Source organism: Fundulus heteroclitus, chromosome 13 (assembly GCF_011125445.2).
Source record: "Fundulus heteroclitus isolate FHET01 chromosome 13, MU-UCD_Fhet_4.1, whole genome shotgun sequence".
NCBI classification, from domain to species: domain Eukaryota; kingdom Metazoa; phylum Chordata; class Actinopteri; order Cyprinodontiformes; family Fundulidae; genus Fundulus; species Fundulus heteroclitus.
The window spans coordinates 2,152,682-2,224,770 of record NC_046373.1 but is presented as its reverse complement, the minus strand read 5'-3'; the positions used below and the strand labels follow the sequence as shown (position 1 = coordinate 2,224,770).

Here is a 72,089-nt window from a genome sequence, read left to right as displayed (position 1 = left end):
AGCACGAGGTTATCTGTCAGACCCTGATTCCACAGAGGAGGAGGTTAAAGATGCGCTTCCTGTCTGAGGCCAACCTGACTGATGCTCACATCCTGCAGCAGCTTTTGGAACAGGTACAGTGCATTTAAATCCACAGAAGGTAACCAAAGCTTACCCTGTGTACAAGTAGAGCTAGTTTGTCTCAGATTTTGTGGGTAATTTTGTGTGTGAAATTACTTTAAAAAAAATAGTAAAACTTTTGACAAGGTTGTTAGTTTAGTACAAGTATTCAAGCAATGAGGATCTGTGCTTTATAAGTTGAATACTTATTTCATACATGGCAGGGTAAAAAAAGTTCATAAAATGTAATTACTTTGTTAAAGAAATGCCTAAACTGAAAATACTCAAATACAATATTATTGTGAGTAAATGTTGTATTTAATCACAGAAAAATACCTTTTGTTACAAAAAACAAAGGGAGTTATTTACTACTGTATTTCTTCACAAAAAAGCAGATAGTTGTTCTCTGCATTATAAACTATACGTTTACTATACAAACATGTAACACATTTGTTTATGTTTTATTGTCTGATTATAGGGTCAGGAAATGAATCTGGGGGCTCAGCTGCAGAAATCATCAACATCTTACATCAAGTGCTACCAATATATCAATAGTAAAATGCTTCTGGTTACATTTCAACCTATTTCTATGTTTTCTGTGATAGTGATTTTTTCATATACAAGATAATTCAATTGCAATCCCATATAAGCTCCCAACTATTTTGTTCATTGACTGGGGATACACCAAGAAATCAATCATGACTAGGATCAGTGGATTTTCAGCTTTAGTGGCTCTGATTGGTGACCAGCTAGTTAGAGACTAAATCTATTTTTTTTACCAGTCACTTAAAGCAGCACACCTAACCGACTCCACTAACAACAGTCTTTGGTTTGAAAATTGTTACTGAGAAAAGAAAACCCAAATATACCCATTTTCAGTACCAGTGAAGTGTTTAAAAGGAAATTAGTGGAAAGGCAAAAGGCCTTGTAATCACTGTTGTTAAGCTGTTTATAATTCATTTCAAGGAGAAATTAGAATAGGCTTTGATGAAGGGAACTTTAGTGATGGGAGCTATGATGATAGAACCTTTGATGAAGGGAACTACAGTATGGTGATGGGAACAATAGTGATGGGAATATTTTATGTAGAGAATTATGGAGCAGGAAATTATGGTGTGGGGAACTATGGTGAAGGGAACCTTTAATAAAGGGAACTGTGGTGATGGGCGCTATGATGATGGGAACTTTTGATGAAGGAAACTGTGGTGCAGAGAACTATAGTGAGGGGAACCTTTGATTAAGGAGCTATGATGAGGGGAACGATGATGATGGGAACAACTGATGAGGGGAAATTATGTTGAGAACTATTGTGAAGGGAACTATGGTGGACACAACTATGGTGAGGGGAACCTTTGATGAAGGGAACTATGGTGAAGAAAATTATTTTAAGGGGACCTAGAAGTTAAGAAGAGTATCCTATATCAGAATATGTTAAATTTTAGAACTTATTTAAGTACAATGAAAGCAAAATGAAATGCATTCCACAAAACATATAAGGTAAATACAAACCAATTAGGACGAGAAAGTTAGGCTCTCATTGGGAATTTTTAGCTGTGTTTGCTCTGGTAATGTATTTTGTCACTCGATGTAAAGTTAGATGCATGTGAGTTTAGAGCGTATCTCTTATAATCGCTGTTTTCAGTAAGAAGACACTGACATTATTTTGTTCTAAGAAAGTAAATTATTGGAGAATGAACATGCTCACCAGAGAAACCTACCTGTTTTGAACTAAGAACTATGCAGAGTTGTGCTGAATAACATTAACATAACAATAACATTCACTGTCACTATTAAAGACGAGATGTTTTTCATAAATGAAAGAGGATATTATAAACTTAATCCTGTCTTGAAAAGAAACCACTCTGATTGAAGAGTGAATTTTAACACCTGCTTAATGCTTCCAACAATAAATCATCTGTACAGGTGAAGCACTGATCCTTGCAGTTAGGTTTTTCTATGTAATTTTAAATCTTCTACACTGATGTTTTATTTGAAAAAGGCTCAGTTAAAAATAAAGGTTGTTGCACGTTTATGGAAATAGTGAGCAGAGCAAAGGTGAGGCATCTGACATCTAGAAAATGACCCACTCAATAACAGCTTTGATTGTGTTTAAAATCAAACTATATGCATCTTACTGATTACATGTTTTAATCCGGCTAGAGCTTGCCATGTATAAGCAAATAAATGTCTTTCCTCTTTATTGCCTCATTTACTTAACATTGATTTAAAAAAACATTATTTATACACACCAACATTGCTAGATATGCAAACAAATTAAATTCGACTCAGTGGAGCATGACAGTTTCTGTTCAAAATCGATAAAAGCATAAAGATTGGATTTTATGGCTCAGTTACTCAGAGAGCTTGGCTCAAACTGTTAATATCAATGAATGTAAAATGATGCAATAAAGGAGCTCTCCAAAGAAATGTCCTTCATAAATAAAAGCAAAAGAACACAATGCTATCCAAATCACAATTACACAAACAACACTTTCAATCCTGGGCAGATAGAGAAAGCTGTCACGATTCCTAGGTATTTGGTTATTTTTGGGTTCCTGGGGATCGTGAAGTTTTGGTTATGTTTCGCCTTCTCAGTATTGTTTATTTGCATATTTGGCTCCTGGTAGTCAGTTTTCTGTTCTGTATTATTTTAGTAGTTTATTCTTGTTTCTGTTACATTCCTATTTTCTTGCCTGTCGGCCTGTTGTCAGTTCTGTTAGTGAGTTTATTTAGTCTCACCCGTTCATTCATTAAGGTTTCCTGTAAGGTTCTGCTCTTCTTTTGTCCTTGTCATTTCATTGCGCTCTCTCTCTCTTCCTTTACTCCTTTAACCTACGTTCATTCATCCCCTAAATCCTGTGATGGGTCCTCTGCCATTTATTCTGCCAGTTCTGTCACACTTATTGTCAGGTTCTTCATTATGCTTCCCTGTTCGAGTCTTCCCATGGTCTTTGTCTTCACCTGCCCTGCCTGTAAGTTTGTTGCTGTTTTTGAACTTCACCTCATCATGCGGCTTCCAAGCTCTTGTCTGCACTTTGGTCCTGCTACATCTCCACACAACCTGATAACAGCACATTCACCGGACAAACACTGAAAAAGAAAAAGAAGCGCAAGGTACCTTGCAACATTACTTGAAGGTTAGGCTCTTAATTGATGTTGCCTCTTTGTTCTCCAGTGAAGCGATCTGCATTAAAGATGTGTGGTTTGAAATGAGCCAGGTCAGGTACTACAAATACAGAGGCTATTAGTCCTGGTCCCTGGATGTGGCCATCTGGAGTTCGATTCCTGACCTTGAGACCTCCTCTTTCGGCCCATTTTCTGTCTAATTACTGTGAATAATGGCTGCTAGCACCATCAAAATAATTTTAAAACAAAAAGCCCAGATACTTTAATGAAGAAATCCAGAAATGAAAAATGAATATGAATTAAGTGACTAAATAGTTTACACCAGATTAGATTAGCATTTCTACAATACAGAGGAGGAAATCTATATAAATAACCTTTTTTACCTTGTAGTGGGGCTTCTGCCAACGCAACATTTCCTAATGCTTATAATTAAGGAGCCTGGAGAATGTAGGGAGGCAAAGTTGAATCTGTGTAAATATGTGACTGGAACTTTTCCTAGATTCAGTGCCTTGCAAAAGTAGTTTTCTTAAATTTATTGTAATTTGTTGACATTTCCTGGTACAGGCACACACTATCTGGTGCAGAATGAAGTGGAAAGAAAATGATAAAACACATTACAGTTCGTGCTAATTGTGTGCAACGTGATAAAATGGGACATTCAAGAGGCAAGAACAGATTTCCCACCCCAGTGTATTTTATTTATATTGTCAAGGAACCTTTATTTGGTAATCCATGACTTCATGTTTCTCTGGTGTATAAAATTAACAAGACACAAAAACCCATTTTCTTTTTTTATTCAAAATGACAGGGGAACATATATTTACATATACTGTATATGTTGTTCTTCAGTCAGGACATGGCTACAAAAAATATGTGCTTTGATTTGCAGAAATCCTGCCTTGAGACAAATTTAAACTTTAATAAAACAAGACTGGACAAGGCCAAGGGTCTATCTTACCACCATGCACAATTATACAGTTAGGCCCAGAAATATTTGGACAGATAAGTTGTTATTTTAGGTGTTTATGATATTCAAGATACAATTATATAATCAATATGGGCTTAAAGTGCAGACTCTCAGCTGTAATTTGAGAGTATTCATCACCTCGACTCCCCCCCCCACACACACACACACACCCCTAACCCCACCCCACCTTACTCTCCAAGCATATGGTTTGTACGCTTGTCAAAAGGCTGACACTTGGGAACGACCTTTTACATATATATAAAATGGCTCTAATTACAAAGTGGGTTCTAAGTTGATATAGGAAATCCTTCTGTCTGCCTTTGTCAGCAGAATAGCAACAAGAATGCCCTTCAATTCTGCTTCACCCCACCTCAACAATCAGGGTTTAGATCACCAGCCGCCAATGTCCGCCATCTGGAGCACAAAATGAAACATCAAGTAACCATACACACAGATTGCTAAACCTATGCACAGTCCGGCAAAAGCAGTTTTGTTTTGCTTTCTTTTTCATTTAAATCCTCAAAAAACCCATTGAGACATCAGGCAGACGCTTGAGATGAGCCCTACCTGTGTGTCAGTCCTGTGCTGGCAGGAATCACTGAGTATTCGGTATGACAGTCGGGCACACAGCGTCTCTCCCTACCTGAACATTACGCACTCACACACAGATAAGCAGAGAGAAATAGAGGAGCTGCAGCGTGACAGTAATTCAACCATCCCATCAGCTGGTGCGAGGCCATCCCTGGCAACACCCTAAATGAGTTCTCATGTCCCCCACGGCATGATGAAGCACCATTGATAAAGCTGAGCTGTGGCCCTCGGCTTTCTGCCTCGTGTCGCCACTAAATCACAGTCCGCCTCCTGCACTCGTGTCCACTCTGGTTGCAATGGGAGGATGAAGTGAAACAAAGAGGATGCAATAAAATGTCTTGGCTAACAGTGTGGGCTTGTGTGTGTCTGCAGGTACGGACGCGATGCTCTGTAGGGGATGTGTGAGTTGCACTTTATGACCACTCAAGTGAATGTGAGCTGAAGAACGAAAGCAAAGAAAAATAATTCAGTAACAGTAAGAGTGTTTGTGTAAGGTTCGGATAATCCTGCAGTTGTGGACACTTGGCTATGTTTCCAGATATATTATGATGCAGTGACTTTGTCACAAACACAGGGTGTGTTCAGTTAACTGCATGGAAATTGATTTGAGAAAATATTGGCAACATAACAGCGATAGAGTGAGCTGATCTAATAGCAGAAAAGGGCTAATAGTCGTGTACTTGACCAAATTTAGTGGAGGTCAATGTTAAGATGGGATTAAAATGGTAAATACCTAAATATAGAATATACAATGTATTACAAAGAAGAGCAGTGTGGTTTTCGTCCTGGCCGTGGAACACTGGACCAGCTCTACACCCTCAGCAGGATTCTGGAGGGGGCATGGGAGTTTGCCCAACCAGTCTACATGTGCTTTGTGGATCTGGAGAAGGCATTCGACCGTGTCCCCCGAGGGATCCTGTGGGGGGTACTCCGGGAGTATGGAGTATCGGACCCTTTAATAAGGGCTGTCAGGTCTCTGTACGACCGATGTCAGAGTCTGGTCCGCATTGCCGGCAGTAAATCGGACTTGTTTCCAGTGAGAGTTGGACTCCGCCAAGGTTGCCTTTGTCACCGATTCTGTTCATAACTTTTATGGACAAAATTTCTAGGCGCAGCCAAGGTGTTGAGGGGATCCGTTTTGGTGGCCTTAGGATTGCGTCTCTGCTATTCGCGGATGACGTGGTCCTATTGGCTTCATCAGGGCGTGATCTACAGCTCTCACTGGAGCGGTTCACAGCCGAGTGTGAAGCGGCCGGGATGAAAATCAGTGCCTCCAAATCCGAGACCATGGTCTTGAACTGGAAAAGGGTAGAGTGCCTTCTCCGGGTTGGGGAGGATGTGCTGCCCCTAGTGGAGGAGTTCAAGTATCTTGGGGTCTTGTTCAGGAATGAGGGGAAGATGGAGCGGGAGATCGACAGGCAGATTGGTGCAGCGTCTGCTGTGAAGCGGGCGCTGTACCGATCCGTTGTGGTAAAGAGAGAGCTGAGCCAAAAGGCGAAGATCTCGATTTACCGGTCGATCTACGTTCCTACCCTCATCTATGGTCACGAGCTTTGGGTCGTGACCGAAAGAACGAGATCCCGGATACAAGCGGTTGAAATGAGTTTTCTCTGTAGTGTGTTTGGGCTCTCCCTTAGAGATAGGGTGAGGAGCTCAGTCATCCGGGGAGGACTCAGAGTAGAGCCGCTGCTCCTTCACATTGAGAGGAGCCAGTTGAGGTGGCTCGGGCATCTGGTTACGATGCCTCCTGGACGCCTCCCTGGTGAGGTGTTCCGGGCACGTCTCACCAGGAGGAGGCCCAGAGGAAGACCCAGGACACGCTGGAGTGACTATGTGTCTCAGCTGGCCTGGGAACGCCTTGGGATTCCTCCCGAGGAGCTGGCCCAAGTGGCCGGGGAGAGGGACGTCTGGGCCTCCCTACTGAAGCTGCTACCCCCGCGACCCGACCCCGGATAAGCGGAAGAACACGGACAGACGGATGGACAATGTATTAACAAATACAATCCTAGTTACTGTACTTTGCAGATCAGTGGAGTGGCTTGCAGCATTCCCTCCTTCTGGACAGGCATGAAGAAACAGTTACATGGATTGTATTGTTCACCTTACAGCAATCCATCATACCGAGCACGCATGTAGCGACATATGCACAGTATCTTGGGGTTTAATAAGGGTAAAATATCATACCCTTTTCTGTAATAACACCTTCACTTTTCTGGGAAGGTGATACGCAAGATCATTACGATTCTTTTTGAAGCACACATCTTCACTCCAGCTTATTCCAGCTGTGTGGTTTTGGAATGAGGTGAGGATTGTGTGCCGGTCAGTCAAGTTCTTCCACATCAAACTTCTCTTATGGACCTTGTTTTGTTCATTGGTACTCAGTCATGTTGGAAGAGGAAAGGCCCTAACTGTTCCCCCAAATTTTGGACCATGATATTGTCCAAAATGCCTTGGTATACTGAAGCTTTGAAACGAAGGGGCCAAGCTCATCTCCTCTGTTCTTATTGCTAGGCTGTGTTGACAAACGCCTGAAAATGTGTAACTCCAATTTTGTTACCTCTGGTTTGAAAGAGATCAAATGATAATGGTATTGATTTTTTTTACAAGACTTGTTTGTGTTTAAAAAAACAAATTAAAGAGAGGTGACAATAGAACATCTATTTACAGGATTATTTTTGTTTATTTAAACGGTCTCAATGCACTATAAGCCTGCACCTAAACAAAGAACAAAAGAGGGAGATACTCAGGCATTAACTGGACAGGTCATTCATAATGATATTATAAAGTGGCTTGGACTAGACTCACGCACCAGCACAGGTTAAGCACTGGAACCACTTTGGTGCAAAACCTTATCTGACAGCCGTACTCTGTAGGTAAAATACTGACTACTCATAACTAATCAGCCCCAACCCATAAAAAATTGTAGTATTGGTTTTCAAAGTTTAATAAACATGAACAGAATGGTATTAATAGTTTCGTCAAATTATATCGTAGTAGAAAATTCACATGATGGAAGCATTTTGTCAGAGCAGACAATAGTCTTTTAAAATCATATAAAATACTTACAATATGTAATTTGTATTTATTTTTTTGAGATGTTTCACAGCTCTAGTGGCTCGCTTTTTATTACAGTAGGCTGACAGGAAGGGGGTGGAAGAGGGGGAGAGACATGCGGCAAAGGACCACGGGTCTGAGTCGAACCCAGGTCGACTGCGTTGAGGACTAAGGCCTCCGTATATGGGTTGCCCTACCCGCTGTGCCTCCAGCGCGCCCCACAATATGTAATTATTTTGAAAAGAATCCATCCATCCATTTTCTAACACGTCTATCCCTTGTGAGGTCGTGAGGGTTGCTGGTGCCTATCTCCAGCTGTCAATAGGCGAGCGGCGGGGTACACCCTGGACAGGTCGCCAGTCTATCGCAGTTGAAAAGAATCTTGAAATAAAAACATGAAACATGTCAAAAGACACAAAAGGCTCCAATTCACATTTTAAATACCTTTCAGAATATGATGGGTTTTTTCTTATCTCTTATTTTATTCATAGAGGGACTCTGAACCAATAAAATAAGCAAATAATAGTTTCTAGAGAAACAAACCTTTTATTCCATCTAAAGATTTGAGTATAGCAGAGTGTTTTACCTTTTACAACTTTTAGATCATGGTTTGTTGCAAGGCAATGTAAATTACTTTGCTGCAGAGATCAGTCTTCTGCTTGTGGTTATTTTCATGTTTTATTTTTCATGTGTCAGTCTATGGCCTATTTCTTCCTCTCCAAACCAAACAGAGCATGCTGACTTTAAATCTTTTTTCAATATTGCATCAACATCTCTGGATGATCAAATAAAAGTATGTGTTTTGAGACTTACTTTTAAACTACCAATCTCTTTCTCTTTTTACAACTTGCTCTTGAAGTAATAGATCTGTTTCCTCTATCTTTCGATCTGCATTCAGTAGTAAAAAAAAGCTTTTAATGGAACGATTAAAGGATTCCACTTGACACTAGCTCAGTCACCATTAGATGTAAACACTTTTCCAGCCCTGTGTCTGTTTTTCATTAGAGATCTGTAATGTATTTTTAATCACAGCCTTTAATTATAATTCCCATTTCAACTGTTGTTATGAGTCATCGCCATTTTCTGTTGGCTCAGCAGGCTTGCTCAAGTCGAGTCAAGTTCAAACAGGAAAGCAACTTTGCCAAATGTGAGTTTGGGACCCAGCAAAGAAAATGCTGCCAGCTCACATCAGCTGCAGAGGCAGAGTGATGCTAAGCGATTAACGGTAAGCATGTAAGTTCGTACAGGCCTGTATATTGTTACCTATTTCACTGTATTTGATGATAGCACAACCAGACTCGACAAAATGTAAATGAACAGTTTAATATTTCACAACATGGTTCTGCTGAAAGGTGAAAAGCAGTTAATATCTTACCTGCAGCAGGTAACTGTCTCAGGGGATTCATTTATTAGAAACTCAAGCTAGTTGGTTCTGGTGGCTGCGTGTTGTGAGTAGTCTGAGGGCAGCCAAGACCCAAGCAGAGTTCTAGTGCTCTAAAACAAAACTATTCTCAAAAACACGATTCCGGTTTATGAAAATTTTAACATAAAGTACACGTCAAGGGTTTCCTGTCAAAGTACCTGTCTGGTTTTGTTGTAAAAATGTTTGAAAAGAAAAAAGATAGATTGATTGATTCATACGCCACAGTACTTTTTTGATGTGTTGTTCCGACTGCAAAAACCGTACCATGTTTCATCTGTGTTTCAAGCAAAAGATTCATCAGACACACCGCTTCCAACTTCAACTGTTCATAGTCTCTGTATAAATAAATTACCCATGCAGATGCAGCAACGGTTCTGGCGCTCAAAAATATAATAAATCACTGATATTGGCATGAGAAGATGGCAGGATCGTTCTTTTGTCTTTTCCCTCTCAGCCTAGCTTTCAGCTCAGCCTCTTGGTCTAGCTAATGTGAATTCACACCGAGAAAGTTATCTAATGCATGTAGGACATTAAATGCTTGTATTTTTAGCAGAGCCCCACTTCAGAAATCCTGACCTATTCGTCACACACATTATAAAACTAAAACACATGAAGTGACTTGCCACCTGGCTTCTTCCCTGCAACATTTTATGTTTAAACTACACTGATTTGAATCTATTGGTATTTTTTCCATCTTTGTCAAGTATCCACAATGATAAAAATACATCTAATTTTCTGCAGTAAAATCAGCATATATCTCTAGGTGCTGCTGGGTTCCTTATGTGGCATTAACCATGCTGAAAATCAGAGTAATCTCACTGCATTTCATACAGTCATATCTGATGAGTGCTATTCAGGGACGCTATCAAGCTCAACCTTCACACTTCAAAAGCCACTCCATCATCCTCATAAAAAGTAAAAGTGTGAACTTCTTTTGATGAGGTGTACGTGGTGTGCAGTCTCTCCATGTGACCTTTGGCTCACTTATTGCTCGATGGTGCAAACACCACCAGAATGAGGAGTATTAATGCTACACATAAGAATGGGGCAAATTTCTTTCCCTTTTTTTCAAGCTCTTCTGAGGACAGGTATGAAAATATGTAATAAATAAATCCTACAAGGTTTGGCACGAACTGTACGTAGAAAGATTCCAGTTACAGCACCTCATTTACGGAGAAATCATTTAGAACTCTCTGATCTCTGAAGGGTGTCCATGTTAGCCGTTAAACCCTTAAAATAAACTTTTTTTTATTGAAGTAGCAAAATCGAAAATATTTAGGGAAACAAATCCAGAGATCCAGACGTTTCTGACACAACTTCACCAACGTCCAAGGTGCACAGAGAGGGTCAGGGATCTGATGAGGTGACAACTTCAGCAACACTGATGAAGGGCACAGGCAGAAACGTGTTGGTTCATCAATAAAGTTGGTTCCAAGCACTTCAAGTGTGGCGAAAGTTTTCACCTCATCAGAAAAAAACATGAAAATCCAACCGATAATTTGAGTACAGCGTCAACACTGTTATTGTTGCCAAACACCTGGATGTGTTTCTCGTCTGACCATCAAACGTTTCTACACAATGTGATGTAATACATTGTATTGTCACGTGGAAGACTGAAGGACCCCAGGAAGAATAGCTTTTAGCTGATGCTGAAGCCAATGCGGATCCTAATAAAAAAAAAACAAGGCTTTTCTTTGCAACTGCAGGCAAGTGCAAATTTTTGGTCGACCTTAAATGTGTCGGTTATGTTCCCTGGGTTTTCCTTTAATTGTTTAGGTCAGACAATTGAAATGTTGACACAGATGGGTATTCTAACAGGACAATGATAGCAAACAAGCTAAACTAGATTTGGAATGGATAAACTAGGCCGATATTAGTCTTGTGGAATGGCCCAACTTTAGTCCTGGCTAGGATTAAAAGTAAATTTCATGCCAGGAAAGCAATCAGTTTAAAGGAACTCTTCTGATCCTGCCATGAAAAGTAAGAATTATGCCAGAACCTTGATGACTTTAAAAAAAATGCATGTGAACTTTTCCTAAAGGCATCTACAATTCTGGCTCTATGTGGATTTGCTAAAATTCACAATAAAATCAAAGTTTTGCACCCAAATCATCATTCCATCATTGAAAGCTCTCATTAAAACCCCTGAAAGAATGCGACACTGATGCTGCTGATACATGTATGTACATTTCCAAGCAGAATATGTAGCGTTCTGACCCAAAGCGAAGCTCTACGCCATCCACTTTCACTGCAATGGAGGGTGCGCGTTCGTCACTGAATGTTGTTACTCAATGCTTACGTAGCTCACAAAACAATTGTTGTGAATTAGTAATGGCGTCCCAGCACTGTTACCTTTTTCAGGCCTTGCTGCCAGATATAGAGACGTGTGCGTGTATGCAGGAGTGCTAAGACGTGGTTATTACATAACCGCTGCAGACCTCTGCCAGCATCGTCCAGAAGAGTAGTGTTACCGTACAAACAGCAGATGGTGAACATGGACACTGTCTTACACTATGTACTGGTTTTTAACTAGATACACTAACTCAAAGATCTAATTATTCTATATTAATTTACCAACAAAAATTTGTCACCTTATCAGATTTGTAGCTCAGTATCATTTGCTGGATAAATCATTATTTGGGTTTTTTATTTGCTACTGTCTTTGTTTCGCCTCCTTACACCATTAATTCAAGACCCCGGGAAGCTCTAGAATATGTTATAGGTTTCAGTGCTGGTCGGGTGAGAGTTTTAATGTATGCTGTTTGAGCATGTCAAATTTAAAACTGCAGTGATCCTGCAAAACCAACACAGACCAACATAAAGCAACAGCAAGGTAGAAAAGAAATCATTGGGTGTAACAACCGTGATGTTAGAGAAATGTGAATATGATAATTTTCTTTTTATTAAGTTACAGGCATTTAGTCTGTTTTAAAGAGCTAGCTTGCAGGTATGTTCTACTGTTTTAGCTTCACACAAGAAGAACAGATGTTCCTCCCAGACGAGAAATGTCTTGCTGTGTATGTTGATCCTACACCTCTGTGCCAACCCCATGTTGTAAAACCCCCCTTGTCCCTTCTTTTGTTTTTTAACCCCCATGTTGTGAAACTCCTGAATCCTCCTGTTCCTTCTATGATGTCTGACAATAAAGGCAAAAAGACAGAGGTAGCTGGTGCAGACGGACCCAAGACTGTGATGGAACAGGCCTCACATTTCTAGCTCCTCTGCCCTCTTTCTGATGGAAGAGTCTAAACATGTGTTTGTGTTGTTTTTTTTCCAGGATAAAAGGGTTATTCAACTTAACCCTATCACGTGACAAAAACCAAAACCTACAAATCATGATTTTATGGTGATAACAAAGTCCATGGACAATAAAGAGCACACCTAGGGTCCGTTATTCGTACGTTTCTTAAAACATCCAAGATCAAATGACACATCCAAGATGATTTCATCCGGCTAATCATGATCCAGCTAATTGGGTTCTTCGAACACACCTGTTGTTTACGATTAGTATGGCTGGATTGAGTTATCTGAGATGACTGCGCGTTCATGCATTTGTTTAAAAGGAGAAATGTATTGATAGTAGAAACATTGATCAGCAGCGGTGCTATTGGCTGTTCAGCATGGCCAAAGAACGGCCACAGTTTTTCTCCCAAGCAGAACACGAGCTTTTAATGGAAGGTTATGCTGAATTTGAGTCATTAATTAAAACACCTCAAAATCTGTTAAAGCCAGGAGAGAGGGCTGGCAAAAAGCAGCAGACAAATTAATGTGTAAATATTGTCCATGGTAGATGTTTCTATCACTTTCTACAGTATGAATTTTTGCATTTTAATAATCTTATATTTACTTTGTTCTTTTATATCAGAGCCTCCACAGGACCCACTAGAACATGGGGACAAGTAAAAGTGAAATACAAGAATATTCTAAAAAATGGTAGCCTTTAATTATTATACTTTATTTTAAAAAGGCACTTGTTATGTCAAGAGATCCAAATTTCAGTGTCATTCCTTAGACACGGGAAGTAAAGGACACCTGCAAACTGGGAAATTTAACAAAAAAAAAATCTTTATCCATAAAAAAATGAAAATTTTCCTTTTCCAAGTCATCCACAGTTTACACGGTAAAACTGTATTGCTCCGTGTCTAGATAATCCATCCATAGTTTTTTCTAATACAATATACGGCTCGACAGGAAGCAAGCCTTTCAAAGTAAACTAAACTTCACAATAAAATGGCCTGAACAAATCTTCTTACTGAATATGATAAAAATAAAAAGCAAACCATCATACAAATAACTTAAATATTTTAGATTTATGGCTCCAACATCACTTTTTCCTCTTTAAAAGCCACTGTTAAATGATGTGCTTGTCTGTTTATAACAGCCACCTAGAAAAATCTCTCTACAATTACACTGTCGCGCTGCGCTAAAGGATCCTGTCTATTGCGCAATACGCAATTAATTCGAAAAACTCTGCAAATTATTCTTGCACCTTCTGCAACAGGTTGCTGTCGTAAAAATGGACATGGCTACGGCAGACTTCCCTATCTCCTCCGCTTATACAGCCGTGATCTAATCTTGTTTACATGAAATAAGCCTGCTCTCGAGCAGGTTTAAGCTGGCGCACATGTTGCTATGACAACAAGTGCAGGAAGTCTTTCGAAGAACCAAACGATCCAAGATCATGCCAAATCGTCAACAATGAAATCCTGCTAACTGAGTTAGCGACGTACGAAGAACGGACCCCTGGATGAGAAAACAGGGGAAGAGTAGGGAAGAGTTAAGAAAAGGATGGCAACAGAAGTGAGGAAAGTCAGACGGAAAACTTTAATAATTATATTTGTTGCAATTGTCATTGCAACAAATATTCCAATTGTGATTTATTTATTATTGGCCTAATCCTGCTTCGCTACTAAAGGCCCATTTTTACCCCGGTTTAAGATCTGACAATTAAATAAGGAATCATTGATCAGAGGTAGAACGATTTAAATACATATTTAATTCATAGAAATTAAATATGGAGACAGAGTACATACCATTTACAAGATGTTGTTCTCACCGCGGTGGATAAGTCTGTCTGTCTGAAGTAAGTTTTACCAAGACATTCCTTTTATCAACTTTAAACTCCTCCTGCAAGGCTCAGTGGGAGGATGACTGACCCCCTCTCCTGCTGACCACCCCCTCAGGACAATAAAACTCCATGTTTATCTTACGCTGGAGCAGGAAAAGACAGACCCAGCTCTGCTTTCCTCAGTAACCCCAACTAAGATATATTTTTAATTCTCAACAACCCCTCTGTTTTGATCCCTCAAAGATCAAACCAATAACTAGGCTAAACTAAGTCTATGTCTTGAAACCCTTAAACAAAATGTAAATAGTAAGATGTAATATTGTAACCCACTGTCCCCTCTGTTGGCGACTTATGAAATCAAATGAAGTTCAAATGTTCCCCTTAAATGTAAAATAACCCAAGTATAAGCTAAAAAGCTACTAAACCTATCTGAATCTCTACCCTACTAGAATTAAGAAAAGTAAGCACCTTTATCCGAGAGGTGCAAAGCTAAGATAAATGTGCAACTACCAGAAACTATTATATGATCTAAATATGACTTTAAGAGTCCTAACCTAGATTAACAAAATGTCTTCTTAGAAATAAAGATAACCCATGAAAGCACTACACTCAGATCAAACCACAGAATAAAAAACAGATTTTCATGCAATGCAAAACCAAGATTCTAACGATACTAATATTGAACACCGTATGAATATGGAACTTATAAGACATATGCAGTGGTTACAAAACTCTCATTTTCTTTTTTCTTTTTTACAAAATGCATTCAATTGTTGTCATGATGTCTTGCATCTCGGAGATGTCTTCTTCTCGCCTTTAAAGAAGATGGTTTAAAGAGTCAGTGTTCCAACCGCGGTCTCCACACAACTGTATGTTAATCTTTATTAAAAATAAAAAAACGAAAACAAAATAAAATTCCAGCTGCCCCTCCATGGGTGGCTATCGGCGCCTCGAGCTGCCCCGTTGCCGGATGGCACGGGTGGGTGGCAGTTGAAAACCCTTCCAGTCAGCCAGTCTGACCCGAAGGCTGGTCCGGTGTTGTTCCCCTTGGATCCTCTATTTGGCTGGTACACATGGCTCTGGAATCAGATGGGCCCCTGACCTCTGGCCCACCACATCTGTCTGTTGATGACTTTAGCGCGCATTCTTCGAGGTCGGGGGTCGGTGTACTCCCTTCACATTTCTCCTAATTTTATGTCTCCTGAAACTTACACAACAACCGCTTAGATATCAAATGTTGTGTGCCACCTGTAATTCCGGAGGTTGACTTCTGTCCCGAAAAGCTCCTTTCAGTCATATGGAAACATATCCTGTAATGAAATTAACTGAACACTCCCACAAGAAACACACTTCACATCTTCCATTGTTCCATCTCCATCCTATTTTAGAAATGTAATAGTTAATGAGACATTTTATCGCAATTTCATTTTCCCCGTCCTTACGCTGTCCTGTAAGAAAATGCAACGACCAGACGAATGCGTTAATCTCTGGTGAAGATTCCCCTGTCTGTAAAATAAAAAATTAGTTAATGCAGTTGTGAAATCAAAGTATAGTAACAAGACGCATGTAGGGCCCGTTTGTGTTAGACCAACCTTTTGTCTAAGTTTCCTTGAGACAGTGAGTCTGCTGCCTAACCTTTGACCGTTAAATTTAATCTAGCTTGGTTCCTGGCTTGTTTCCTGGAAGTTAACTAAAACAATGAAAAGCCTCATGTAAGCATTTTTAACAGCGTTATCTGCTCACAAGACTGTCATATGGCCTCGGTGCATCCTGGGATGTACACATGCCCACTGAAGTGTGAAACCAACCTTTGTTCTACATACATCCTCATCTGTTCAGGTCACTGGGTTAAAGTTAACATCTATATCACTTTAAGCTACACTATTATATATAAGTGATTATATTTCCATAACACTGTTATCCTGTAAGAATGTCAGAATGTTCTCTGAATTAAAGATTAAAGATTACCATCCATCACACCACTTCACATAAAACCTTTCAGCACGTCACCACACTTTGCTTCTGTACCCTTTACTCAGATGTCTATGCTGTAAAAAAGTTCCTATTTTTAATCTGAGAAGAAAAGCAAACCCTCATTTTAGTTCACCTATAGTTTTATCCAGTTGTTACAAATCCTGATCCAGTTTACTGCAACAGATATACGTGGCTTTGAATCCTTAACAAACCTACCTGACACACCAATGATTTTAAAGTAAACTAAATATGCATTAAGTTACTCTCTGTTTATCTCTGTTTTATCCAGTTTTTTGTAGTTTATGTAGTTTTTCTGTTTACTTGTTCCAAGGGTTGATATAAAGTTTAAGGTCTGTATAGCTTTACAATATAGTGTTATCATATAAATGTTTATGTCATATCCCTCTGCTTGGAACAAAATTAATTTTGTTACAAAACATTAACAAAGAATAGTATTAGTCATCACAGGGAATCAATTAACTGCAAATAATTATCTGACTTGAAGCATGAAAAACACTGCCTTATATCCTGGATTCAGATCAAAACTTAATGCAATTTCATAATCCCACAGATGTGTAAGATCAGTGTACCCATTGAAATAATGATTATTCTAATGTGCTCACAGCAAGTTGATGGTATGAAAATGCTGAACGTTCCAAGGTACTTACATACTGATAAAATATTGGGTTTTACCTGAATAAAACACCTGGTAACGGCAAAGTCTGGTGAAAATCTGATAAGTTTTAGCATGCAACAGTTATATTGTACAATAGAAAAATCTCAATACTTATGAGTTATCAAGAGATAGCCTAACAGATCCGTTTAACCTAAAAAGTGTATCTCTGCAATGAATAGGAAACAAGACGTCTCACCCAAATCACCCCTTTGCCTGCTAGTGAGAGGCCCCCTGCGTCATAGAAGCTGATAAGAACTTCCAGTCTGTAAATTTATGACATGCAGCTGTGAGCTTGCAGCATCACAGAACCCTAAATGTGAAAAATATCCCCACCCCAGTGGATTTTCTGCTAATAATTGTGATGGTAAAATACACCTTCTGCTGTCAATTATGAGCAATATGGTCCTGGACATAATAGAATTAAAACTCATGTTTAAAAGGAACATATCAGTTATATAATAAAAAATTTTAAGAGACAGTAGTATATTTTTCAAAACCGCAAACCTGTAGTGTTCGTATCTGCCCAATCGGCTGCCTTAAGAAGTTATTACCTGCACCAATCCATTTGCCTAGAAGCTCAACAAAAAGTTGGAGACACAGAAAAAATATTAGAAATCACTTTCCATTAAATTTGGTCAGAAGTATAGTGGTAGAAATAGAAGTCTGAATTACCTTAACAAAAAGTCTGTTATCAGTCTGTGGTCCTTGAGATGGACTGGACTGACATGTACAGCAGATCAGGCAGAAAAGAGATTGGAGCTTAGACGTCGCACTCACAGCTTCCATGTATGGAACTCCACATTTCGTCCCCCACGTGTTGCAGTGATTCGCTGTCGATGCACCTCAGTGACAAAGTTCTGGTCTACGACTCAGAAACTGGATGAGACATTCAACTCCAGTGTATGCAGACAGTCATTTTTCCTTGACAGCTTAGGATCTGTGCTGTTCATAGGCGTTGGCCATTGTTCCAGGGTGAGGAAACATTGTTCTTGGGAGCGTTATCCCCTTTCTGGGGCACTGACCTTCTTGAAGGTGAGGTGGTATTGGGACTTCTTGCCAGGATTTAGTGATGTGAAACAGTCCTTGGCCCAGTGTCCAGCGTAAGCAACTGTCCCAGATGTGATGGGTGCCCCACAACACACATATTGGCTGTAAATGCTCAGTTTCATTCTTCCAACCCCAAATCGGCACCGATCTGCGTCTCATGTCAGACGTGTCCATACTCCAGAACGAACAGACCTATAACAAAATTAAGATAGAAAAAGAAAAACAGGGGGGAGAGAGCTCCCCCTCCTTAAATTAAAATAGAGACAGTTCTCGATGGAATCAGCTGCTTACTCTCACTCCTTCCTATGTTGTTTTCCAATAACTGTAATTTTACCAACTTTTAGTAATTAACAAACTCAAGCATTGTGTATCACCCTTCCTTTGAGTCACAGGCAAATGGTGTATCAAATATTGTCTGAGCGAGCGTATCAAGATTGAAATTCATCAGCTGTGATATTGAAGAGGGCACGTTGTTTTTGTTGTTGTAACACTATTACTCTAAATAATTCCCCTAAATTGGACTGATTTATTTAGGATCCACACCTGTGTGTTAGATCCATCCTAATGATTTTTTTCAGAAGATATCAAGAGTCCCAGTCAAACTCAGGAACCTTCTGCTAAAGTGTATAAAGAAAATGCTGTGTAACTCCATCTATCAAGGAAAAAAATATAAAAAACACCAAAGGTACATTTTAAAACAGCTCTAAAATCAGTTATGCGCCTGTGTTTAGTAAATTGTTAAGTCAAATACTGCCGGCCACAAACAATCACCAGCAACTGATGTTGAAAAGTTCATTCACCAGAATTTGCACATTACCAAATGAACAAAGAAAAAAGATTCCTCGGGCTCTAAATTACTGTGTAACAAGGGCATCTGCATTTTGTGGGACCATGAAAATGTGATTACATATAATGAATAATTTGGGGACCATCCTGTGATGATCCCGTAATATTGTTTATTTCTACTAGGTTCTGGCGCTCTGCAATATCAGTATTTATACTAAAACAATGCAAACCAATAACATTGGTCATAGAGTCCTCAATTTTAGCTGCTTCTTTTGAGGATAACTTCAAAACTGACTCATGACTAAATGCAGTGTCAACAAAATCTGTCAAATTACCGCAATATTTGTTTGCACACACTATTAAGGTACAGTTTAACCCAACTTTTAACTCTGTTTAGTTCTGCTTAATGTGGTTTTCCCAGGCCTGCAAATGAGCAAAGCTGATAGGATTTACTACTCTCTAGTAAACAGCTAGATTGAAGTCTGACGGATTATATTTATTTATTTATCTATTATAACTAGGGCTATCAAACAATGAAAACCTTTTAATCACTTTTTAATCGCAAATTATATTTAATGTCTGAAAGTATATACATTCATTAGGCATTTTGAAATGCTATTTTGCAATAGATAACGCTAGTTAAAATTACACTCTAACAGAAGGTGTTAGAAAAATATAAATGTCATCATTTTATTTTATCAAGCTACAGGCATTTGGTTTGTTTTAAGAGTTTGCTTTCAGGAAGGTACCATTGTTTTTAACCTTAGATAAAATGATTTCCCCAGATAAGGAATGTCTCCTTTATCTAACTGCACATGAAGCTGGTGATTTGATCATCACCCACAATGAAACTTGCTCCCTTCTGTGTTTACCCCCATGTTGTAAACTCAAGACCGTGATTAAATCCTCCTGACCTCATGTGATGTGTGACAAGAAAGACAAGGGGACAGAGGCAGCCCAGTGTCCGTGTTGGTTTTCCCTCCAGGACAAAGAGGCCATTCATCACAACCCTAACATAAGGCATCTTCCCTTTTTTATTTTTTTCCCAATTTATAATGCCTCAAACAGATGTTTAATGTTCTCCCAAATGTTCAACAACTTTACCAAACGTCCAACCTCTTTCTAACTTTTAGGCTACAGTTCAAAATAAAAAGTTTTCTCCAAAACTCACCAAAATGCAGGCCGTGGTCTCTCTCCAATGCAACTCACCCAATCAGCTTGCAGCCAATACCTCAAACGTTTTACTGCATTGAAATTCTCCTGCACTTCAACAAACATTATTAATGCATCGACCTTTTTTCTAATGATTTCCAAATTCCCCTTAGTTTTTCACCCATATTTTTACTTATCACTTTTACTTAACAAAATTAAACTGCGCCCCAGTCACCGCTCTTATCTTTAGGCCCACGCGCGTGGAGAAATTCACACACACATACACAAGAGACTTCGAAGCCGCGCACACACAGAGACAGACTCAGACCGGAGCTTCTAATCATTCAAACCATGGATCCCATTTTACCGAGACATTCAAAACATCAGACAAGACATAACAAATATAACATTTAAGACAGACAGCCTGGCGCATCACAGAGAGACCCTCGTCCCTTCCGTAGTCGACGAAACGTTTCCTTATTTTAAAATCTCCTCGTCTGATCGTCGTGCTCAGAACCCAGTTCTGTCGCTAGAGAACAATTTAAATGTTCTCCTGGGGCCCCTTTTGTTAATCTCTTACCTTCTATAACAGCTCACTCTTAAGGTCTTGCTGCTCTTAGCCTCAACTTAAAGATATTACGTATTCTTGGCCGTCCTATCGCTGTGCTGCATTAGGGTGTCCCCTTCCCCAAAGAAAGCACTCCATCTTAGTCCTAAATTCACCAGACTCGTCAGTCATGGTGCAGAGGTGACCAAATCTCGGGACTCTTTTCATTCTTTGTATTTTATCTTTTTTATTTGATTTTAAATAAGTTTTTTGCAATCTCAACATTTAAGTTTCTCAATTGTTATTCTTTAAAGTCTCAACAGTTAAGTTTCTTGGCTGTTATTTCTATTTTCCTCCCCATACAGCCTCACCATCTAAGATTACTTGCCATTTAATTTTCTATCTAATTTTACGTTTTTCTGACGCAAACAAACACATAAATTCAATCATTTCTCGGTTTCAACATAAATTCCATTCAAACCTCTCACACTAGTTGCTCTGTTCAACCTCTGATATTTTGAGAAGAAAGCGTCTCACTTACAGCAACACTTGATTTAGCCTACATCTAATCTTTAGCCAATAGGAGAATCAAAATCTCCTTACTTTTTTCGGGTCGACCCTGTTTTGCTGTAAGTGATTACTTCTTCGTGCCCAATTTCAAAAGGTTCCTCCACTTTAATTTCACATCCGGGTCACGGCACCAAATTGTGATTTATTTATTATTGGCCTAATCCTGCTTCGCTACTAAAGGCCCATTTTTACCCCGGTTTAAGATTTGACAATAAAATAAGGAATCATTGATCAGAGGTAGAACGATTTAAATACATATTTAATTCATAGAAATTAAATATGGAGACAGAGTACATACCATTTACAAGATGTTGTTCTCACCGCGGTGGATAAGTCTGTCTGTCTGAAGTAAGTTTTACCAAGACATTCCTTTTATCAACTTTAAACTCCTCCTGCATGGCTCAGTGGGAGGATGACTGACCCCCTCTCCTGCTGACCACCCCCTCAGGACAATAAAACTCCATGTTTATCTTACGCTGGAGCAGGAAAAGACAGACCCAGCTCTGCTTTCCTCAGTAACCCCAACTAAGATATATTTTTAATTCTCAACACAATGCAATTTGTCTTCCTGCATTTAACCCATCCCTCAGGGAGCAGTGGTCTGCTACTGTGTGGCAATGCTGAAGGCTGTTGTAGCCTGTACCACACAAAGATCCATCCATCCCATCCATTTTTTAATACGTCTATCCCTTGTGGGGTCACGAGGGGTGTTGGTGCCCATCTCCAGCTGTTAATGAGCGAGAGGCGAGGTACACCTTGGACAGGTCGCCAGTCCATCACAGGGTAACACAGAGACAAACAACTCCTCACACCTAAGGAGAATTTAGAGAGACCAGTTAACCTAACAGTCATGTTTTTGGACTGTGGGAGGAAGCCAGAGTACCCGGAGAAGAGTAAGCTGACTGAGCAGCTGACCCAGATTGGTATGTGTTAACATTTGTAATAATTCTGTTTGTCATTTCAAACGACGTCAGGATTTTGTAGGTTTTTTCCAGATGAAATTAATTCTCTGTGATATCTCTACATTTAGAAACATTATTATTTAAATAGATCATTTTTGCCGACACATGCTAATATAAACAAACATAGCCGACTTACCTGCATTAGTGGTGGTATTCACAGCATGCTCCTTGACTTCATCCTTTGTGAATAGAAATCTAACAGGAATAGGCTGAAAGGAATTACTGTCCTTCCTGGGTTCTCATATGGCTGAATGAAGGGATCGTACATGAAATAACTTAATAACATCGCCGGTAAAGCACTGCTTTATTTCTGCTACTGTGGCTCTGTGTCACTTGCTGCTGTGTCTGTTCTTACTTAATATATGTTTCGAAGGTAACATAAGGATTGTGCATATTTGTTGGGAGAGCTGTATCATGTTTGCTTGCTTAGCATATATTTGTGGGCCATCTCTAAAGCTATAACCAGGCCAGATGATAAAATCATAAGGGTGCTGCTAAGGCTGTTGCAATAAACAACTAAACAATTAGTCGCATGAAGAATTTAAATAAGCTTGATAATTTCTGTTTGCATGCTTGTTTGTTTTCCATCTGTCTCCCTCTCTTTCTACCAAAGAGACTCCACAACAGAAGGTCTGGTGTATCGCTCTCCACTCACCCCCACCCTTCTAGGTGAGATTTGAAGAAAGAAAAACATGGAAACTGGTTTCAAAACCGAACGTGACAGTGGCAGTGTGGGATCATTTTGGATTTAAACCAAAGGACATCGGTGAAGAGTTTAATCGCCAAACTTAATACACAAAGGCCATTGCAAATCGATGCACGCTTACAGACACTGTAGATCACTTCTAACCTTGCCTTCAAGATGAATGCTCACAGTACTTGTGCGTTCACAAACACAAGAGAATCCATCTTGTACGGCTCCAGCTTCGTTTGTGCTGTTCGGGCCAATCATGTTGCAGTATTGAGGTTTAAGGAGGGACATACTGGCGCAATGAAAGCAAGAGCGGCTGAGCCCAAAACCAAACCAACACAATCATGGCAGCGCAGGGGGACGCATATGTAGCTGCTACTACCACATCTGTTTTGTAAGAATCCCTGATTTCTTCTTTGATAGTAGAACAGCAAGAAGTGCCTTGACCAGTTTACCTTCTTGTGGTTTCTCATGACGCCTGCTGCTTATGTTTTAATTTAATACTGTGATTGGCCAAAACAAACCTCTGGTAGGCGGGCACTAGGTGTCGCTTTGCCCAATCAGCTCAGAGAGTTCTGATATTTCCTCCTTTCCTCAAACAGATTCAAATGGAGCAGTCCCCAGATTGATAATCTGCAGAACTAGAGTACTGCAGATTATCAATGTGGCTGACCAGGTTAGTTCACTTCATCTCTTCAAAACATTTTGCAAACATTTGACATCCAAAAATAATTGCCTGGGTAAACATACCTGTCAACGGCAATTCCACAGCTGTACAACAGCACAAAAGATGACATTATGCTATTATCATTATATTAGTTGAACATGATCTCCAAACTGCAATATTATAATTTATTACAATAATTTCTGGAACAATATATTATCCAGCAAAATCTGTTCTTGTGACAGGCCTAGGTGCTGCTTCTGCATCAGAAGCTCTGACAGATACTAGTCATTTTGTTTATATTGGCAGAGTACTTTAATTTTTCACGCAAAATACGGCTAATTGCTTTGGAAAATTTCCAACAAAAGAAAACAAGCAAGCAGACAGAAAATAATAAAACATTTTACAGATGGTAATCAAAAAAAATTAAAATTTCCATCCTGTTTACTGTGCTACAAAGCTGACGAAATGAAGAAAATTAGGTTATGAAACTCCTATCAATCTCAATAATCCAAACAGATCCAAACTGATCAGGAGGGCCGGTGATGTCGTGGGGGAGGAGCTGGACACTCTGACGACCGTGGCAGAGAGGAGGATGCTGTCCAGGCTTCAGTTCATCTTGGACAATGTCTCCCACCCTCTCCATGACACACTGGCTATATATATCTATATCTATATATCTATATAGATAGATAGATAGATAGATAGATAGATAGATAGATAGATAGATAGATAGATAGATAGATAGATATACAAAACACATGTCTCCAACTTAACTTTGGAAAGCTTTGGTTTGTTCTTTTCTTCTCAGCCCTTCAAACAGTGCTTCAGTTAAGAAAAGCTTTAGCAATTAAATATGTTCAGGACAGAAGAAGCTACCTAAATGATTTGACTTAACAAAAGTCAATGTAACTGATGCAAATAACCATGCACCGTGAAAAGGATGTTCCTCAGTGAAAGGGACACTGGGACTTATGTTCATAATCACGTTCAATTTGAGTCTGACTCAAAAAAGCAGGATAGAATAATTCTATTTTTCTGTCACATCATCCCTAAAAACAAGAATTTAATTCACAATTAAGCTGTACTATGATGAGTCGGGAGAAGAGGGGATATTTCAGCCCGCTGGGCAAGCTCTGTTTGATGGTGTTGGCAAAATTTAATTTAGGAAATATTAAATTGTAAAAGTGATTTAACCAAAACAACAAATACATTTAATGATGAACATGTGGTACTTGAAAGTGACTTTGTCTCCTTCTTACAGTCCCGCAGCAGCACATGTGCTTCTAACATAACACATGCAGCTAAAATGAGACAGCAGCATCTCCTTCCTGTTAGGTAACATTGGGGGTTGCACCCTCAGCACAGGGCATTTGTCCTTGTAGGAGGGGAGGCATAAGAAGTTGACGTCAGAACATTGCCCACATACATTATCTTCCTTCTCTTTCATGCACTTTCTTCCTCTTTTGCCTGCCTCTCCATCTTTCCCTTCCTTTTCTCTCTCCTTCTAAAGAGGACAGTCTCTCCAACCGTTGCCAGCACTTTAATTGGAGCCACTTTAGAAAATAAGCTGCCGCCATCTTTTTGTTGCTTTTAGCTTCTACTGTTTTCCTACTGTATACAGTCCATTGGGATGATTGAAGTGCTCCGCACAAAAACTATCCTTGCCCTTATCCATTGGAAAGGCAGAGGAAACTGAAACCCAACAAAAGATAGTTTTACAGGCAAAATGAAGGAAATTAACTTATTTGTTTTGACAAAACATGAGATAATGGTTTCACAAAACACAATTTGTTTTAAAGACATTTTTATTTAAGGTGTCAAATATTTGATCCCAATTTAATTCACCCTTATATTGTATTTTCTGAGCTAATTCTGTTGTGTTATGTTGTGTTTAACCAGTAGAATGAGGATTTGAAAAAATCTCACACTGTTTTGTGTGATTCAGTTTAGCTTTGATCAGTCCACTATTTGAAAAATGTAAAAGACATTTTATGGCACCCTTAGGCCTCACATACCACCTTCACTGTTGTTAGCTCAGCAGTTAATGGTAAAGGCCTCAACATACATCTTCACTCACAAGATCAAGTTTTTACGTGAGAGTATGGATGTGTCATTGCTCCTGCAGTGGTTAAGTACACTGTTTATTCAAATGTATATTATTTATTTATTGAGACATGTTTCCCAACAAACCTATATTGAACTGAATTTCTTTATTTGTCCCCCGTGGGGGAAATTTTGTTTCAGTACAGCCCATCAAGAGAAAGCCAGACATTGGAGACTGTGGCCACAGCCTTGCCAGGGTTCTTGCAGAGTGGAGAAAGGAATACATTATAATGGCTGAAAGGGAAAAAAAGTGCATTACTTGTACTGTCTCTGTAACAGTGCGAGGAATGCAAGAAAAAGAAAAACCCTCAACACAAAATAGGGAACCAACCTGGCCGGAGATTGTGTAACGTTTACCTTGTGATTCCAAGATTTTATTTTTTATTTTCCTCAAAGCGGATGTCTTTTACTATGCCATGAAATCTCCCTTCCTGTCTCAAATTGCTTTGTAGTTCCCACCAATATAGGCCAGAAGTTTACTTTGCTCAGAACTACACAGATAGAGTTGCAGAGAATCGCGAGCTGTCTGGCTGGCCCCATTCACTTCAACCAAATGAAATTGCTACGACTTCATCCGATCCCATCAGATTGGATGCTAAATCGTATCTGGTGTGTCTTGGGCTTCAGAGACATTCAGTTCTGACTGCATCCTCACGGGGAGCTAGTTTGCTACAGTTGGCCACAGAAGAAGTAAAAAATAACTGAAATAAAGAATTTCATGGGCAAACCAATGCAGATAATTTACCCAATTGATGAAAACAACAGCTTCCACAAGATGGTCGCTTGTCTGGAGGAGAGCAAGCGATTGTCCCCTCAATGCACAAGTTCCATAGGAAATTAACGGCGAGGGAGCAACATCACCCCCCTGGTGTCAAGCCCATAATACCTAGAACCTCAGGCAGTTGCAACATTATCTCATAAATTGTTTTTGTCCTCATGGATCATCCCATCCTGGTTTTCTTTTCTCTACAGAGTAGTAAAATGCTACCAAACAAACAATTTAATTGTAGTTAAAGCTGACATGTTGTCAGGCACAACCAAAGAAGAAATCTTTATTAGTTTACTCTACCAACACAACCAAGTAATAACACAGCTACTTCCTTTCTTTGTTGATAATACGTCTCAAATATAGATTCAACAGGGTTTCAAGCCTGAGGCACTCACCTTCATATGTGGGGTCAAAACACCGCTTACATTTACTTCAGGGGAAGATACATGCTGACAGCAACTAGGCATCGCTTTGTGTGACAGACTTTACTTTTATAAGAAATAGCGGTGTTTTCATATTCATAACTGCTGGTGATCATCATTGATGTAAATGTGCTTTTCTTAGTTCCGTTGCTGCTGCTTGGACCATTGTGAAATATGACTATCTTCAGGATCAGACATTTTATCAATGGTGAGACACAACTGTTTTCTATCTAGCTGCTGTGGGAAAGACCTACAGCAAATCTAAACCTGACTTTTAATGTGAGCTTGTTTTGTGGTCAAAAACTGTTTTTTTGTACGGTTTATTCATCACAGATTACTTTTCAACCTGCCTAGAAAAGCCTGGTAGAGGGAAACGCTGCCTATAGGTGTGGCCTTCATCCAGGGCCGGATTATCCATAAGGGCCAGTGGGCCGGTGCCCAGGGGCACCAACCACGGGGGAGCACCACATGACACTTGCTTTAAAAATATATTTTTCATAAATTGGTATATTATTTACTTGAAATTGTTGAAAGACCATTGTTACTGTTTCACCGTGTCCCGTCTACGGTGAAGCACCCTCGGTGGACCCAGTTCGTTTTACCCAGTCAGGCGACCCCCACTTACTTATTACCTTGAATGTAAGACGCATAAAACAGACAAGTATGCTTTTAGTTATATTTTATCTACGTAAAGACAGAGAAATAGTTATAGTCACACCAGTGCTGATGGGCCCCTGATCGGCAGGAAGGCCTCGAGTGCTCATCACACAAACATTATAAAGGGATCTCGGGACACACCCATACAGGGGTGGTACACATCCAAACTGTGACATCAGCAGGGAAACTGTGTCACCTCCGGGGTGGTATCTGATAGATATGTGCCAATCTTTTGGGTCAGTGCCATCTAAGTGTGCCATGCAGTTCTGGGATAAACAGCTCGTTCCACTTGACCTTGTTGATATCCTAACACCATGCATTATTCGTTTTGTGAACACTGATGTCACAATAATATTAAATGATAAATAAATCAAGATTTTTTTTATTTCAACATTTTAAAATGAGATATTTGAATATTGCTCACTGCTCATATGCCTACATATAGTTGTGTAAGTTAGTAAATAGTAAATTACATTAAAGAAATCCCCTTGATTATGTCTGATGTTTTTGACCGGAGGACAGCACGGGTAAGGGAGGGGGGGGGGGTCCTTAGAGGTATAGTGCCCAGGGGCACCACATTGTCTTAATACGGGCCTGCCTTCACCCCATGCTCCATGTCTTGTTTTCATCATTAACACTATAAAAGAAAATCTGTGAGAAATGGTAAAGAATAAAAAAATAATCATCATTGTAAGTAAAAACATGAATAAAACACAAAACACAAATAATAAGTGATATTTGTATTTTAAAATTTTAAAATTATTTGTATAAGTGTATACAAAGAATTGCCTTGAATAGTTTTTTAAGGATCACATAATGGGGCTGCACAGTGGCGCAGTGGGTAGCGCTGTTGACTTGCAGAAGTAAGGTCCTGGGTTCGAGTACACCCCTGGGTCTTTCTGCATGGAGTTTGTATGTTCTCCCTGTGCATGTGTGGGTTATCTCCGGGTACTCTGGCTTCCTCCCACAGTCCAAAAACATGACTGTTTAAATTATTATTTATTAGTTAGTTATTTGGCTTCTCTAAATTGTCCTTAGGTGTGAATGGTTGTTTGTCCTGTTTGTCTCTCTGTGTTGCCCTGCGTTCACTCTCGCCCAGTGAACGCTGGAGATAGGCACCAGCAACCCCCGTCACCCCATGAGGGATTAAATGGTTTGGAAAATGGACGGATGGATGGATGGATGGATGGATGAAATAATCCAGCAGGAATAATATCTGGATAAAATAAGAAATCCTTTATTGTCCCATAACGGGGAAATTCATGGAGGGACAGTGGCAAAAACAGAGAGTTACACCTAGTTTATAGTAATGACCAAAAATAAATAAATCACACACCAGCCTAAACTAATAATACATAAATGACAGACAGACAGGCAGAGGCTACGAGACTTACTGATCTGCTCCAAAGTTTCCCTCACAGAGTTAAAATGTAGAGTTTTATGAGAAAGTTTTTGTCTCAGTTTTTGTTCTCAGCCATGGCGAGAACGACATTAAGATTTTAATAGTGCTGAACCGCAAATTTGTAACAGGTCAAATCATTTTAATAAACTGTATACCGCATATTCACACTGAGAGATCTTTCGTCAGAGGAGCAGGAAGCTCACCCTGCTGCTCAGCATGAACAGGCAGAGAGCAGCTCTGACTCCTCCCGCACACAGTGGATGGGTGGAAACAACATTTTTGCACCAAACACTCTTTAGAGAAAAAACTTCACAGCTTTCCGTGACCGAATAATGAGAGGAAGCCTTGGTAAATCTGCGGATTAATGAAGTGTCCTTTTTCTTTTCTTTTTCCTTCAGGCGTGGCTCATGGTTTTCAAACTGTAAAATTACATTTTGTTTTTTATCCACTCCGTTCATAGTGGTCTTTAATATTAATGTCGCGCTTAAGTTTTTCCTGGACTTCCTCAGAGAAAACCTTCTCCATCCTCCTCCCCCTTGCCCAATCACTCTGTTTGACCCTGCTGCGGAGCTGGGCTGACAAATCCCAGGCAGGCCTGAAAAAAGCTGTTGTTGAAATGCTCACAAGTGGGCGGGCCAAGTAGCCAGTGGAAACCGAGCAGTGGAAAGGGAGCAATACATTCCTTAGCAGCCCTCCTTCCTGCTCCAGATTTCTAGATGGTTATAGTTATTATCTCCACAGAAGGTGACGGCTGCATGGTTTCTTTAATTTAAAGGAACCAGTCTTTACCACCAATAGTTAAGCTCTTCAGCTGTGAGTTTTTCATGGATGAGAAAAATGTTTTGCTCATCTTTTATCTTTGTCTTTCAGGTCCGGTTTCATCCCACACCTGACTGGTCTGAAGGAAAGTCCAAGCAGTGGCGCTTTTGTTGGGAAACCATGCAGGGTTCTCAGCAAATTGTTCAGGGGGTCTTTCTGCAGCCATACAACCTATCTGAGGAAATAATGTTGATGATTAACCGCAATAATATTGCCATAATAATTGCGTAGCAGTATTTTATGCAGCTCTACCACAGATTTGTATGTATCTGCTTTGTCTGCATTGGTTTCATTCTCTGAATTGGAAGACAGAGCTTTTGCTATGTAACACGGTGTGCTGCACAGTGTGAGGAAAGCTACTCATTTCTTCTGCTGTAACCTTATCTGTGCAGTCGTATTATTGTTTTTTCAGCAGGCGTCCAACTCACAACCCAAAGTCAAATTCCACATAATTGAATATGTGATTGTCTGACTCTTCCAAATATTCCTCAAAGGTAAAGCTATAGGCACCAATTGCCATGATTGATTATCTTGTGCTTGACGAGGGCGAGCACATTTTGACAGATATTAACTGCAGCTCCAGCGAAAAGAACATAGGCAGTTTTCTTCACTGCCCCTGAACGGGAAATAGAGCTCAGAAAAGCTTCTAACCTGCAGTAATGACTTTTGAAAAAAACAGCCAATAAAAGTGTGGGATATGATCTCAGTGTGTAGGGACGAAGAACAGAGAACACATCTGCTGCTATGTTCTACAAAAAGAAAGACCCGCAAATAACCTCACTTATCATCCTGCTCCACTCTGAACTAAATGCATATCACTTTCACTATTAAAAAAAAAGCCTAAAAATAAGTACTTGTTACAGTTGAAACCACATGTGATTTAGCAACAAACTGTATCCTGTTTTTTTCTGGTGAAGTTATATCTAAAGAGACAACAGTTCAACACTGAACATTACTGATTTCTCTTTCTATATGCTGATTAAAAAAATTGTTCTGTTGAAAACCTGACTCAACTTTCAAATATATACATGATTTATTACACTATGCCACACTGGATCCACCATATATTGATCAGGCTACAATATTGTCTCATCACTAGAGCGTGTTTGCAGCAGTGACAGCTAGTGATAAACATTTTTTTAGGGGGGGTGCAGTAGAGGTCGGAGATTACATCACTACACTGTGGTTATAACTAAATCCATACATGGACACTTGCCTGCTGCTGGATTTTTAAATCTGGTTGGTCTGAATTTCTTTATTTTTTCCTCCACCTTTGGGAAATTCTAATTTTGTAAATAAATGCGCAAATTTTCTTTTGAATCGCCACTCTCCTGTCTTGGGGTTGTTGACTGACTCAGCTATGAGGGACATTTCTTTCTGCGCTATGCTGCCAGGGGTGGACTTGTGATTGACAGGTATCATACGTTGATCTGATTGGACGAAGAATGACACAAAAAGTCCTGATTAACCGTGGGCGCAGAGAGTGGTGCCACAATGTGAATCTTTAACTAGCCAGCAATTTGCTTTTGTAATGTCATAATTTGGGTTTTGTTTTGGTTTATGTTTATCATTTGATCAGCTAGTCTTGTCTTCCACCTCAGGTTTTGTTTCTGTTCTGTCTGGTTTTAGATTCTTCAGCTTCTGTACTGTTTTAATTTATCCGGTCTTTGTATTTAGTTCTGATCTCCCTTCGGTGCTCTGTGTAGTCTTAGTTTATCTTCTATCTTAGGTTCGTTCTTCGTGGTTATTTATGTTCTAGGGTTGGTCTAGTGTCTGTTCCTTTCCACGTGTTTTCTGTCAGCTTGGTTCCTCCTGCAGCCTCTTTCCCCCCTCTGATTACATCCACCTGTTTATGGTTAATTGGCTCACTCTCTCTCCTTTGTTCTCCTGCCTTTTTAAGCCTCCCTCCTCTGCCACTTCCCTGCCAGTTCATCGTCAATTCTAGTCATGTCAGTCGTGTCTTTCCATGTCAAGTGTCCGGTGAGTTTAAGTTCCACATTTTTTCCTGTACTGTCTACTTCTGGATCGTTTAAGTTTGCCAACTCCCGGTATGAGTTTTTTTGGACTACCTTTGTTTGTATCATTTTTGGATTAGGATTTTGACCTCTGTTTTGCCTTAATTTAATCATTAAATCCTGCTTGATCTCAAACCTCTCTGTCTGGTTGAATTCTGGGTCTTCCTGTCTCTGAGCTTCAAGACATGTAACCTTTTTTTTTTTACAGTTCCACTCCACAAAATATATTACATGTAACTTTTAGTAATATTATAAGAACATAGAAGCCACTGGGAACCACTGCAACTGAGTTACAAAGTGGTAGGCCAAATAAAATCCCTGAGCAGGGCTGGGCGATGCGGAGGCACACAGTGAAGTAAGTTCATTAACTTCTATCAGCTTTGGCTTTTTTGTTTGCCTATTCTTCTTAGTAAAGTAGCCAAATGTCATTCATATTAAAGGGATTGATGTGAACCACTGATTTACAATTACATTTAGGTCTGGGCATTGACTAGGCCATTTTAATACATGAAAATGGTTTGATCTAAACCATTCTATTGTAACTCTGGCCGTATGTTCAGGGCCGTTATCCTGCTGGAAGGTGAACCTCTGTCCCCAGTCTTTCGCAGCCTCTGATAGGGTTTCTTCCATGACTGCCTGAACCTTCAATCCGTCTTCCCATCAACTGTGACTATCTTCTCTGCTCCTGCAGAAGAAAAGCCTCCCCACAACATGACGCTGCGACCACCAAGATTCCTAATCGGGAAGGGGCATCTAGGGTGAAGGGCATTGCTCATTTTCCACCAAACATATCGTTTTGCGTATTGGCCAGAAAAATCTGTCAGGAGTATAAATAGTTGTAAATAATGAAACTTCATCGTTGATTAATCATGAATGTCTCATACAAGGACATCTTGGAAACATACTGAATTAAATGCATAGTCATGCTTATTTTTTCTGTTTTAAGTCCATTAAAGGATATCATAAAAAAAAAAAAAACGTTTCGATTACATACTTGTCCTGCGTAAACAACCTTCTGTTTAAGCCTAGGTTCAGTAGTGGTATTTAATCTGCAAAGAAGACTGCAAAGAAAATCTATACGTTCCCGCTGTTTTACCTTGTAAAGTTCATCTTTATTTTTAGTGTTAGCCTTTGGGAACAACTTGTTTCCATCCAAATACAGTGTTACTCGGTGGAAGAACTCAAATGTAAGTTTCAGTAATTATGGGTTGATTAAGTTATCAAGTGCGCACAATAATTCAGAGAGACGGACACTTCCTGAAGAAATGCTCCATGCAGTGGTTTTACTTAGTCCAGCTTGTCTCCATCATCCTTTGGTTCTGATTCAACTTATTGGTGAATCGTGTGGAAAACTGACCACTGCATTACTGAGGCTTACACAAAACATAAACGGATTAATGAAGTGTCCTTCATTGTGACCAAATGTTCCTTACAAATGAACCTGAAATGTCTCTTCACTTTTGCACCCTTTTTTTCCAGGTCATTCTCCTTTTAAGATACAATGGTTGTCTGCCATTTAAAGGGTTCAAATCTGAGAAGTGGTTAAACCTTGGGCAGTTTTGAGCAGGTTTCAGTTGATTTTGATTAGTTAAGCTAATTTGCACATGTTTAGCCTATGGGAGGAAGCCGGAGTACCCAGAGAGAATCCATAGATGCTACAGGGAGAACCCACAAACTCAGTGGGGAAAGACCCCAGGCTGGGATTCAAATCCAGGGTGTTGTTGCTGTAAAGGCTGCAGCAGGTACCAACTCTTCCCCTGCGCAGCCAATATTCTGTAAACCACTTGTGAAACAGAGAAAAACAGAATGGATTTTAACGATTCTGCTAAAAAGACGAGTTCCAACAAAAACCCATACCACAATGAAGATATTGCAAGTTTACTTTATTGTTGAACATCAACAATTACAAATTCAATTCTGAGCATTTTTGAGTATTTTATAAAATAAAATAAAAACATCAGCCTTGGGTATTTCAGTGATTTTGGCCCATGTTAAAAAAAAGTTTGGATTGAAGGGTCAGTATTATGCGGGTATGTATGAGAACTTTACAAGCGTCCAGCCATATTGTCGCTTGATGTAATGAATTGCCCTCAGTGATGTCGTTTGTCTGGTACTTGGTGTTTGGTCTGGTTTTTCGGATGCTTCTTTAAACGGCTCGATGTGCACAGCTGCAGGTGTTTGCGTGTGCGTGCGTGCCAGTGCGTGTTAGTGTTTGCGTGTGTCTGCGAGCAGCGGCACGTTGCAGCCTGCAGCGGTTGCGCACTGCCGCTCTGGTTACGCAGCGCTCACCTAAACCGCCTCCCCGTCACCAGCAGCCAGGACTGACAGTGTGAGCGGCCATCCCCGTGGCCACGGCGCAAACCGAGCCCTGGCTCCGGTGCCGTCTCCCTGCTCGTCTTCACCTTCGCCTCGACCTCCTCCTCCTCCTCCTCCTCCTCTCCCGGCTCCGGCTGTTGCTGCACCGCTGCTGCGGCTCACAACTTCCAGAGGCTCTCGTCTCCGGCACAACAAGTCCGCCCTCCGGTACCCGGACCGGGATGCTCGTCTCGCTCGCCGTAAATGCAATGTGATAAATGGGCCGCGCAGGATGTGAAGCCCCGCCAGAAGAAGCAGGAGGATGGCCAAACCGGACCTGTCGTCTGCGGCGGTGCTGCTGCTGCCGCTCCTGCTGGGCTCCTTCCTCTCGCCGTCCTCCGTTAACGCCGGTGAGTTGGACCACAGGTTGGTGAGCGATCACCGCAGGTAAACAAAGAAGGGGGGGAGTGTACCGGCTGAGCAAACACAAGCAGTGATCTGATCTGATGTGTCTGTTTGGATCACTGCTGACTAGTGTTAGGTTTGCAGCTGCATCTCTTTAGGGGGAACTGACATGACACATGGATGTGATCTGTGAGTTGTCCTCACAAGAAGCTTTGTAAAGCCAGAAATGACGGCTGGCATGAGGTAATCGTGCTGCATTAGGGTGAATTAGGAGTCACTTTGACTCCTACAATGGCAGAAGTGATGATTTAGTTTTGTAATATAGGCAAATGCTGAAAAATGTGTCGTGCATTTAATTAAAAACAGATTATAGTGCCCCACTTATATAGGAAGAAAGGCTATTGAGCTAAAAAAAAAAAAAAAAAAGCGACAAGTTCATTAAATAAGCAGCAATTTCATTTGACCTAGTCGGGGAAATTATGGTCCCACTCTTTTGACGACCCCAACCTCAGCATCCATCACTCTCCCTTCAAGATTATTTTAAGACCTTTGTGCAATAATATATCACGGATGCTGCACCGCGTTGTATTCAGGAGGGAAATTTCGTCTCGGTCCAAAGATCTTGCTTCCATCGCGTCCTGATGATAAGCTTACAGATGACAGATCGTCCTTTGAAAATCCCAACTCTTGGAGATAAGATCCTTTTAAGGCTTTATCTGAGCCTGGAGAGATCACTCTCCTTTGGTGAGAAGACGAGCGTGTGTGTGGTTCTATGAGGATTTTTTGTACTTCTGCAGCCTCGTTTTAACTCGCTTTGTAGCAGACTTCTTACTGAATGGTTGGGAACTAACACCACTGAACACTACAGCACGCTGGTATGGGCTGAACCATGGAATGAGAATTGAGGCTATCAGGCAGGGAAAAAGAGTGTTTTCTACCATTACAGCACCTTGCTAAAGTCGCTTGGACTTTTTCACATTTTGTTACACTATCTCCAAAGCATTCCATTAGGTCAGTGTGTTGCATTCCACAGACTAATCTTCGTCCATCATCCAAACAACAACAGATTATAGCACAATTTCAAACCTACCAAGATATGGTCGGCTTGCACACACAAGCTTGACAGGCCATTTATCAGAGAAATCCCCTAGAAGGTGCCTCTGTAGGAGCTGCAGACACTATGCTGGCATAATATGTTAACAGGACAGCTATTAGTGAAGTATTCTCTTGTCTGTGCACACGACAGTGTCTTTTGGTTAAAACGGAAACCTTTTTTTTGCTTCATTTTCACTGTTTTGTGTTCATCACAATAGTGCAAGTTTCTCTGAAAACAGTGTGATTCGAAAATTGGGCTCCGGAGTGGAAGGATTAAAAAATATCCTGGTCTCTGTTGCTGTGCACTCAAGAAAAACTGCTGTCTGCCTGTATGGGGAAGCCCTGGTAAATGTGGAGTATGGCTGCCGTCAGTAGAAATTAGGAAGGGAGCATTTGTGCATTTTGTTATCAGAAAACAGATCGAGCCTGCTCGTGTCAGGGCGGGGAAATTACAGTTTTGCAGTTTTACAGGTGGTGTTATCTGTCTTGTGTTATTATTCAGTTCCAGTGGCAATTTCTTCCTGTTCGAAACAGCAGGTAACCACTGCTACTTGTAGGCTACTGGGACATTTTTCCTCTTTAAGCTTTACGAGCTTCGCTAAAGGCATAATGCTGGCTAGGAATGACAAAATATACCAAAGTTTCAATTAACTTAAAGGAGCTATAAGAAAGATATTTACTGTAAAATCAATCTAAATCATTCTCAGCCGGGATGGAAGTATCATTCCCTGTAAACAATCGGCCCTCTCCATCAACAATGTATTATTATTAGTCACATTTTTCCAAAGGAGTAGAACTACTTCAGTTCAGAGTGTAGACTGTGTTTACTTCCTGGTTCCTCAACCAATCTTGTGAGAGTTCCCAGGTTTCCCAAAACAGAGCGCAGCTTTTGGTATTTTATTTTGGCAAACGAGCAGCAGGCTGCTAACATGGAAGCCAGTAAGAGATGCTGAGCAGAAAAAGAACAAAATACATCATCATATACGTGTCCTGTGTCAGCAAAAATTCAAAACAGCAACACACCGTTTAAAAACAGCATATTAGATTGGAAAGCTGTTGTACCGATTTGAGCCACAAGGTGTCAGTATTACTTATTGCTCCTTTAACATAAAAAGTAGAAAAAGTTCCAGATAACCCTGACCCTGAAGAGCATGGGTTGGGGTTAGGATTTTTGGTTTTTGTAAGATAGAGGAAATTATTTGAAATGTTTTGCTAAATCCTTATTACAGTGGAATGAATGTTGTGGGTCTTTATTTGCTGACTCAATACCTGCTTAATTCAGTGAAGTCACATTTTATTTTTGGCACCTTGTAATAAGTATTGTGAACCAACGTGGTTAATGTGGCAGCACAAGCAAACAGTTTTCGCATAATACAGTAACAGTAATTAGCACCATCTCAGTTGAAATGGCAGACCTCTTAGCTGACATAAATTTGCTAAATAATATAAATATTCCTAAAGATTCAGTGGGGCGACATGTTGTTGACATCGCATGTCTTCCCACCCATACGTCTAGCTCGTTAAAGTAGATGCAAAGTGCTAATTTTTGCTCATTAGTCAGTTTCAAATTGATGAGATGTTGGCAAGACTGCCATAGAAACAGGTGGACGAATGCTGATAATTGCCAATTAGGGTGTTAATGTGATTCCAATTCCAAATTTGAATAAGTATCCTTACTAAAATAACTAATTAGTGTATGCAGTGCCACAAGAATTATGTGTAAAATGTATTTTGCTTAAACATAAATAATAGCCGTGTTGCGAAAGACATCTACAGTCATGTTTGATTCCTTGTTATTACTCGTATGGAGGGAGATTTAAAATTGCGTGTGTGTGTGTGTGTGTGTGTGTGTGTGTGTGTGTGTGTGTGTGTGTGTTCACATAGCGGTTGGTTTATGTTCAAACTCAAACCAAGGTCCAACTCTGATTAACTTTGTCCAGCTGTACTCAAGGGAAATTCTGCTCTGACTCGGATCATTGTGGACCTTGAGTTTGTTGCAATTCTCAGAATGTTGCTGTCTGTAAATTACACACGTACCCCACTCCGTTTCTTTTTCCAGTTAAGAAATGAAACAATTCCAGCTTCAACTGGATCCATAATTAATCTACAGATTACCGGCGTATTACATTCTGAGTTGTAATTTCTGTTCTTTTTCAGCACATATGCTAAGATCATTTGACAGCAGCAGAAATATCACCCCTAGAGTGAGAAAGAGGAGAGAAGGTAAAGACTGAAAAATGTGTGAGAATCAGAAACAAAGACAAATTGGAAGAAGCATCTTCCTGTGGGAAAGCCTGACAGACTCAAGTGTGTTAATTAGGCTGGGTATTAATGAAAGAAGATAGATTAATTTGTGGGTGGTGAGGGGAAGATCTTAGTGAAAGTGGGCTGAGAGAGCAAAAAACGCTTCAAAGAGAGTAAGAGAGTAATTATGAGGATGTTCTACTCTCCACTGTAGGATTTATTATATCTATTGCAGTGTCAGAATATAGCATTTATGTCCTATCCTTCTTAATTATATATCCCTCTGTATCTGTGTTAGACGCAGTACTGTCAGCTCCGCTCAATGTGACCATCAGAGAGCTGGAGGTCAACTCGGCAGTGGTAACGTGGGAGATCTTGGAGGGAGATCCCGTCATTGGATTCGCCATCACCCAACAGGTACCTCAAATGTGCTTTTTAAAAAATATATATATATATATTTTTTTGGCATTCGGTGAGGGTACCTAAAAGAACGTAAAAAAACAATAATACAAGGCATGGGCCTTAAATTTAAAACAACAAAGAAGTTCATTAGTAGCCCGACTGCATGTTGGCAGTTGTTTTGAATGTGATTCATGTGTGTACTATTTAAAAGTTTCACCAGACATCATATTTTCTAGGTTTTATTTAAGTTGTTTTGAAACAGTTCTTGCTAGCCAGCTTGAAGAGTTGGCATTTCAATCAGGAAAATTAACAGTCTAATAAAGGTTTGCTAGCAAGACGGCTAATGCTAACCAGTTAGCATCAAAACGTACAGATGTCAACCTTCTGCTTGTCTATTAAAACTAGTACTGTATTAAATTCTTGTTCATTCTAGACTTTTTCTGGTGTTTTAGCTGAATTTAGCAACCTTTATTTTTCCTTGATGATCTAAATATGTATAGTGGAGACTGTTCTGAGTGCACAAAATTACTAATTTTAAAACAGTTTCTACAAATGTGTATTTGCACAACAACATTAAATATGTTTAAATAATTATACATTATATTAGAATAGCTATACAAATGTTCATTATTTTAGCAACAAGGTAAATTGTTTTGGAAGCAGTAATGAAAGCGTTTGCATTTATGGTTCTAAATAAAAGCTGTAATGTTTTTAGATTAGGCTTACCCATTATGAGAGAGGTCTTATGTTTGATTTTCAAACAGAAGAAATCTTAAATTATCTCCAGACTTTGAACTGTGCAAGCAAATCCTCTCGTCTTTAATTCCACTACAGCAGTAATATGTAAGTTTTGCGCACGTGTTTCTATAAATTATTTAAACTGGACCGGGAAATGGCACATTCAGAAGCCTAGTTTCTACAGCCACATAATAGCACTTGCAGATGTTAGATGCACATTTTGTCCTTGTGAAGTTTTAATGGTTTAAGAAATTTCCTTTTATAATTGGCTGGTAAATAAAAGTGCCCCAGAGGAGCCGTGCTCTTTAATCCAACAGGAGCCAATTGACCTGAGCAAGCAGCTGTAGCGGGGTAATAATGTGTATTTGTAGGAGAGTATGCATGGCCTGGAAAGCAATTTCTGTCTTTAAGCTTAACTGCATTCCTAAAAAAAAAAAAAGAAACACCCAAGAGACTTTACTCAAGCTTTTTCCCACCTGTTACCCTACACAGAGGTGTACACATTAGCATGAACTGGGCCACATCTTAGGAAACAGAATCTTCTTACAAAATGTTGGAATGGTTAAAACATATATCCAAGAAATGATGACGGTTGAAAAACTATTGACATGTGATAAAGCAGAGGATGTTACTGCAAGTAAAAAAAGAAAAAAATCATGTTTTTCCCACATTGTCTCTGGACCATGTCCCGTTGCAGAAGAAGGATGTGCGGATGTTGAGGTTCATCCAGGAAGTCAACACCACCACCCGCTCCTGTGCCCTGTGGGATCTGGATGAGGATACTGAATACATCGTCCATGTCCAGAGCATTAGCATGGGAGGCAGCAGCCCCCTAAGCCAGCCTGTCCTCTTCAGAACACCAAAAGAGTCGGAGAAAATGGCGTCCAAGAGTCCTGGTGAGTGTCAGACTCACCATTTATCAGCATTTATTTTGATTTAAACGTTTGAATGTGTCTCTTTTTGTCATATTTTTTTGTTGGGATTTGATATAATGCACAATTGTGAAATGTAGGTAAAATGATACAAAGTTTATTTATTTATTTTTTTTTTTTAGAAAATCTACTTTATTCTGATGCCCCTAAATAAGGTCAGTTTAGCCACTGCCTTCAGTAGTCTCATACTTAGTAAAAGTGGCCCATCTCCATCTAATATAATGCAGCTGTTTTTAAAAAGGCTTCAGTTTTTTAAGAGAATGTTAGTGAACAAACATAATGAACACCAAGGAACCCAGCAGCGGTCAGGGAGAAAGTTGTAGCGATGTTTAGACTATGGTTAGACTGTACAAGATTACAAGCTTTAAATATTTTACAATCAATTTCATAAATGGAAAGAGGATGGAACAATTTCAAATCTACCAAGACATGACCGTCTGCCTAAATTTACAGGCAGAGGAAGGATCAACCCAAATCCCCACTTTGAAATATGATGGTGGCAGCATTATGCTGTGGCCGTGCGTTTTTTTCCCCAACTGGGAAGAAACCTTGCTAGAAGCTGCAGAGCACCTGCTACTGGGATGGAGGTTTCAACGTACAACGAGAAAATGACCCCAGACATACACCCTGAGCTACGACTGGATGGTTGAGCTCAAATTTATGTGTCGGAATCACGAAACAAATGCAACTGAGAATCTGTGGCAGGACATGAAAACTGATATTTATAGACAGTCGCCATCAAACATCCAACAAGATGAGGTTGAACTATTTTGCGGAGAACTATGGGGACAAAAACGCTGATCTCTGTTTAAAATGCTGATTAAAAACATACCCCAAAAGCCTTGCAGATGTGTTTGCTCCAAAAGGCAGCTGTAAAAAGAGTAGACTGAGATGAGCTTTAATATCCTTTTCCTTTCAATTCATTTTTATGCTGCATTTTGTGCCGATCTATCATGCAAAATCCCAAAAGAAATACACTGAGGTTTGTGGCTGTAAGATGACAAAACGTGTGATGCACTGTGTACTTATGACATACTATGAGCTGTGTTTCTGATGCCTCCAAAAGCAAACCTATATGTAACTACATTCCTGGTGTATTCATCACATTTTCCATGGGAAGCATCGTCATGTAGCTTATATCGGAGAAAGATATGCTACAAAGACAGATCTAAGAAGGGAATTGAAATTCCGTGGATACAAGTGCTCACAAATGCAAGCATGAGAGCATTAAGACACAGAAGCAATCATGCGTCAAACACAGATGGAGTAAACAAACATTTTGCTTCCCTGTATCTCCCTCTGCTGACACACACCAATCTATTTGCTCATGTGCAAACATACAGGAGCAGGCACAAACTGTAGTATTTTTTTTTCATTAGCTTTTATTCCTCGCTCAGAAAATATCACGTAGAGCACTGACATTATGTTTCTGCTTCTCCCGGACAAAACAAAATGGTAATAAAACACCGATCCTGGTGTGAACCACCCTCGCGTCGCTCTTCTCTTCTCACGAGCGCACAGAGGCCGCTGCTCTTATCTGGAGCGGCTTTCAGTACCTCCAGTTTTATCACGTCCGACCCAGTTCCGTTGCCAAAAGCAGCTGCTTCTGAGGGGCGCTGCAAAATACTAAACGTTCATCAGCGGCGAGGCGATAAGAGAGGCATCGGGACTGAAAGCATCAGTCCATTCCCTGGAAACCCCCTACGCTGACTGAGTCTGCTTCAGCCCCGTTTGAGCCACATGGTGGGAACTGATACTGTATTCACGTTGCAAAAATGTAGCCATCTTTTGTAACGTAGCCTTCTCTCTCGTACTGAGGTTACGACACACCGAGCCCCCACAGACAGAAATTTGTGTTCACTCTTCTTTGCTTAGAAGTTCAAGCTTACTCAGACTGGACATAGGACTTGTGCGTAAAATCAATGTTTAATTCTTGCCACAGATTCTCATTTGGATTTAAGTTTAAAATGTTCCATTGTAGATCTGAGCGTAGTCGTTGTCCTGCTGGCAGGTAGACCTGCTCCCCAGTCTCGTGTTTTTGCAGCCTGTAAAAGTTTTTTTTTTTTTTTCTTCAGGATTCCTGATTTTAACTCCATAACCCATTTTCCATCAGCTCTAACCATCTTATCTTCCTTGTGAAGAACATTTTCCACACTATGGTGGGGCCACCACCATGTTTCATAGTGTTACTTTACCACCACAGAGTAGGTGGAGAAAAAAAATCAGTTTTGGTCTGACCAAAGCAGCTTTTCCCATATGTTTTCTGTCTTCCCTTGTCTGTGCTCACTTGTCGCGAACTGCAAATAGGACTTTTTATGGCTGTCTTTCAAATTGGGCTTTCTTTCGGCCACTTTCCCCTAAAGGCCAGATTTCTAGAGTTTAAGATTAACAGTCCTTTCATTGTCAGATCCTCCCTTCTCAACCACAGATCCTCCAGAGTTCCCACGGGCCTCTTCTCTTGTTAATGCTCTCCTTGCCCTGCCTGTTAGTTTAGGGGGACTGTGTAGGTACCAGATCTGCTCGGGTGGTCAGATCGACTCAGGGCCCTGCGCCTTCTGATGACGTCACTATACATGATTGGTTTAACGTTTGCACAATTACGCAAAACATTCTGATTGGTCTGGACAACTTACTAAAGTAATTATAGCGGGGTGTAGGTTTTATTCGAGAGCTTGATTGCGGTTTGTAAACGGACAATTTTTACGAAGAAATTCTCCATGGTCCCTGCGCCTCCCGATGACGTCACATTATGGCAACGCCACTCAAACAAACTACATTGAGCCCGCGGTCTGCATTTGTAACGAATCAATTTTATTTAGTTAATTTAACGTTTTTTTTCTCTCAAAAGCTTCAGGCTTAAAGATGAATATAGAAAAATGTGAAATCTTAGCGATTCAAAATAATCAACCCACTTTAATTGATATAAATGAGGTAAAATATTTAGGTATAATGATTGACAAGGACTACACTGAAAATGACAGAACAAATATTCAAGCCATTTCACACAAAAAAATCAACAAATATTTGACAGTTGGCTCAATTTTTGGAAGAATATTGTCACGATTTCTTCTGGAATAATAAAAAACATGTGATCAGAAAAAACAACATAGTAATATCAGTAGAAAAAGGAGGAATAAACGTTATTGATTTTAAAGTGATGAATGCCATGATAAAATTAAAATGGCTGCAGACTTATTAAAAATGAAAAGAGCTTATGGTTTAGTTTCCCTTCACAACTTTTCTTTTTTTAATTGGAGGAAGGAAATTTCTCTTAAGATGTAACTTTGATCCTGCAAAATTACCAATTAAATTGTCAGACTACCACAAAAGCATTCCAAAATGATGTTAAAAGTTTTCATGCCTCGATTAAGTTACTGGAAAATAACCATAAATTAACAAAATAAAAATTGATTTGTAACAAATGGAGACCGCAGGCGTAATGTAGTTTGTTTGAGTGGAATTGCCATATAACTGACGTCATCGGGAAGCGCAGGCCCCCCGAGCCAATCTGACCACCCGAGCTGATCTGGGACCTACACCGGCCTAGTCTTGGTAAGTTTGTGGTTGGGCCAAACTCTTTCCATTTTCTCCATGTTATTCCTGCCTGGTCTGTTCCTTGGTTTTTGTGGAGCTGTTGGATGCTTTACCACATTAACTATATTAGTTAATGTTGTAAAGTATTATATATATATATATATATATATATATATATATATATATATATATATATATATATATATATATATATATATATATATATATATATATATATATTATTGCTACTTTGTGTTGGTATACCTTGAAGTTTTTGGTTACAATGTGGCAACATTTTGGAAGGTTTTAAGGGTGTGAATACTTTTGTGAGGCCCCTTGGTCTGGTCATGTGACATATATTTAGAGGTGTAATTTGTTTCGATGTTGCGGCGCTCTGACTTTGATGGATGAATTCAGCTGGTGTTGGTGGAGGCATTCATTAGCTGTCCTGATTAAATCTCCTGGCCATTACTGCTCTCCTCCCCCTCTAAGCGGGTATTAATCAGCCTGACACGACTTTGCATTTGTAGCTGTGCTACAAATCTGCTAACAGATTTTCCCCGGGTTTCTGTCTTCTGTTGTTTAGACGGAGAAAATACTGCAGCTGTTCTTGATGCATTGAGCTAAATTATCGGAGGTTTTGGAATAGTCTATCACAGCGATCACATTTCACAAGCCTCCATACTGTTGTCCCTCTTGAAACTAATTGGTTTCTGTCATGCTACTCAGCTTTGTTGCAGCAGGTTGCTTCGTAGTTGCACAATAGTCCGACACCGTGTTGAAAATTCCTGTTCTTTCCAGTAGACTGAGATAAAATGAACAAGTACATTGAGTCCTCAACCGAGAGAATTTATGAAGAACACTGTATGATTTAGCCACATCATGACCCGCACCTACCCCTGCAACCTAGCCCACTGCCTCCATTGTGGGCCGACATGGAGCTGGCCCCCAGTTGACTTTTTGAGCTCATTCTGGATGTATTTCTGCTCCTCCTTGTGGGCCTTGTGTCTAAAATATAATTATAATATAATATTATTTAATTGTGCTGCATGCATCCCTTGTCAGTAGTCACACAATTCTGGGCCGTACCAGAGCTCGCCTCTTCTTTTTAGGATTATCTACAGTTGCAGAGGCGAATTAAAAACAGCTCACTGGCTTTTCCTTTCATTTCCGTGTGTTTTGACCTGCATGAAAGGGTTATATTACAGAAAGCAAACCAATGGTTTGAAAAATTAGGAACTTGCCTTAAGAAAAACTACTATATTTAATGCAATGATCAGTCCATGAGTGCTTATGCTGAAGATTAGTACCTCTTCTGTATATCTGAAGGATAAAAGTGGCATCTGCTTTACCGGTGTCCGCTGAACATCTAGTTTCAAGCCATGTCCTCATGAACAGAAGTATATCATTCTTTAACATTCAGCTTATTAAAGTGTATACACCTACCGCTCCTTCTGTCAGGCTTCAGGCGGCAGCTTAAGCTTAGAGGGATCGCCATGGTAACAGGGATCTTGATAGCCAGGTAGCGCAGGGATGTTTGAAGAACATCCTCCTAAACTCATCCAGACAAAGCTGTATCACAGACTTTTACGGAGAGTTATCTATTCGGGCGACCGTGATGTGCAGGACCAGAAATGAGAGCAAGCACTTAGCTTTTTGGTGTAATGAACAGAAACAGAGGACCCAGAATTCAGCCAGACAAGACAGGTATGTGTTTAAAGGCAGTTTATTTAATGGTAAACTGCTGCAGGTAGCAGGCAGGCAATGGGTCTGAACTGTGATGACAGAGGCAGGCAAGATGATTGAGTCCGTAATCCGAGAACAGGTCCAGAGTCAGAGCCAGGTAATCACAAATTCAAAGACAGTCCAAATCAGAATCTGAGGGCAGAGTTAGGGCACAGATACAGATCCGGTAACAGGCAGGCGATCAGATCCGACAGGGGTAAGGCAGGCTCAGAGAATCAGGAGAAAGACGTGGATCAGATCACAGGCAGGCAGGTAGGCAGACTGAAAATGCTGGATTAGACTCACCAGTGGCTTGTAATAATCTGGCACTAGTGACTGATCTGAGGGCTGGTTATATAGTGAGATATGCAGGTGGATGTGATGACCGATGATGAGAGCGGGGCCGAGCTGGACAGGTGTGTGAGGTAGAGAATCAGACCAGCACTAGTGTCAAGATCATGACATTTGGAACAACTGGGTTAACTTACTCACACTGCAATGGTCAGACGGCATGAAGGAACCACAGAGTTTCAGTGCAGTTCATTAGGCTGACACAAGGACTGCATTTCGCAAAAGACGTTTAAAAAAGTGGAGGTTGGAAACTTTTCACCCCAAATATTTTTATAACCCATTTAATGGAGTTGCAGTAGGAGCACATTACACAAGTTTATGCGTGTCTTGCAAGAATTTTGATTTTAGAGAAAGTCTGTTTCACCAGGCACTTTCCAGCTGGAGCTAGCATGAATTTATTTATCTTAATTAGTCAAGAAGAAGAACCCAATACTTTTGAATCATTGGAGTGGCAGCACTTTATCAATCTAGTAGGAAAAATGAACATTTATACTGTGACGGATGTGATAAAAGACAGTTTGTAAACACTGTAACAACGGAGAATTTGGAAGTCAATTTGAAGCTTCCTGCTCTGGCTTTAAAACCATTTTTCAAAGACAGAGTAAATTATGTTGCATAGCAAATTGTTTTTGTTAAAACCGGGCAAAAATAATTTCAGTGGTGGGTTTTTGTCAGAGCTGAGGCTCATCTGATCCATTGCTGTTTTTGGACTCAATACCTGACATCGCTGAATATCTCCCCTCCTTCTCTCTCTGCCCGTTCCCTTTCAGAACACCATAAATAAAGGCCACTCGGGCCCCAGAATCTAAAAATAAACAGAGCTTGTCATCTGTTTACTCTTTATTTCTCTTTATTTCATTTGGGAGCACAACAACAACTAGATATTTTTCCACATCAGGGAGATGGAGTCCTGCTTTCTCCACTGCCTTCAGCAGTTAGACAAGTGGAATCCGGGTTCTGTATTGAACGCAGATTCTTTACAATGCAGCAAAACTTTAGTTTTATTTTGGAAAACAAAACCAATTTTTTTAATAGATTTTAGTTTCACTTAAGAAGTAAATTGTAAAAATAGTAAAGTTTCCATCTGATGTTGTTATTGTAGGATAATAACATTATTACAACCATGCAATTTTATTAATGCATCCAAATATAATATAATTTATTTTGACTCCTTCATGAAGGAATTATGATTTCACCATTAAAAGCAGCTTCCTTTACCCAGTATGTGCTTCCCCGAGTTCATGTTCTCTTTTGGCCTCATCTTAATCTCTAGAATTTTGCGACCCTTTCCAATTTGCTGCCTGCATCAGATATAGTATGTTGTTACATTCATTTAGAAAGTCAATTGTGCTATAGAAGAGGGCCAGACGATAATTCAATAACAATACGTATCAACCAATAGACGTGTGGTGCGATAGGAAAAAAAGGGTCAATAAAAAGTTCAATAGAAGAAAAGTTTTCCTTCCTTTTGCCTTCTAGCCTATCAAGTAGCCTAATGTTGCAGTCATTACATCCTCCCAACCAATCTGAATCACAGACTCAGGAATGCTCTGCTCTTTTCAAAGAGTTCAAAGAGCACGTGTTCCTTTTTCTTTTTTTTTAAAACGTGCGGTTTTGGTTAAAAGTTGGGTGAATAAAGGGTTGAGTTTGAATTCAGTGTTCTCTATCTAAAAATAGGTCATGAAGCAACAACATAAAATAGCCAGGGCAGCACTTAAAATTTATGCTTTGAACTTTTTCATAATTATCGATATTTATCAATATCATTTATTAGAATTTAATATAATTTTTATTAATATGCTTTTTTTCAATATCGCCCAGCCCCACTATAGAAGCAACATCTGCTTTCCACCAATAAAGAGCAAATTTGACTCTCCCCACACAAACAACAATGGCCGACAGAGAAGGAAATCGTAGGCAGTCCAAGTTTTGAGTTTGTTTTACACTGATAACACACAAAGCCAGGGGAAACGAGTGCTGGCTGGATGAGCGAGACGGTCCGACCAGACGGACGTGCAAAATGGCACAAAGCTTTCTGATGGCAGCAGAGGCCGAAAGGCTGTAATTCAGACTGCGTTCCAACCTTTACGGCCATGAGTGGTGTTATGCTGCGGCAGCCAGAGTGCTGTCAGCGAGAGAAGCCCAGTGACTGATGTGGTGGGGGTCCGGGCCCCTTTGTCCCGGCAGACGGCTGCTCTCGCTTAGCTTTAATTACACAGAGCAAAGTGAAGAATTCACACCAGTCAGCCTCTCTGTTTTCATGTCGCCCTCTTTGATTCTTTTATCTTTCCCCGCAGAGTTTGCGAGTGATGGAGATTTGGCTTTCGCTGCCCGGCCCACAATGAATTACAGTGTGTTCCGCCTTGCCTTTGTTGTCTCTGAATGTGTGTTTTCTGTGTGTGTGTGCGTGTGTGTGTGTGTGTGTGTGTGTGTGTGTGTGTGTGTGTGTGTGTGTGTGTGTGTCCTCTCTGCAGACGAGGTGACGATGGAGGAGGTTGGTCAGGCAGCCCAGCTGAGGGCCGGAGAGCTCATCATCATTGTTGTGGTGCTGGTCATGTGGGCAGGTAATGTTCCTCTGCATTACTGCTCATTTATCACCTAACACCTTCCAGGACGGCACTGTCTTCAGACTAAATAAGCTCTCTGACAAAGTTCCTATTTGAGAACAAACACGCTATCTCTCTGTGAGGAACGTCTATCTCTCTGCAAGGCGTTTTAGTGCAACGTGGGGACAGTCAGGGTTACTTTAAATGATATTCTCATGAAGTTCACTAAAGGCCATATGACAATATAGATTTGCATCTATGATCACTGCTTTCCACAGAGACTTATTGGAGCTCATGCTACTTCTTCATATTATTTTCTAAAAATACTCTCCCTCAGTATTAATCTGCTGCATTCTCGCCAAAGGTTTTAGTTGGAAATTCAGAGACAGACAATCGATTTCTTGATCTTTATGTCATGATCTGCTTTGCTAATTATTGAGTTTGGCGGCATCATTGCGAAGGAACGAAACATGATTTTTCTTTTTATTCCTTGTTAAGAAGTTGACCAACAAAAGCATCTATCTGAGAAACAGATTAAAGGCTTCGTCGTTAGTTACATTTGCCTGTAAATTACAGCTTGCAGTCAGAGGGGCAAGTCAGAACTTATTCTCACTCATAATTATCTGTTAGAAAGCAAAAGTGCAATTTGTGCCAAATGTACAAATCTTCATGATGGGGCAGTGAGACTAAGGTGCAGATGGTGGAGAACAGAAATAAATTTGGCTAAATGAATACAATATGCACAAAAAAACTTTTTTTAAAGGTTTTTCTCGCTGATTAAAATTTGTTTTTAAGAATTATAATACAAGAAGATATTTGAACAACATTCCAGGGTTCTCGGCAGCGCATTTCAGCGTAACGGGCCATTACATTAAAAGTTGTCAAAATTACGCTGAAATTAGGCCGTTACAGAACGGTCAGTACGACATGGAACAGTACGACAAGGATGTTTGAGAGCAACATAGAAAGGCCAACGAGTATCAGCGCCGTTATAAACCTCCCAGACAACATAAGCTAACGCTCGCTGGTTTTAGCTTGACAAAGCGCCCCCTTTAAACTGTCCGATGCAACGGTCCAGAGAAGCAGCAAAACGACACACCAGCATATCTGCTGGTTAGGCAAAGGGAGCTCAAATGCGCGGATTCTCACAGTAAAGAACAATCTTTTCTGCAGCAATCTGATTTTAGCCGGCTATGTTTTTGTGTATTGTTCTTATTACAGCTGTATAATAAGGAAAACTAACACCCACCGCCCCGTAATGCGATTAGATAATACAGCGTGGAGCTTTCTTCCCACTTCGTCTGTCTCTTCATTTTGCAGTTATTCACCTCTGACTGCCTCAGAAGTCTCATTAAACAATCTACAGCTTCAGCGCAGTGTAGATTATTTTCCAGTGCTCACCTGGTACAAGCTTCCTCTTTTTCAACAAGGGAAACACAATAATCTCTGATGTAAAGTAATGTTTCCTCATCACTTTCAAACAGCTGCCTATCCCTAGATCCTTTGTCAAGCTATCTGGTGCAGAATAAATCGGTCCTTTTTTTGTTGTTGTTATCAAAATCCCAAAAAATGGGAGAGCCGCTGATGCAACTTGGAGGTTTTTTGTACACAGATTAAAAAACAACGTCTAAAATGAGACGGTTGCTTCTGATTGTAAAAAATAATTGAAGAAATACAGACCCATTACGGTGCACGTTGGTGATAAAACTATCTAGCTACTGCCGGATGTGCAATTAGCTTTAAAAACCGTTGTGTTGTTTGAGTAGCATAACTCACACTGATAGCGTAAGAAAAATCCAACATTTAAGCCAACGTTGATTAATAATTAGTTTTTAGCAAAAAGCAGTGGTAGTGGCACCCCTCTTAGGTCCTATTTAAAAGAAAATAACTGGAGAATTGCATACTTTACCTTTTCAAACAGATTGTCTAGAAACCTTAATTAGCAATCGGCTAGATCCAGTATCTAGGAGAGAAATAAGAGAACATGGCAATCAAGTAAAGCAGGTAACTGCATAGGTCAGGAGGCGACTGCCAGCAAACAGCAACTCAGCTGCACTTGCACATTTCCACAGTCAGAGCAATAATAAAGAAGTTTTAAAACAGCTGAAAATGAGACAAAGATGATGGAGGAGGACGCCTGTTTACGCTGCCGCCATGTTTAGAGAGGAGCCCAAAGCTTGATGTTAGAGAACCGCTACAGTTTTACTGTGTGTGAGATTAAACTACATAGTTATAATACTTTTCTGCACATCTTTTGCAGGGGCCAATAGCTTTCATATGGTTCATATAAAAGCTAAAATTAAAATGAATAAATGTCAGCGTTATCCAAACAATTAATATCCACGTCACAATATAGAGTAGTTTTAAATATGATGGTTTCCTATTGGGTGTGAGGAGACGATGATTGAAGAAGATTATGCTCCATCCCACTGCTCAAAATGTATTCCCATTCTCCTGATTTCCGCTGACTGTCTGATTTCTATTTACCCACCTTTTTGAACATTTTCCCAGTGTGGTTGTTTTGAGGAAATATGAGCTAGGGGTATTTTATTGACAGCTCAGATTAGAGAATTAGCAAAGAGAAGCTGAGGTGAAGCAGAGCAAGGCTCATTCAATATCACATTACCACCATTTTAAGAAACTCGATATCAAAACTTTCGCAGCAGTTCAAGCAAATATCACAGGAGGGATTTTTGCATCTCGGCACACTTTTTCCCCACAAGACAGCAGTTTACTGCTGAAGTTGTTCACTGCTTTCTGAACATCGCTTGGTGAAGCTGCTACAATAGCAATATGAGCACTGATGGCTAATATATTTTACTACTGGTCAGCTCTGTCCCCCAGGGGGTTGTTCGATTTCTCTGTTCAACAGTTCCTTCTGATAAGGATTGTCCTGTTTTACCCCTAGAAATAAAGGCACACGGTTGTTGATCTGTTACAGGATTCATTCAGCAGCCTGAGAGCAGGCAAATACGTGCTGTAGAGTAAGTAGTGGCAAAGTAAACAGATGCTTTATGCTAAAGTAATGGGGTGTAAAATTGCCTAATGTGGTGCTTCCCCCAACAGCAGGAATCAGTCTGTGTTCTTTGTATTTTGGCCCTTTCCCCCTGGCCCTATTCAAGATCTCCTCTTGAGTTGGCCTCTCAAATTGAATTGATTCTAGAGCTCCTCTTGAATTGGCCCTTGGGAGTTCTTAGCTTGACTCCTTCATGAGAGCTTTTCTTTCATTCTCCAAACTGAGATCCCCTTGACTGCTGCTATCACTTTTTCTGTAGATTAATTACCTACAGAAAAGAGCTAGAAGAGTATTTTTAATTCAACTCCTAAAAAATAAACTCCTGATTGCCTATCAAGGAATACTTTAATGTTTATGTTGTGAAATCATTTGTGATGATATTTATTCCGTTCTGAGATATAATAAGGTGAAAACAGACTTTAACAAGTGGAATAAAGAGATTTTCTCCCAGTGGACGTTAAGCTTTGTGCTGTGGGACACAGTCTTTTCAGTGATGTGCGCCAGATTAACCATATTATGCCAAATGGATCGGTTTTGATATCAGTATCCTACAAATTGTTGAAGGTGTAAAGGTTGTAAGGATAACCAATGATTTTTTATTTTTTATTTTGTGGCAGCTTTATTTAACAGTAGGCTAACAGGAAATAGGGTTGAGAGAGAGGGGGAAGACACGGGGCAAAGGTCCATGGACCGAGATGCGAACCCGAGACAGCCACATCGAGCTCTGAGGCCTCGGTACATGTGTTGTACACACTACCCCTGCGCCACCACCGTACCTGATATAGCTTTGTAAACACATTGTTCAACTTTCTTTCTCCCCAGGACATTCGGGGAACTTTCATTTACTCTGGCTATGTGTGTGTGTGTGTGTGTGTGTGTGTTTTTTCTTGTTCTTGCAGCCGAGCGAGAACATTTTTTGCTCATTTTACCAGTTAAAGCGAGGACTTTGGTGTAAAGTGTGGCCAATTTTTGGCCCTCGCATTTTTATTGGCTAGAGGCTAGGTTTAGCACTAAGGTGTCAATTAGGTTTTTTACGTCAGGGTTAGTCTTAGGCCATAGAAAGGCTTGAAAATGAATGGAAGACTATGGAAGTCAACGCACCTCACTTTGTATTTTTAACAAGGATGTTTGTGTCTTTGAGTTTCAACTGCTGAGTCCAACACAGATTCATTGTCAGCATTTGTTGGGAACTTATCCTTCTATAGCAAGAACGGCCTCCGCCACAGAAAGAAACGCAATGGTTTTCACCTATTAAGCTATAACTGATGATTGTGTCACATCGATTACCCATCATACCTTTTATAAATCACCTAAAACGTCTGCGGAGAGGTGAAGCCGTCCCAGGTTTTAAAGCAATTTGACTTAGGCATTGTTGCTGTACTGCCTTATATACAAGAGAAGATGAGGCATAGTTGTAGTCCAGATATAAACCTGGTGTTCAAGCAATAAACTCGTGGCTGCTAAAAAAAATCCATGGGTAAACACTGCCGAGGGTATCGAAAGGGGCCAGGGGTCCTTTTGCGGACCCTGGAATGATTTTGTGGGGCCCTCGACCACAATTCAAAATTGGTACATAATTGGTCCATCAGTCAAGGTGGTTGATGCAGCAGCTTTTGAAAATATTTTGATTTGAAAGTTTTCACTGTGAGGAGCTACATAAAATATGCAAACAAATGAAAATCTTCTCAAAATTGAAAATGTAGGGTGAACACAAACCTTTTTTTAACTTTCATTTTAATTTGATATTTAATTTGAGCACAAACACCCAGCGACCTACTCAACAGCAGACCTCTGAGCAGCAGTTTATTAAACATTTTTATACACAGCATGTTGTTTTGGAAGAAAAAGTAATCCGTAGGTTGTTGCATTAATACACTAACACATTAGATGAATAACCATCTCAACATTTTGAACGTTGAATGAGACCGTTTAATGTTTTAGATCGACCATAGAACTGCTCACATAACACGTGAAGCCGGTGTTAAGACGCTTTTTGCCCTCTCCATGTGCGTTTTAAAAGGGATGATGCAGCGAGGAGGGTTGAAGCCGACCCTCCTCTGTTACGTCGCTGACTACCCAAGGGAGCTTGTCACAGCCCACTGCAGCTGACTTCATTAGGTGCAAGCCTGCCTTCCAGGGGATGATGCAACACCACACGTAGTGTGCACACGTGGTCCTGCACTTCCAGCTCCTTTTCTGAAAGCTCACAGCTGTGCAGGATATCCTCCTCTCAGTTTAGGATTTATGAATGGGCTGATGAAGCTCAGAGGCAGCTCATCTGTGCGGCTTTCTAACAGAAATGCTTTGTGAAAGAGGCTATTAATGTATAGATTCGTTTTCTAAAAGAGTCGGACAGCTTTGTTCATTCATTGAAATGCTGTGTGTTTGTTTAGAGGCTATGAATCTCAAAACAGTTTGGTGTTTTTTAATGAAAGAGAAATCAATTAAGTTAGAAGTTGGATTTTCGTTTAGCAACGAACTACAGAGGATGTTTCCCAGAGGAGCATTAAAACCACACACACTCACACAAGCAGCAGTTGCTGCTTTCTTAGAAAGCTGGCAAGGATTGTAAATGTTTTTGACTGCGCCTCAGACCATAAAGCGTTTAAAGCCCTAAAATATATTACTTTCTAAAATCTGCTTCCACTTTCCCCACAGACGGTTGTAAACAGACACCAGTGATTCAAAATCCATTATAATTAAAGTCAACAGAAAATATGAGCCTTAGATGAATTTCAACTGATACGAGTGAATTTCAAAAGAAAAAAAAAAACACTTTTAAAAGCTTAGCACTCTCCCGCCACAAAAATGCTGGTTGTCTATTATTCAATCAAAGCTAGTTATTCCATATCCATATAAAGCTTAAATATGTTATATTTAATCTGCAAGATGGATAGACACTAAGGTGCCTCTCTTTAATGCTGCGCACCAAGTCTTGCATGGTTGCTTAACGAGTAGAATAAGACACAAACATGGCCTGAATACCCTATATGGTCTATACAATCCAGGGAGGAGTTTACAGGGGCTGTCCTCCCTCCAATTACTGCCAAGAAAAAATCCTGAGATGATAAGAGAAAAATAAAGGAAGTTTCAAAGAGAAAAAGTGGTGGAGAAAAAAACTGAAAAGCACAGGATGGGGGAAAAAAAAAATACAAAAAAAACTTAAAGCCAAGGAGGCGAATTGTGTTTCTCGGCTCTTAATTGGGCCTGTGGGGCATGCTGGGGGATATCACAGGGAGATATCCCATCTTGCCCCTTGGTACTGCAATGATTAGATCAGCAGAGGCTGACATAAGCAGAAATCCAGAAGCCTGTTTGGGCTTGGATTCATCCCATTGTGCACTCCTCCACCATCATGAATTATTCCCTTTCTCACTTCTGCAAGCTTGCTCTCTATCTGCTCCGGCGTCTATGGCTCCTGTGGCGTGTTTTTAATGTCGGTGACTCAACACAGGCTGCAATCGGCTGTCTCAGTGTCAAATTCACCCCACCATGAACAGCGCTCGTCGGGCACCGTTCATGTCTCCGTCTTACTTCATTTTTGTCGCCTTTATTGACATGTCAGGAGAGCATATCTATCTACCCTGTAGGTGGTGTTGACTAGAATGCTGCCGTGTGTGTCAAGGAAGAAAAACAGTAAATTCAGAGGCAGATAACACAGTCAGAGGTTTACATTATGGATAAGGTCATCATTTGAATTGTGAGGTTGTAGTGCTTTTTTTTTTTTTGCCTTTTACTTCTGTTCTGATGCTACAGTTTTGCTGCAATATGGATTTTCTCTTGTCCACATGCGTGAAAAAATATGCAAACAGGCTTGTCAACCCCTTTACAGCAATTGCTTCTAAAATATTACCACCCTAGGAGCAATAGGCTGTTTCTAGGATATAAATATGTAGCTACTTCTTCCATTAAATACCATATTAGTCTGGACAACGCAACAATTAGCTTTCCATATGAAACATTAATTATTGACTGGTCATAACCTCTTAAGAGAACATTAATAGAAAATTGGAAATATGCCTTTAATGTCCACACGCTTGAAGATTATGCAACCTTTGGTTGTTTCCTGTATTTCTCTGGACACAATAAAGGCCGTTTCTTAATTCACAAGAACGCGAGTACAGACTCACGTTCTCGTCAAGTCCGTTCTTGGCAAGAACACAGGAAGTACGGACTTGGGGGGAACGGGAGCACTCAGAACGTAGATCTATGTATTGGAACAGAAGCGTACTCGTGACCTGCATTTCACCTCCTGCATTCTGGGAAAGCGGTCAGTCTGAAGAACTGTCAAGTCTGCTCTGATGCATGCTCGGTAAAGAGGGCGGGGCGAGAACAACATCCGGGGATTTGGTCCGTTCACGGTCTGGTGTTCTTGGGCTGAGGCTGCTGACGTGTCACAAGAACACGAGAACACTCAAGCACGCATATTGAGAAACGGTCAGATTTTATTAATGGATTTCTTGACATTATGGCAGTTACTAAACCAGCATTATCTTGTTGTCTTTCAGGGGTGATCGCCTTGTTTTGTCGTCAGTATGACATTATCAAAGACAACGAGCCCAACAACAACAAGGACAAAGCCAAGAACTCCTCAGAGTGCAGTACACCTGAGCACCCACAAGGGGGGTTGCTGCGCAGCAATGTCTAGGACCAACCTTCTGTCGCCTTCTGCAATAACCAACCTAAGACCTCAGGACGGGTGAGGAACTCGTACCGCAGGCTGTCTGGTAAAAGCTGAAGTGTCACGACTTCGCTTTGCTTTTATATGTTTCCTCATAGAATTTTTGCCATCTTTATTGTTTTTCTTTGACCAAGCTGACCATTTGCTGACACCCTCCCTTCAAAAATTACTGTTATACAAGGATATGATCTGGAGTAGCCAATAGAGCCTTCTTTATCACAAAACATAATTTTAAAGTTTAAAAAATGTTTAATAAACTCAGATTTGTTAGATTGGCAAAATACTGTGCACAACCTGTTGTATAGTTTTGCAAGCCTGGCACACAAAACCAAGACAGGATTTTTGAAAAACAGGTCATGTAGATAGTGAACATCCAGCTTTCTTTGAGAGCGTCAGACATAAAATCACAGACAGGACACCAACAAGAAGAAACAAAAGTGAGTATAGTCGGGGACACCGATAGTCATTTCAAAAACAGCTTGACCAATGTGTCCACAAAAACAGTATAAAGAAAACAAATTTTAAGTTGGATAGAAGACTGTGTGAAAAAACACTAATTTCGCTAAATGTTGCTTTCAAATAGCCAAACATTCATACATACTTTTTAAGTGGGCATAATAAATTAGGATAGTAGACAAGTGGAAGAAAAAGGAAGATGCATAGGCCGCTTAGGAACAAAAAAAAGGATTATAACAAAGCGATTTTTCTGATGAGTTTGCAGCTTGTTTGCTGTTAAAACAAGATCCATAAGCTCTTTCAGATTACATACTGAAAAGGCACGAGGAACCTAAAATCCTGTTAATCAAAAAGTAAGTGCAGTGGATTACCTGAACAAAAGTAACTAATATGCCAGCGAGACCTTTAATATTGCCTGTGTTATGTATCTGTGTGACTGCAAAAAGGGAACTTGTTTTGTTTGGACTGTAAACTATGGATTTTGTATAAAAAGCAACCCCACCCCCACCCTGACGGGTGTAACAAGTGTGATAGAAAGATGGAAAGAGTACTTCCATGAGAACAAAGAACAGAAGAAGCGACTATTTTGGATCCTGAAGTAGCAAAGATTACAGTATTTTTTGGATTAAGTCAGGTGTGACTTGTATATCAGTTTTAAATGGTAAATCATACAAACATTACCATCAATAGCCGCAAGAGGACGTTCTAGGTCAAAACTATATGCTGCTCCTGTACCACCTAACAATTAAATGTAACATAAATGTTTTCAACAAAGACTGAACACATGTTTGTATTTTGTTGTATGTTGAACTCAGACTGTGACAAAACCCCATTAATGGGCTGTCCGTGGAGCTAATACCAGCTAACGCTAGCTTAAATGTCTGTTGTTGGGGTGGTTTACAACTTTGTTGATGCACACAAGCTTTATGTTGCTGTCAAACATTTGTCGCACCGTTAGCTTAGTACGTAGCACTGTTATGCTAACGGTCTAATTTAGGTGTAATGTTGACAACTTTCAGCGTAATGGACCGTTATGCTGAAATGCTGCTGGATAAAACCTTGCTAGTTGGAGTTGCTAATTTACCCCAGTCATCCTCTCAGGTATGTTCCACGTAATTCAGACGACTGTGGATGCAGCTGTGTAATTTAATACATTATTTATCCAGTTTAAAGGTCAGTTTTTATTCTTGGGTTGTGTGAAATAAATGTCTAAATAAATGCGTATAGTGTTGTGCGACTTATAGTCCTGTGTATATAGTCCTTATATATGTTTTTTCCTCTTTATGACACATTTTTCGACTAATGCGACTTGTATTATAATGAGTTATAGCCCAAAAATCCGGTAATAAGCACAAAGTAAGGTAGGAATTGAGAAGGCTGAAGTGTGGAATGGCAGGTGGTCCTGGTGATATACCTGTGGATGTTTGCAAGTGGAGTGACGGTAGTTGAGTTTTAAACTTGGCTGATAAATCAGATGTCAGAGAGTCAGAAGATGCCTGAGGAATGGAGAAGTGTGCTGGTGTTCATTTGTAAGAACAAGGGAGATGAATGAAACAAAAGAAGTTGTTCTACTTGTAGCTTTAGAAAAGTTGGACAGAATTACTTTATATCGGAAACCCCCAAGGATTTACCTAGTTTATTTCTTATTATGAATAGAAACAATTAAGCACTGTGATTTTATGCTTTCTGTATGTTTGTTAATATATGAAAGAAGTCTAGTCAAGGATTTAGATGTACATTAATTGTTAAGAACTAGAATCAGGCAAACCCAGTATTCAAACCAAACAAGCGAGGTATAGGCAAAAAAAAACAGGATTTTAATAATGAAACAGGGACAGGCGGGCTCAATAGTCAAAAGGGCAGTCCAAAATCCGGTACACAAAAGGCAGTCCAAAATAGGCAGAGGTACAGACAGGGCAAAAGCAAGCTCGGATAACCATGGGACAGAATCAAGTCGGTAAACCGGTAAATCAGTCAGACAGGGCAGGAAAAACAGATCAGGGAACAGGCTGGCTCAGAATCAAAAGCAATCGGGTTTGCATCAACAGGTCAAACAAGAAAGGAACGCTGGAACAAAACTCACCGTGGCTCGTTAATGATCTGGCAGATTGCAGAGGTTTGTGGCAGGACTATATAGGGGAGTGAGCAGGTGAACAGGAGTGAAGACTAATTATAAGTGAGCAGGTGGATCTAATCAAGGCAAGAAAGCTGACAGATTGCTGAGGGGAGACCAAACAGAGCTGATAAAGTGACAGGTGGAAAACAGGTAACCTAAACAGAACAACATGTCTAAATCAAAACCAAACAAGACCCCAAAAGCAGAAACTTAACTAATAAATCTGATAACATAAACCAAGACAAAACCCAAATCGTGACAGAACCCCCTCCTCAAGACCGGATTCCAGACGGCCTCAGAAACAAAACAGACTAGCCCGGGTGGGTGGAGGGAGGTAGAGGATGGAGGGCCAGAAACAGGAAAAAGAAACACTGTCCAAACCAAAAACAACCCGACAGGGCGAACTAAAATAACATAAATAAAGTCTGACGGGTATCCCGGAGGATGATCCTGACAAGTCAAGATCTCCGGCGGGCGTCCAGAAGGACGGCCTCGACGAGTCGGGTTCTCCGGCGGGCGTCCAGAAGGACGGCCTCGACGAGTCGGGTTCTCCGGCGGGCGTCCAGGAGGACGGCCTCGACGAGTCGGGTTCTCCGGCGGGCGTCCAGGAGGGACGGCCTCGACGAGTCGGGTTCTCCGGCGGGCGTCCAGGAGGACGGCCTCGACGAGTCGGGTTCTCAGGCGGGCGTCCAGGAGGACGGCCTCGACGAGTCGGGTTCTCCGGCGGGCGTCCAGGAGGACGGCCTCGACGAGTCGGGTTCTCAGGCGGGCGTCCAGGAGGACGGCTTCAACGAGTCGGGTTCTCAGGCGGGCGTCCAGGAGGACGGCCTCGACATGTCGGGTTCTCCGGCGGACGTCCTAGGCGTGTCAGGTTCTCCGGCGGACGTCCTAGGCGTGTCAGGTTCTCCGGCGGACGTCCTAGGCGTGTCAGGTTCTCCGGCGGACGTCCTAGGCGTGTCAGGTTCTCCGGCGGACCTCCTAGGCGTGTCAGGTTCTCCGGCGGACGTCCTATGCGTTTCAGGTTCTCCGGCGGACGTCCTAGGCGTGTCAGGTTCTCTGGCGGACGTCCCCTGTGAGACAGGTAATCCGGCGGGTGTCCTGTAGGACGGCCCCGATTAGCAAAGATGTCCGGTGGCTGGTGGCGGAGCAGGTCTCTCATAGGCCGGCGGCGGAGCATGTCTCTTGGAGACCGGCGGCGGAGCAGCAACCTCGGAGGCCGGCGGCAGAGCATGTCTCTTGGAGACCGGTGACGGAGCAGCAACCTCGGAGGCCGTCGGCAGAACAGGACCCTCAGGAACCGACGCCTGGAGAGAGAGAGAACAGAACCTGGCGCCGGACTAAAGGCTGGAGACAGCGCCGGACTAAGAGCTAGAAGAGACGCCTGGCTAAAGAGTTCAGGAGGAGCCTGGCTACAGGCTTCAGGTTCAGACGGGCCCTGGCTACAGGCTTCAGGTTCAGACGGGCCCTGGCTACAGGCTTCAGGTTCAGACGGGCCCTGGCTACAGGCTTCAGGTTCAGACGGGCCCTGGCTACAGGCTTCAGGTTCAGACGGGCCCTGGCTACAGGCTTCAGGTTCAGACGGCCCCGGGCTACAGACTTCAGATGCTCCCAGACCCTTTAACACCCAGAACCTCAGCAGTAACCCCTCCAGAACATCCGACAAAGAGAGCCTGGTCATCCACTTGGGAAATTGGCTGTCTAGCCAAAGGTGAGGGGTTAAGAGCTTCAGAAGAGGTCCAGGGACCTCTAAGTCTCCATGGGGCTCTGGGTGCTTGTCTTCTCGGCGAGACCCCCGACGGAGCTTGTCGTTTGGATGAGTGCCGCAACGCCGCTTGTCGTCTGGGCGAGGGCCACGGCGCCGCTTGTCGTCTGGGCGAGGGCCACGGCGCCGCTTGTCGTCTGGGCGAGGGCCACGGCGCCGCTTGTCGTCTGAGCGAGGGCCACGACGCCCAGTGTCCCGATGAGCCCCCGAGTTGCGGCCTGAAAGAGGGCTCGTCTCAACCCCCTCATCGTGGACCAGTGGTAGACCCTCCTGGGTTCACACGTCGCAGACTGGCGGCGGACCCTCCTGGGTTCCCACGTCGCAGACTGGCGGCGGACCCTCCTGGGTTCCCACGTCGCGGGCCGGCTGCGGACCCTCCTGGGTTGCAGCGTCTCGGGCCGGCTGCGGACCCTCCTGGGTTGCAGCGTCTCGGGCCGGCTGCGGACCCTCCTGGGTTGCAGCGTCTCGGGCCGGCTGCGGACCCTCCTGGGTTGCAGCGTCTCGGGCCGACTGCGGACCCTCCGGGGTTGCAGCGTCTCGGGCCGGCTGCGGACCCTCCGGGGTTGCAGCGTCTCGGGCCGGCTGCGGACCCTCCGGGGTTGCAGCGTCTCGGGCCGGCTGCGCAGACTGTGCTGCTTTAAAGCTGCCGGAAGCCGGCACTGGAGCTGAGGTAGAGGGCGGGTCCTCTGGGACAGGTGCAGGTGCCGAGACGTCGGCTGGACCCTTGGGGACAGGATCGAGTCCACTATAGAAACCCTGGAGAGCCGCTCTATAGTGCCCCTCGACCTCCTTTAATTTAGCCTCCAGCTCCTCTGAATACTGGCTGAAAAGAGCCTCCCTAAGGTGTTTAATAATAGGGGCAAAAGTTCTTATCTGTTCCTCCAGAGCCAGATCCTCAGCATCACGGGCGCCATCAGGAGGCGCTGTGGGCTGCTCAGCTCTGGGGAGCACCGGACTCCGATCCACTGGGCAGGAAGTGGCAACGGACGGGCGCGGTACTGGCTCGCCTGTCGGCCGAACAGAACAGGTGAAGGAGCGACCCACAGGTTTCCGTCCCCTCCTCCGACGGCGGGACGGCAGGACTTGCTGGAGGTTTAACTCCTTCGGTAGAGCCGGGATCGGCGGAGCCCACAGCGTACCCTGCATCTCCTCTTCTGGAGGGAGAGAGAGAAAAAGATCCGGGCGAAGATCCCGCACTACCTCCGCTTCGACCTCCATAAACAAAGTTGGGTCAGGATAAAACCCATGGGCAGAGCCGACAGCGGTGTCGCTGGGTGAGTGATCCCTTCTATTCTGAGCAGAACCTGAATTAGTGACAAAAAGCCCTCCCAATCGTAGGCTCCGAGCAGGCAGCGAGTTACTGCTGCTGCGGCTGCTGGAGAGATGGCGTCTGGGACCGACACCAGGGGCACAGAACGCCAATCTGGAACCCTCCAAAGCCATAGCTTGTGGAGGGGATAAAAAGCAAAAAATATAAGGGGAGGAAAAAAAAAAAAAACTCTACAAGCTTGTTTGGCGATAGGTTTTAGAAGGCCAGATCATTCTGTTAAGAACTAGAATCAGGCAAACCCAGTATTCAAACCAAACAAGCGAGGTATAGGCAAAAAAAACAGGATTTTAATAATGAAACAGGGACAGGCGGGCTCAATAGTCAAAAGGGCAGTCCAAAATCCGGTGCACAAAAGGCAGTCCAAAATAGGCAGAGGTACAGACAGGGCAAAAGCAAGCTCGGATAACCATGGGACAGAATCAAGTCGGTAAACCGGTAAATCAGTCAGACAGGGCAGGAAAAACAGATCAGGGAACAGGCTGGCTCAGAATCAAAAGCAATCGGGTTTGCATCAACAGGTCAAACAAGAAAGGAACGCTGGAACAAAACTCACCGTGGCTCGTTAATGATCTGGCAGATTGCAGAGGTTTGTGGCAGGACTATATAGGGGAGTGAGCAGGTGAACAGGAGTGAAGACTAATTATAAGTGAGCAGGTGGATCTAATCAAGGCAAGAAAGCTGACAGATTGCTGAGGGGAGACCAAACAGAGCTGATAAAGTGACAGGTGGAAAACAGGTAACCTAAACAGAACAACATGTCTAAATCAAAACCAAACAAGACCCCAAAAGCAGAAACTTAACTAATAAATCTGATAACATAAACCAAGACAAAACCCAAATCGTGACATTAATAGCCTCTTTCACAAAGATGTACTGGAGATAAAGCCAGAGAGGCCAGCCTGAGATAGTTTGGACATGTACAGAGGAGAGATAGTGAGTACATCGGTAGAAGGATGCTGAGGATGGAACTACCCAGCACGAGACCTTGAGGACGACCATAGAGGAGATTTGTTTAAATGTAGTGAAAGAGGACATGAAGGTAGTTGGTGTGAGAGAAAACGATAGAAGATAGAGACAGATGACTCGCAGTGATGACCCCTGAAAGGAGAGAAGCTCGAAAAAAGGACTGCATTTGCTCATTGTTAGTATGAAATCTCTAAGACTTAGACTGATCCAACATGAACTGGACAATTCTACACTGAGCAGATTTTATTTGAAACACCCTTTGAGATTAATCAAGCCTTTATTCCTTTGTGAAACACAAGAAAAGGGACATTGTTAATGATTCTTAGGTATGAGAACCACTTTATAATTAGGTTCAGAAATAAAAATTGTATTATTATTATTATTATTATTATTATTATTATTACTATTATTTGACTAGTTTATACATCTGGGGGAAATTTTGAGGCGACATTTTTTTAAGCTTAGTGGTCTACATCTCCCTTTTTCTGCCACCAGGTCATATAGCTACTATTTCTTTAATGTTTAAGCTGTAAACTATGCTTTCAATTGCATCACTATGAACATTCAGTGCTTCTGCTCTGTGTTTGTATCCCCTTCCTTGTTTGCAGACCAATTATCCATCTCAAGGCACTTTACAAAGTCAAATGCAATCAAATTATACAGATTGATCAAAAAGTTTCCTATCTAAAGAAAACCAGCAGATTGCATCAAATCTTTTACAAGCATCATTCACTCCTCCTGAAAGAGCGTAGAGCCACAGTGGACAGTCGTCTGCATTGTCGATGGATTTGCAGCAATTCCTCATACTGAGAATGCATGAAGCGACAGTAGAGAGGAAAACTCCCCTTCAACGGGAAGGAAAACCTCCAGCAGAACCAGGCTTATCTGCCTCGACCGACTGAGGGTTAGAGAAGACAGAGCAGAGACACAAAAATCACAGAAGCACACATTGATTCAGGAATCCTTTCTATGTTAGAGGGTAATGGGGGATGATCTGCCCATTTGGGTGGTGTCTCAGCTAACAGAACTCCAGACCACGTGTACCTACTATAAAGAGAAAAAAGAGATAGAACAAAAAGTTAAAGGTTTAAATGACAAGAAACAATTCAAATTGGAGAACAGTAGAACTCAGCAGAGTGAGGAAAAATAGGCCCTGATGTCCTCCAGCAACCTAAGCCTATAGCAGCATAACTACAGAGATAGCTCAGGATAACCTAAGCCACTCTAACTATAAGCTTTGTCAAAAAGGAATCAAAAAGTAGACCCTGTCTACTTTTAAGCCTAGTCTTAAAAGTAGACAGGGTGTCTGCCTCACGGACCAAAATGGGAGTTTGTTCCACAGGAGAGGAGCCTGATAGCTAAAGGATCTGCCTCCCATTCTACTTTTAGAGACTCTAGGAACCACCAGCAGACCTGCAGTCTGAGAGCGAAGTGCTCTGTTAGGAACATACGGGGGTAATCAGAGCTCTGATATATGATGGAGTTTGATTATTAAGGGCTTTATACATGTGAAGGAGAATTTTAAACTCTTGATTCAACAGGAAGCCAATGAAGGGAGGCTAAAAATGGAGAAATATGATCCCTCTTGTTGATTTTCATCAGAAAAGTATTGCATGACGAGTGTTTACTTACTTTTAGTTCCCTTTTTGCAGTGCGGTATGAAGAATTCTATTCTTCCTAAGAGCTCAATAATCTTGATGTCAGTGAAATAGTCATTGAAATATGATTTAGTGTTGAATTTGGACATACTCATGGTAACATTAGATTTATTTAACAATTGTAACTGCTCTTGAGTAATGTGTGTCTTGCAAACCCCTGAACAAGGTTGAATTTTCCCAATACACCTGATATGCTGTGTGGGGAAAACCGTGCCTAAAGATGAACAAATAAGGGCATTAGCGGTGATGGGGTTTCAGCAAATGCTCGCTTATAAAATAATTGTGATATTTTGTAATATTTAGGACTAATGCTCATGGTGTTTTTAAGAATTTCTGAACTGTGCTTAAGTCAATAACTGTGTTTTTTCCAGACCCTGAGACCAACAGAAAGCCATTCTCAGAAAAAAAAACCCATTGAAGAACAGATTAAACCACTAAAGGAATCTTGTCGACACAATGGAGAGCCCTACAAACTTGCAAGAGCAAAGGCTCCAAGCAGCCAAATTGGTTGCAGCAGACAGAAAAACTGATTTTGTTGCATCCAAAACCCGGACTGTAGCCTTCTTTCCTGCCGATGTACAGCGGACTCTTGACGAGAGCTGTCTAATTCATATGTTGTTGTTTCTTTTTTACTCCTCATTGGTAGCATGGAATCCTGGATGTTAATTATCAAACGTGAATGTCGATTTACCATCTGGACAACGGCTCAAAGGTGTGGGAACTCATGATCAGCTAGTCCAGGTATTAGTCAGCACACAACTATAGCGCTCATGTTTCCTCTCTGTCCATCTGCATTATTTCCTGTCTGTCTTTGTTCCCGCTCTCTGTGGAGCTGCTCATCTCTCTCCTCGTCTCTCTGTGTTGGTGTCGCTCTTATAAGCACATTGCCGTTTGGTGCTCCTCTTACTGTGATTGCTCGAACCCTCAACAGTCCCAGCCTTGATTGCGGTATGAGTTTTATCCCTGGGTCACAAGTATTGCATGACGAGTGTTGTCTCCAACTTCTATCTCTCTCGTCACCATCAGTTAAATGATGCAACTGTTCTTTCGCCCCAGTAACTGGAACTTTAAACTCCCTCATTAGTTCAGCGTTTCAGGCCTTGACGGGCTTATTACCCCCGCCTATTTTTTTTGCCAGCGCTGTGATGAGTGTGTATCGCTATGATTCATGGAGAGTTCAAGGATTGACAAGGAGACTCTCACCCACTTCTGAGTTATCGTCACTTCTGACTGAAAAATGACCAGGCCTGCGCGCCTAGCCAACTTTTAGAAAGACGTTGCAGCAGGGTTCGGGATCACATCGAGCCTTCGTTGTTCGTCACTGCATATTCAGCACCATATGCCGTTTGTAGTCTGCAGCGGGACGAGCAGGGAATATGGATGGGGCATTATCCCCTAATGCAATGCAGAATCTGGCCGCATTTCCCGTGTGGTTTGGCCGAAGACCAACAGTGATGCCAGGAAGTGAAGGCCAAAGGAGGCACGCTCAGTGGTGGGTTCTATCCTGGAGCTAGATTTGTCACTGAGCGCAAGGCTCACTGAGTCCCATTTCCACACTCAGAAGGGGAATACTACATTAAGTAGGACAGAAGTTTGACAGAACAAGAATCCATCCAGTGCAAGGGTGACTCTACTGCCGATGATCCATAAATTTAAACCCCAAAACAGAAAGACAGCTAGATTAAAACCTTATTGATGGTCCAATACACAGTGTCAGCCTTTTAATGGCAAATGGTTTTAAAACCCTAAAAATACATTCATTCATTATCGTAGGAGCACAATCTCACAGAAAAATCTAGAATGCTGGTGAATTGCTTCTGTGTTTATTGGGCCACATGTTTTAGTTTATTCTTCTGTTAAAAGACCTAATGACAACTCATTTTCAGTTCACTGGTAACAGCCACCAGATTTGGATTTAAACTACCCTAATTTTTATAAATTCCCCCAATGTTTAAGCTAGGTTCCCGGGGTCTTAAAGGGGCCATGACAACAAATGTAATTTTACTGAGGTTCTGGGGGTATAATATGGTCTGTTGTGCACTGATTAGGCCATGTGAATGTCAGAAGTTAGCTGGTGCCTCCCAGCTGCTTAAGCGCAGCCACAGTGAGTTCCCGGCGGTCCCGGTCGATGTGGCTGTATGTTTCGGTCCCACTGTGTTGAATCGCGCAACCACTTTAAAGCCTTTGGTCAACTTGGATTCGCCTGTCCGACATCCTGCAACACAAACACTTCAGCCAGCCATAAAAAACATAATATTAATAAGTGAAGGAGTGTTGCGCTGAGAAGAGAGGGGTGGATGGAGGGGGAAAGGGGTCTGGGGGGGGGGGGGGGGGGGGGCTCGTTTGATTGGTTTTCCAAATATGGTTGTAGCCAATCAGAGTGAAGTCAACTAGGTAGAGCTGCATATCATTACCGCAACCAACCCTTTTACTAAGGAGGGACATTTGACCTGACAAAACGACAAAATTAAATTAAATTCATTGGGGAATTTACATATGCAGCAATATCAACTGCATGAAATTGTTTATACAGTGATGTCATGGCACCTTTAAAGCAGAAGAATCAGGCCTTCAGCATCACATATCCTTGGCCGTTATTAAAAGTAGCCATGGATGGATCCACGAGGTCTGACCTTTCAGGAAGAATGGTCAGAAATTCCCATAAAAACACTCCAATCGAGATCTCCCTAAATTTTAAGTGCATGGAAGCCGGGGGGGGCAAACACTTTTGGCAATATAGCATATGTGAGAATGACCCAGTCATAGTTCAGACCTTAATTCTACTCAGAAATACACAGAAATAGCTGAAATCAGATTCCGTATAATTAGTAACCCACGGGTTTCTGTTTCTCAGGTGTATGTGTTAGGTGATACAGAGAATAATTTCTCTTAGCTGTCCTTCAAAATAGGAAAGACAAGAGAACATACCATTAAAATAAGGCAGATAACTTCCTAAAGCAGGAAATGGCTGCTAGAAAAATAACTACTTTCCCAGATCTACAGTTGAGACAATAACGTTTTATGTTAAATAACTGGAACTAGAACTAACAGGACCGGGAGGGGACCCACGTTTGTTTGGGGAACACACAGTAACGGAATAATAAGAGGCATTTTTTTTAAAAGCCCATTATCAAAGCACTTCAGCAATTTTTTCAATGTGTTAAATTGCACCCTTATTAGGCTTGTCCATAAATATGAATAGCTCTGTTTTTGGCAGAATGTTAAAATAGTTCACCTCTCCAACGCTAACATAAGAATAGTATTACAAAAGAACTCCTAACAATTTGCACTACTGAGGACCCTAAGAGATTCTTCAGCCAGAATGACCTTCCCTTTTATTCCGTTGGCACCTCATCAACACATTTATAGAAAGGCACTAAGGACTTTGTCAGAATTACTTAACCAAAGATAAGGTTTCATTATCTTCTTCTGGGCTTCCTGTTCAATTAAGCCGTTCTGCCCGCACCCCGACAACCAGTTGAGTTCACTCTGAAAGTCAGTCAGAGAAACACCTCCAGACTAAAGTCGGCAGAGGTTCCCCGTATTAGAGATAATGAGCGCACGCCTGAGTGCTCCGCTGGTCGAGACGCGTTTAGGCTGGATTTTAATCCTGTCCTGTGCCGGGAGAAAAGCATCCATTTTGTTCCTGTCTCGATCCTCACACCCGTGTGGACAGCGTCTCACCCTGGCATCCATTTTTCCACCTTCTTCCTCCTTCATCAACCCCTCCCCTGCTGCCTCCTGTCCTCATCCTCCTTTGTTCTTTCATTTATGACTTTACCCTCATTTTCTATCACTCCGTTGCAACACACTCTCTCTCTCTCCCTTTCATATATCTCCAACCATCCTTTTTCGTGTTTCTCCCCTTCACTGCCAGCCCCCCCCCACCCAGCTCCCCCGATTCTCATTATATCCACTCTCACACTCCCTGTTAGCCGCCTTCTCCTTCTCCTGCTCCGCATGAGCTCTTTGCTCTCTTATTCCGGGCCGGGCCCACTGCCTATCCTTTGCTCCACTGCTCATTTATCACCTCTTAGTCCCGAACTGGCTGGGATGGCCACTTCACCTGGCAAACAAGTGAGAGAAAAAGAGAGGCTGCTGGAATCAATGAAAAGGTCCAACTCAGAGGAAAGAAAATATCGACCGTTTTTTTCCATTACTGATAAGCACATACCTGTGTAGTATTACTATGAGTCTCTGCAGCAGCTCTCTTTCATCCGCCTCAACAAATACAAGAACATTTGCGCAAATTTTTTATGCTTTAATATACATATAAGAAGCTAAAACTGATGCATACAACAAGCTTTGGTGCATAAAGACGTCTGCATTTTTACTGTTGCACAAACAGAGCAAACAATCAGGTTAATAGTTGTTGAGGGATGCGATTCTTGAGGAGATGACAGAAGTAGGGCGCCGTAGCTGACTGGGAAAAGGCAGATTTAAACAACAAGCATAAGCGATAAATCAGTCGGAGACGAGATGGATGTCAAGCTTTGTCCAAAGCAAAGCACCTGCAGGTCTGAGGCAGAGTCAGAGGTGGCCTGTAAGGAGCTCTGAGGATTTAGAGCCATTGTTGTTGCTCCGTCTGCCCAGGTAAAGCAGATGAAAGCCGGAGGAAAGACTCCACTCAGCAAATCTGGAGATATTTTTAATCCGCCCACCCTTTTTCTTTTTTGTTCACTGGCCTGCTGTTGACATGGAATCACTGTGGAGTGGAGAACTGGAGGCGAGCCAGACTTCTTATGGAGAGTTTGCCATTGACAGAATGAAAAACTTGGTGGATTGAATTGGTAAAATACCAATTTTTGAAAATCCTGTATCCTTTATCTTGCATTTTACAAAGCATCCCCTTGTGTTGATATTGATGATCAAAATCCCATAAAGTCCCAAGAAAACATGTTAAAGTGTGTGGAAAAATTTGAAAAAAATGAAGGCGTGTGGATGCTTTTGCCATGCAGCACTGTATACTTTGTATTTTTCTAATCAGGGCTCTAAACTCCGCAATGCATTTTAAACTGTGCACCAAATTTAGCGTTTTTATATGTTGTATGAAAAAATTCTCTTTTGACCTTAGACAAAAATAAATAAATAAAAAGTACGGTTGAAATAAATGAAATTGAATAAAAGCCCACATTTAGTATAACACGTGCCAATAATAAGTCGGTGTAATTTCTGAGGAAAATATTTATCCGATAAATTTTCTACGTTTTCTTCTTGCTCAGGTGAAAAGCATTAAGCTAATTGCTAGTTGTCACTGATACGCTCTCTTCCACTTTAAGTTAAACTAGCGGGAAAGTTGAAAATAGTGGTCAACAGAGCGATGTACGAGCAAAAGGGAACCATCCAGACCTGATGCAAGCCAACATGTGAACAAGTTAGCCCCATCCATGAGCATACCCTAAATCATCCCCTCTTTTATTTATACTCAGATTAATTGATAAATGATCATGAAAGTTGGTACTTAAAGCATAAACCTTACCTGTTGGACATGTTACTACTCATTGGTGAGCTTTGTTGATCATTGTGGCTAATTACCTGAGAAAATTGTTAATATAGAAGAAATGTTAACTTCTTTCCAAACACGGCTCAATTAAGTCTGACTGAGGGTTGGGCGATATAAAAAAAAAAAACATATAGATGATATAGAAATCATATTGGTCGATATCGATAATTATCAACAAATTCAAAACATATATTTTAAGTGCAGCCCTGCCTATTTTATGCTGTTATTTTTAGATACCTATTGTTACCTATTTTTAGATACAGAACACACAAACACTGAATTCGAACTCAACCCTTTATTCAAACAACTTTTTACCAAAACTGCAACTTTTTAAAAAGAAAATGTAACGCTTGCTATCTGAACTCTTTGAAGGGGGCGGAGCTTGGTGACGGAGCCTTCCTGGATCTGCGTTTCTGATTGGTTGGGAGGATGTAATGACTGTAATATTAACCTACATGGCTAGAATGTATAAGGAAGGAAAACTTATTCTATTGAACTTATTATTCACCCCTTTTTCTATCATCGTTATATGTCTATCGATCGATATATATCGGTATTGAATTATCGTCCAGCCCTAGTGTGACTCTTGGCGCCTTTCAGGCTGAAATTGGTCTGAACATATTAAACAAAAAAGGTAAAATTTTCTTCATATTTTTCTGGGCTGACTAAAGACGAGGATTGGCCACCCTGATTAGTGCCACCGAAAAACACTTCCTTGATTGTCAAGCGCTTGCAGGCAGCTGGAGGACTTATTCATGGCCAGACGCTAACTTTTTATTTCGGTTCTTGTTCTGTCTCAGGAAACACGTTCTTAACGCCCACATTGAGTGACCTTTGTGGGTGCCACAATCAAAGTGACATAGAGGGTGATAAAAGCACAAACGTGCCTAGTGACTGTAATGCTATTGAGCCTGAAGCGGTACCTTTCCTGTATCGGTCTGATCCAAGCACACAAACACACACACGCTTAAACGCTCGCCCATCCAACTTCCTTTCCCTCCGCTGGCTGCCGTCCAAAGGGACCCATTTGAGGAGGTGGCAGAAGGCGTGTCTGGCCCAGACAGCTCAGTCACTGTCTATCTGAAGCTACAGGAGGTGGCTGAACAGCTGCTCAAGGTGAGCAGGCAGTCAAACGTGCAAACATGGAGCTCGAACACTGGAGGAAACCAAAAGAGAGAGACAGAGCGAGAGAGACGAACACAAACTCAGAAGGAAAGAGGATTTCCGAATTCAAATTGTTACATATGCAGGGCATCATTGAAGATCACTGCGCCCAGTGGGAAAGTCACTGTGGGATACGTGAATGTTAACATGTCTGGCATAGTGGGAAGGTGCCATCATTAGAGCGAAGATGGGAGAATTACTGCTGGAAGCCATTCCAGGAAAAGGAAATTAGCATGATAAAAAGTGAGATAAATCATTCTGCTAGCCTAATTGTATTTGACTAATTGTAAATCATTGCTCTGCTTTGTGTCCATTAACGCACTGCTGCAGGAGACTCAGTCTCCATCGCACATTTTCTAAGTAAGATGTTTGTTTGGATGTATGAAAACCTCAGAATGGCTATAATGTGATTTAACTATAATCTCATGTCTCTGTAGCGCAGTTAGTCCCAACAATACACCCAAAAACTTAACTGACATTTCCCTTAAATCAAACTTAAGTTTACATTATTTTTCTTCACCAATTGAGGCCTATAGGATGGCCAAATCCCCACCCCACCCCCAGGTATGCCTATACTGTAGAGGACTGGATGAGCAAACTTTGAGAACCTTGGATAATCCCACTGAGGCCCTAGATAGACTAGTGAAGAAAGAGGCCTTTAATTTATGGCATATTTGTACTTTTAAGTTTAAGCAAATAACCAAGAAGCATGGATTATTAGCAGAATAACAGAGTCTGTGTTTTATGTACAATCACAACGTCTGTGTTGACATTTCGATGTTCATGGGATAAAACCTGTTCATGAGGGCTAGCATGACTCTGCTATCGTTCACACCCCAAGGTATACATATGAGTATATATTCTATTTCTATGAAAACATAAATGTCTAATTATGTATTGACACAAAAGAAATAAAATATTTTCAATGCACCGTTGATGTCTGTCACTTTGTCTACTGCAAAATGCAAATGTTTAGAAAAGAGATTGCATGACTTTAACATAAAAGATTTTAGGTTTTTCTTAATTGCCTAAGTGCTTTGATTTAATAACCTTTTGTCTGTTTGATAGAAAGATAATAGTACACATAAATCACTTGGATCACAGCCTGACACAAGTATGGTGCAAGAGAAAAATCAAAAACCGATACTGGATTTATTTTTCATCTGTCTTAGATTGAGAATAGCCTTACATGGGATGTCTGCTGTTGAAGTGCCTGGTGATGTTTGTTTAGTGATTGGTGGTGCTTAAGCTGGGCAAGTGCTACAAGATTTCCTGCCTGATTTTACAACGATTCCCGGTCGAGGAAAGTCTGCATCAGTCAACAGTAGTTGCAGTCAGTCGGCTGGGAGAGGACCGGACCTCAGCCACAATACTTTCCAAAAACAATATTTATCAAAAATACTTCATGTTCTTTTTTTTGTAATCGAGCCCAAACATGACATTGCTGTCTGTTAAAATAGAAAAAAACAACACATTATTAGATTATAGCCAACATTTAAAATCATTCCAAACCCAACAAACAAACTCACAGCATCAAATAAATCTTCCAAATTCTCAAAATGTGTACAATCAAAAATACAGTC

General features: G+C 41.2%; 1 protein-coding gene across 1 annotated transcript; it reads left to right on the top strand.

The window, feature by feature from the left end:
• Positions 1–33,872: 33,872 nt before the first annotated feature.
• Positions 33,873–66,137, top strand: fndc5b (fibronectin type III domain containing 5b). The gene is made up of 6 exons (XM_012870920.3): positions 33,873–34,292; positions 37,925–38,043; positions 39,464–39,662; positions 47,783–47,872; positions 55,379–55,569; positions 64,211–66,137. Exons 1-5 carry the CDS (start codon positions 34,205–34,207, stop codon positions 55,516–55,518), a joined length of 636 nt encoding a protein of 211 aa, XP_012726374.2. The 5' UTR covers positions 33,873–34,204; the 3' UTR covers positions 55,519–55,569; positions 64,211–66,137.
• Positions 66,138–72,089: the final 5,952 nt, after the last annotated feature.

What these genes read in the sequence shown, in the direction of transcription:
- fndc5b (XM_012870920.3), top strand. Translation starts at nt 34,205, where the DNA reads ATGGCCAAACCGGACCTGTCGTCTGCGGCGGTGCTGCTGCTGCCGCTC. An exon ending in AATGGCGTCCAAGAGTCCTG is followed by an intron (nt 39,663 to 47,782) that starts GTGAGTGTCAGA and finishes TCCTCTCTGCAG; the next exon opens with ACGAGGTGACGATGGAGGAG. An exon ending in GGTGCTGGTCATGTGGGCAG is followed by an intron (nt 47,873 to 55,378) that starts GTAATGTTCCTC and finishes GTTGTCTTTCAG; the next exon opens with GGGTGATCGCCTTGTTTTGT.